Source organism: Vigna angularis, chromosome 10 (assembly GCF_016808095.1).
Source record: "Vigna angularis cultivar LongXiaoDou No.4 chromosome 10, ASM1680809v1, whole genome shotgun sequence".
Classification (NCBI taxonomy): domain Eukaryota; kingdom Viridiplantae; phylum Streptophyta; class Magnoliopsida; order Fabales; family Fabaceae; genus Vigna; species Vigna angularis.
The window spans coordinates 7,381,747-7,453,835 of record NC_068979.1 but is presented as its reverse complement, the minus strand read 5'-3'; the positions used below and the strand labels follow the sequence as shown (position 1 = coordinate 7,453,835).

Here is a 72,089-nt window from a genome sequence, read left to right as displayed (position 1 = left end):
TTGTCATTGGAGAAAGGGAAAACATTTAATATAGAGGTAGTATTGTATAAAACAGTAAAATTAAGATAAATTATGTAGAACATTGATAAATGTGTTGTGTAAAATTTAAAGAGTGTAATAATTCATACCAAAATCTAAGTATCTAAACTGAATAATTGTTTATTTTATATGGACATAATTTATTTAGATTGATTTGATTTGGATAAAATAAATAAAGTTCGATTAAAGATGATTGTTTTTAAAGTTTCGGTGTAAAAACTCTAATTTTAAGATATTTATTTTCTTCAAATGTACTCGATTATTTGTTAATTTTGATTTAATTTTTTTAACTTAATCATAATTTATTAATATCAGTCATTTAGTCAGTATGGTTTCATCTTGATCACACGTTAGGTTGAATAATAATGATTTATATAGTTAAAATATACTCAAACAAATATATTTATTATAGTCGAAGTATATTTGAACATGTACAATACAATTATATATGTTTCTAAAGATTGAACATTAATATGATAGAATAATTGTCTATGTATTTTTTAATTAAATAAACAAAATATAAATACAATTATCTAATATATTGAAACATCTTTAAAAATTCATAAAAAAATTCATGACTTCAATAACAATATGTTAAAGAAACTAACTTTTTCTTAAAATAAATGCTTATATCACAAAAATGTATGATATAATGGATAATTAAAAAGAGAAATTAAATAAATAACATTCTCATATTCTCATATTAAGTTGTCATTGATAACATGGCAAGGTCAATCATTACATTTGAATTATTATATGCTTTGAAACCCGTAATTTTTGTTATTATAAAACACATTGGAAGGTTAAAGGTATACCAGATTTAGTGACTTTTTTTAGAAGTCATGTAACTTTAGTTAATTTTATTCACTTTAGTTTATTTCTTTTTTTATATATTTTTTTGGAAAATTTAAGTTAATCATTCAACACATGAAAACTAATTAAAATTATGATATCTTTTTTATTAAAAAAGAAAATATATTTAAACTTCTTTTGTTCTGAACTCATAATTAATATGAGAGTATTACATATATACCAGAATAATTAATTACAAATAAAATATGTTACACTTGTAGTTTTTGAAATTATACATGATTTTTATTTTGTTAATGTTTGTAATAACTTATTTTATAAAGATATGCAATGTTGTATTTAAAAAAGAAAGAGTAATATATAAAAAGTGTCAATGAAATGTTTTTAAATAATTAAAATTTTCGTATAGGAGTAGAACAAGGAAAGACAACAAATAAAATTTAAAGAAGCTTTAAATAGTGTTAATCAATTTAATTACTATTTTTTTATCCAAATAATAAAAAAAACATATGGTTGAAGCAACTTTTATAGAAGAATAAAAAAGAAGTATGTTTGAGATTGATATAAGCATTATTGGATGCATAACATCAACATAATCACTACAATCCTTCAACAATATTAAACTCAATCTAATACTCTAACAAATCACTGAAAGGCCAATAAAGATTATTTAAAGTAGATCATGATTACATGTATCACTCTCAAAGAACACGTCCTAATACTTTCTAATACCAGAACTCTATATACACATACTAAAAAATTAATTTGAATCATAATTCATTGTAATGAAGATTGATGTTCAGTCTTAACTCTATAGAATTTTGTTTATCTCTTAATTGATTTGAAATTGTGTTTTCTTTTGAAACTCTATAGAATTGTGTTTATCTATAAAAAGTACCACTTGTCTCAAAAAGGCTTTTGTTTTTATGAAAAGTTTTCTCTTCCTACGTTTTTCAAGGTGTGCTCCCAATAAAGTTTGACAAAATTAATAGATATTTTTTTACTATTCATTATATTTCCGTTTTCAATTATATGTATATATAAAATGCAATATTCATTTCTCACTCTCTTTTTCACATGCATGCAAATTTTTTCTCTTTCTAAGTTTTCCTTCTTCTATTTTTTTCTCTTTTTCTAATATTCTATTTTATTCTTCATCTTTTCAGAATTAAATCTTTTTTTTTCAAGTGTCTTTTTTACTCTGAAAATAATTCTTTTACCTGGATTTGATATCTATCATTATTATATATCATTGTATATATTCGAATATTTAACTCTTTCTTAGTTTTTTCTTGAAGTGTAAGTCATTTATAGGTAAGGGAATCTCTCCTTGATGAATAATAGATTTTGATTTAAATTTTAGAGTTTGAAAATCTCAATAGTTAGATTGGTGGTTTAAAAAAGTTTAAAAGATTTTAAATTTTGGCTTATGAGAGTTGCATAATATAGCTAAAACTTATTGAATGAGAATGTTGATATCATTTCATAAAATGATATTTTGAGCTATATGGACAAATTGTATAAGACTATTATTTATGAACTATATGAAGAAATAGTTGATGTTGAATTAACTTTTTTGAGAAATTAGAGTTTGACTAGGTTAATTAATGCATGATGATGTCATGAGACAAATTTATTTTGAATTGTTTTATTATGGTCAATATTGGTTGGAATGACATGATGTGAGAGTGTTATTAAAAAGACTAAAAAAAATGGTGTTGGCTTGGGAAGGAAAGGTGAAGATGGATTTTAGGGTGAAATTTTGTTTGTATTTACGTATTTGAAAGTGAGGGAAAATGAAGATTTGTTTGATAGAGTGATTTTTGAATCTCTCCTCAATGAATTTGAGAGTATGTATGAAAAAATATTTTTACCTTCAACTTTGTTTGTTCACGTGCATGTTGCTTTTTCGATTAGGTAGAGATCCCCATACGAGCCACGAGCCATGACTTTCAGTTTTGGTTGAAGATGAAAGAAGAAGGAGAGTTTCAAAAAAGGAAATTGATTCCTATACAAGCTGGAACTTATTCCATTGTAATGCAAAGGAGTTGAAATTGATTCCAATGAGGTTGTAATCGATTCCATGGATATAAGGAAATAGTTGAAATTGATTCCAACATGATTGGTATTGGATAAGCTATGCATGTAATCAATTTTACATTTTGTTTGTGTATTGCAGATTGTAATAATGTTATATTAAAGTTTAAGTATCGATATAAGGGAAAACAAGAAAACAAAAACATCGAGAAGTCAGTCAACACATTTTCGAGTTGTTTTGTTAAGCTCGACCACCATTTATTAAGTTCAACAAAGACTTCAATAAACTCTGTCAGACGTCGTTGAGCTCGGTAAAAGTGTTGTGGAGCTCACCTAAACGTGATTATGAAAAGTTGATGGTTGTGGTGGTGAAGTGTCAATAGTTGTGAAAACTTTCTCCTATTGACACGTCATGAGAAAATGTAATTGCCCGAGCTTGCCCAACATTGAGCTCGACAAGGATGTCGATAAGCTTGAACAAACATCATTGAGCTCGACAACATTGTAGAACTCAACTGAACATGGTTATGGTAGGGAAGTTTCGATGACTATGAAAACTTCTTTTATGGACACATTATGGGAAAATGCAATTGTCCTTAGTTGTTGGACTATCAAGACTTTGGTATTCATGATTTTGATTTAATCACTTTAATGAGATTGAATCAAATGTATTATAATCAAATACTAGACATGAACAAAAAAGGACTTTAGAATATATGCATGAGTTAAATAAAGATAATTAGTTTAGTTAGTATTTTGATTAAGGAGGTTTGTTTAGTTAATTTAGTAATTTAATTATTGTATTATTTTTTTTTAATTTTAGTATTTCAAATAATTTTTTAAAATATATGTAACTCATAAATATTATTTTATATTACTTATAATATCAAGGGAAATTTAGTAATCACATCTTCTATCTATTAAAATATTTGTTTTATCGGTCAAATCTCTTACAAACTTTCATAAATTTTACTTTCAAATCCTTTCTCTATCACTTCCAAATCTCTTAAAGAAAAAAAAAATATATACACTTTACTCTTAAATTTATCCTCACAATATTTCTTACATTCATTTCTTAAATTCATTTTTTAAAGTGAACACATCTTTAAATTAAGTTGATTTGAGTTTAACAACATTTCTTTTTGTTATTTTTATTCACACAAAAATGAAGTTGAGAATTTGGATTAAAATGTACTGTATTGTTTTCTTATTGCCAAGTGAGAATTGTTAAGTGACAAATGTTTTGGGCATGACAAAAGATAACATAGTATTACCAAACAAAAAGTACTTCTTTTACTAAAGTGACATATTTCCACTTAAATGAAATATTTAACTTATATATTCAGTGTATAATTGAATTTTGTTAAGAATATAAAATGTAGATGATTATGAGAATGTTTATGAATAATATGTTTGTATGTGTGTGGAGTAAAAATCATAATTTTAAAATGATATATAAATTATTTAAATATATGTATTAAGTAATATATCTTATATAGAGATATCAAGATATTATCGATTGTTTAAAATATGTGAGAAACTAAATGGAGTTTATAAAAATATGAAACACAGGTGTCTTAAACTTACTTAATTGACCAAGATCAAGATGTAAAGTCCCGAAAAGTTTGAAAAGTTTGAAGAATCTTTCTAAGAGACATTCATTACTATTTCTTAATAAATATCTTTATCATATAAATCAAACGTGTAGATTATAAATATGTATATATTTATTGAATAAGTGATGAAATAACTTGATTATAATTTGTGGTTGTTGTGAAGAATTTACATGGATTTGTTTTCTTAGGTTAACATCTTTAATTTAATATACTTAATTTAATATACTTAGCCTTCTATTTATTGTCTATATGGTGATATGTTATGATCATGTAGATGCATATTTTAAGGATAAACAACTTGATAGCTTATGTTTATTTCGTATAACTGCATATAATTATGTTAAAAATTTATATTAATGCATTATTAAATTTTATATAAATCCTTCTTCCTGGATTATTATAAATGGAAGATAATGAAATTATGTAAAGTTATAGATTTATAAAGATATTAAAAAATTCATATTAAAAATTATATTTTTTCAATAACTAATACTTTTCTTCCCTGAAAATGTAAAGATATAAAAAAATTCACCCATTCTATTAACTATTGTATTTAACTTTATTATATTTTTGTCGATTCCTTTTTAATTACATCTAATTATAATTGAGTTTAATTGCATGAGCTTTAAGTGCTAAATCATACCACATCTAACTATATTATAATAAAAAAATTCTACTTAATTAATTATCATAGTACATTTATGTACATATTAATAATCAAAATTATAAATACTTCTTGGTAATCATTATTAAACCAGGAGCAATAGAAGATAAATAAAAAGTTTCTAATCTAGCAGACATAATGAAAATTGTATGAAATTTATTATAACAGAGTTGTATAGTTTATATACATGTAGAGAAGTGTAATAATAGAAATAAAGGTAAGTGCTTTTACACGTAAAACAGAAACTTGAATTATGCAGATATTACCCTCCCTTAATTCAAGTCAGTGAGAGACACAACTCCAACTTCCTTTCGCATAACTTCAAATTTTTCAAACGCTAGAGCCTTCGTGAACATGTCCGCCCATTGCTCTACAGTTTTACAATAAGACAATTCAATCTTTCCTTTATTCACCATATCCCTCAAGAAGTGATATTTCACTTCTATGTGTTTACTTCTCCCATGACTTACAGGATTTCTGGCAAGATTGATGCCAAAAGTATTGTCCATTTTCAACTTCACTGGACTCTCCCTTACAAATTTTAGTTCAGCAAGCAACTCCTTGGCAAGCAGCATAACATCTTGAAATGTATTCCGCTTCACAGCTCGACAGTGCAACAATTGACTGCTTCTTAGAACACCACGAGATTGGTGCTCCATTCACGAAGTAAATGTATCCTGAGGTGCTTTTCCTCTCCACAGTATCACCCCGTAGTTTGAATCACAAAATCCTGTGAGCTATAAACCGTTCTCCTGATTCCCATAAGGAAATAATATCCCATAGTTTGGTGTACCTTTGATGTATCTCAAGATATGTTTAGCAGAATTCATATGGCTCTTCTTGGGTTGGCACATAAATATACTAATCAGACCTACACAAAACGTCAAGTCTGGTCTGCTATTACACAGAAAACACAAAGATCCCACTATCTGCTTGAATCTCGTTTCATCTACCTCCTCTTCTACTTCGTCTTTTCTCAATTTCACATTCACCTCTAAAGGACTTCTGGCAGCATGCATTGATGCATTTTAAACCTCTCCAGCAACTCCTTTATGTATTTTTGCTGACCCATAACAAGACCTTTATCTGAACGAGTAAATTCCATCCCTAAAAAATAGTTAAGTTCTCCTAGATCCGTGATCTCAAAATCGTTTTTCATCAGCTCCTTGAATTCTTCTATATCCTCCAAGCTCGATCCTGTCACCAAGAGGTCATCTACATACAAGTAAATGATCAACAAGTTACCTTCTAAATTCTCCTTCACGTAGACTCCATGTTTCACTACGCATTTCTCAAACCCGTGATGAAGCAGAGATGAATCAATCTTCTTATTCCAAGCTCTGGGTGCCTGTTTTAAGCCATAAAGAGCTTTCTGCAATTTATACACCTTTCCTTCCTTATCTCTCTCTGAATCCAGGAGGTTGCTGGACGTAGACTTCTTCTTGTAATGTCCCGTGCAGAAATGTGGATTTAACATCCAGCTGAAATATTGGCCATCTTCTTGCACATGCAACCGCAACAACCAAACATATGGTTTCTAGCCTCGCAACAGGTGAAACACCTCATCAAAATCAACTCCTTTTCTCTGCAGAAAACCTTTATCCACGAGCCGTGCTTTGTACTTTGAAACGGTGCCATCTGGGTTTAGCTTCTTCTTGAACACCCATTTGATGCCAATACTTCGCTTTCCAGGTGGAAGATCTACCAGCCTCCACGTGTTGTTTCTCTCAATTGATCTGAGTTCCTCCATCATTGCATTTCTCCACACCGATTGCTTCAATGCTTCATCTACATCCACAGGTTCTACTCCAGTCATCAGAGCCATATGAATTAGACTCCCTTCTTCATCAATCTTTGCATCCGAATACTGTTTGTCTCCTTGGTCTTTGAGAAACATTCCTTGATTCAATGTTGTTGTTAGGAGTAACCTCAACTCTTTCCTGTGTGGCATCATCAGTAACTCCGTGCACCAGTGTCTTCTTTGGACTTTCATGCATGTGATCCCAGTCCCAGCTTTCCTTCTCTAGTACGATCACATATCTACTTATGATCATCTTCCTTTTCATCGGATCATATAATTTGTATGCTCCGGTAGCATGATACCCCACAAACACCATTGGCTCGCTTTTATCTTCCAACTTGGTCCGCTTCTGATCTGTAACATGAGTGAAAGCCAGTGAACCAAAAACTCTTAAATGCTTCACGGATGGCTTTGTTCCTGTCTAGACCTCCAGTGGCACTCTGCCTTCAATGTGTTTAGTAGGACACCTGTTGAGTAGATAAACAAATGTCGAGACAGCCTCAGCCCAAAAACTTCGTGGCAAGTTCTTCTCTTTAAGGAGACATCTGGCCATGTTCATGATGGTGCGGTTCCTTCTCTCCACCAAGCCATTATGTTGAGGTGTATACAGTGCAGTAACCTCATGTGTTATACCTTTATTCTGACAAAATTCTTCAAACGCATGTGAAGTAAATTCCCCTCCACCATCAGTTCTCTAAATTTTCAGAATCTTCGCACTCTCTCTTCAGGTTATGTATCTCTTGAATGCCTCCAATGCTTCGCCTTTTGTCTTGATCACATACACACATATCATTCTGCTGAACTCATCCATGAAAGCAATGAAGTATTTGTTTCCTGCTAATGATGGTACCTCAAACGGACCACAAACATCTGAGTGGACTACTTCCAGACACTCTTTCGATCTCATCTTAATCTTTGACTGGAAAGGTTTCCTGGATTGCTTGCCTGCCAAACAAGATTTACATGCATCAAATGGTAAAGAAACGCGTGGCATACCTGACACCATGGTCTTTTCCTCGAGTTTCTGCAGATCTCTAAAATTTAGATGACCGAAACGCAGATGCCACATCCAGCTCTCTTCAATCTTCACAGTAGACAAACACTGTAAACTTTCTACAGCATCTAGACACACCTGAAATGTTCTATTCTTCGAGATCTTGCTGGTCAAGATCAGTCTTCTGTTGCTGCCATACAACTCAACTTGATCATGATTTCCCATGATCACTATGTATCCCCTTTTCACCAGTTGTCCAATGCTGAGAAGATTACATTTCATATTTGGCACGAACAACACGATGGAAATAATTGCCTGTGAACCATTCCTCTTGTTGATGATCACGTCACCCATTCCTTCAACCATTAGTGTGCTATCATCTGCAAACTTGACTTTGCTCTTCTTTGTGACATCAAAATTAACCAGCCATTCTCTATTGCACATCATGTGATTCGAGCAACCTGAATCGAGATACCAGTTCTTATTCAACGACTTCACACACTCAGTAGTTGTCATAACCATTAAGGTCAGTGGTTCTGAATCTGATTCTTCCTGTGCAATGTGAGCCTTTTTCTCTTTGCTTTGAAACTTCTTTTTTTGCTTCCCTTTGCCTGAGAAACATTCATATGCAAAATGCCTGAATTTATGGCAGTTGAAACACTCGATGTTTCTTTTATCTTTCTTCTTCGAGCTCCTTTCAAAATTGTTTTTCTTCTCTGTTGAATCAGATCTTTCATCTGGTTCATCTTTACTACTACTCTCTTTCTTCCATTTTCCTTTTCCTGGTTTCCCTTTCCATTTCTTAAACTTCTTTTTCCCATCGCTCTTTACATATTGCACCTTCAGAGATTGCTCATCATGCTTAACATGATTCCTTTCCAACAATCGCATTTCATGTGCTTCTAAAGAACTTTATAGTTCTTCTATCTTCAACGTCTCAAGACCCCTGGATTCTTCTATCGCAACAACAATGTAATCAAACCGTTGAGGCAAAGATCGCATTATCTTCTCTACTATCATGAGGTCGTTGATAGATTCACCGCAGCTTTTCATTTGATTAGTAAGTGTCAAGACCTTGTTAAAATACTCACTAACCTTGTCATTTTCTTCCATCTGAAGAAGTTCATACTGTCTCCTTAACGTTTGAAGTCTAACTTTCTTGATTTTTCCCCAGCAGCATGACAATGCACCGGGATTGTCAAAGCTTCTTTTGTCGTAGCTGCATTTTGTATTTTCTCAAAATGCATATCATTTACGCATTGATGGATGATGAACAGGGCTTTGTCATCTTTCTTCTTAAACTCTGTCTTCTGCTCCTCCGTGTCACCACCAAAATCAGCCTCATATCCCCTTTCTTCCACAACAACACTGACACCTTGATAACGAAACAAGACTTTCATCTGTGCACTCCACCTGCTCCAATTATTGCTTGTGAGAACAAGGAAGCTTGCAGCAGGAATATTAGCCATGACACTTTTCTTTATTGCCCAAGAACAATCTTCTTGCCCCTCTTCAAACGTTTCAACCACCCTTTTCAACCACCGCAGAGTCTCTATGAAAAGTGAAACAAAACCACGCACACCCCAAGTCTCTTCAACCTGGCTCTGGATACCACTATTGAACCAGGAGCAATAGAAGATAAAGAAAGAGTTTCTAATCTAGCAGACGTAATGAAAACTGTATGAAGAAAGATAACTCATACGTTTATTATAACAGAGTTGTATAATTTATATACATGCAGAGAAGTGTAATAACAGAAATAACAGTAAGTGCTTTTACACGTAAAACAACATATATTAATCATCGTATTAATATTATTTATGTACATATTGTAAAATTTTATAATCTTATAAAAATTAAAAATTATTAAAAATATTTATGTGAAATATTTTTTCATATGAGGACATACAAAATAGTTTATTTCAATTTAGTTATAACTAAATTAAGTTGTTAAATAAATAAAATAAATCCAATCAAGTTCCATTAAATTCAACCTTTCACATCCACACTATGTGAAATCTATTCACTCAAAGTACACAATTTTCTGGTTCTTTTTAAATAGTTTTTTCAATTAAAACTAGGGCTTGATCTCGATGATGTATACGTGAATGTCCACTTTACTGTTTTTTTTTATTATATACATAATTAAGATAAAATTATATTTTTAATGAAAAAACCATGTAGAAACCGCCTGAAAAACAAAAAGTAAAAAAACATTAAAAATTGTCATAACATGAAAACTTTAAAGTGGTTTAAGAAGACATTTTAGATATTTTTTATTTTCTATAGATTAAATTATATCTTCTGTTTTAATTTTGTAAGAAAATTTTAAATGGACTCATTTAATTTTATACGCCTCAATTTAATTCATATACAGAGAAATTTAATGGAATAAAACCAGTTTTATTAAATAGAGAAATTTAATGTAATAACCAATTTTATTAAATTTGGTAAAATGACGTTTGGACTTAATAAATAGAAATGTGCAACCGAAATATAAAAGTAAAATAATTATAAAGTATAAAAAATTTAATATTTTAAGAAGAAAAAAAAATAATGTTAAATATAAAAAAATCTAGGTGTGTATGTGAGTATTCTGTTTCATTCACGTCCTTAAACACATAACACATAAGGGTCACCACATTACAGTGTTTCCTCTCATTTTATGTAAAAATGTGTCATATGATACCATTACTTTTTTCACTTATAGTCACTCTTCAATTTTCGAACTAAATAACCAAAGGAAGACTTTAGAATTTCATAAAAACAGTGCTACCATAAGATAAAGGTTCATCGACTTCAGAATGAAAATATCCCACATTTGAATCCAGATTCATGCAGCAACGAAGACTGTTTCAAGAGTTCCATCTTGCCATCTACCAAATGCATGGTACACTTCTTTTTTCTCCCCTTTTCAACCATCTTCTCCTTCTTTTAATCTTGCTCCCTCTCCTCCCTTCTCCATGTCAGGCCAACCTCCGTGTCGGAGGGCAGTGCCGTCGAGTTCTCCGGGAGCAACAATTTGCTCAACATTCTGGAAATTGGTTCTCTGTTTGGATTATGGATAGTGATGAAAGTTAGCAGTGTGTACTTGGCCGAAAAGACTCTCTAGAAGAGTGATGGAGAAACTCAGCTTACACATTGAATACTGCAACATGTAATTAAAAAGTCATGTATGAGTATTAGTCATTTGTTCGTTAATGATTTTAATGCCGTCACAATTAAAATCTAATTGCATGAAACTTTTTAAAATAAAGATTAAACTAAGACAAATAAAATAGAAAAACATATTTGAGAATCATATAATTTAACGTTGAAATGCTTGACCATGTCAAATATTTTTCCTTTTGGTACATATGCAAACTTTTTTAGAATGTCTTTTATTCTTATAATATTTATTAAATTAGTCTCTAACCTTTTAATTTAATTAAGTAGTTTTTATTTTTATTATATTTTCAGATTTTTAACTATAATACCAATCATCACAATTTAAATGTGTATTTACGCTCTATTTACATGCAAAGAATTTATTATTTATGAAGAATGATAAGGACGGATTTGCTAGATGATTCACGTTCACTTGAATGGATAAGCGAAGACAATATGCGTGATTTCTACTTTTTTATTAACTCGCACAATTGCGGGATTTGAGTAAAATATCAGTTTTGTCCTCAAACTCATCAAACGCTTGGAAAACTTGGATCCCAACTATTATCGTTTTCTTTTGAAGGTCATTTTTAGCTCTGGCACCGACACTTACACGCCAAAACATCTTCGTTGTCAACATCTCCATGGCAGTGAAGAGTTTTCCGGTGAACATTTTAATTTAACACAAGTTACTCCAATGATAATATAATGGTTATAAATGAAGAATAAACTATGAATATTTTTGGGACCCTTTATTGTGTTATGTTGTTAGCAAAAGCATGGTGATTCTAGAGTAAAATGATGAACAAAAATCCTTTATAGTGTTAAATTTTAAATATATTATATTTTAAAAACAATAATTTAACTTTACTTAAATATCATTTTTTTAATTTTTAATTTTTAATTTTAAAAATTAAATTTTATATTTTTCTTTTTATATAAATTTTTATAATTATATATATTATTAACAATTATCATTTTATACTATTTTAATAAATATGGATATTTTGATAATATTTTATTTCTACTAATTAAATAATTCGTGTGATCAAATCTTTCACTAATTTTACTAATTTTATTTCCAAATCTATTCAGGTTGATATTTAAATCCACGAGAACAATTAATTCATTCTCCAATTTTATCACATTCATTCACACATCCTTGAATATATTGGACATCAGAACTTATAATATGAATAGAATATTATAATTAAAATTAAACAAAATTATTAAAATAGATGATATAGAAATCAAAATTATAAGATTTTAAAAATAAAAAATATTACAAGAGAAATGAATGCAGGGAGGGAAGCAGACAGATGAGAGAAATCCAAAAGCAACCAAAGCGAAGCGCGTGAGAAATAGGAAAAGTTCCTTGTTCACGCGCCGGTCTAAGGAGTAGAAGGATCAAAATCAGAATTTGGCGTGATTGAAACGACGACCTGGAGTGCATTTGGGAATAATGGCGGCAACCTCGTATCTGACGCCGACGCAGAGGTACGCGACGGGAGCATTGTTCGGGTTGGCGCTGAACCAGGCCCATTTTCACCAGACCCACCCGTTGGGCCTATCAACCGATGACTTCCCTTCTGACTCTGATCGTACTCCCTCCAAGCTCGAAATTTCCGACGATCCCAACCTTTGGGTCCACGAACATCACGCATTGCTTCGCCCTGTTTTCAAGTATCTCATCTCCAAAGCATAACTAATCGTGCTTGTTTCTACTGCATGTACTCATGCCAATGTTCTACTTCATTTCATCCGATTATTGTGGCATGATATTTCAGTGTTATTGATTAATGTGTGTTGAGTTTGAGCAGGTACCTAGATATCGATCCCGCTGCATGGTCTGGACTCGAGGAAACTGCTGTCTCTTCTTCAGTTTCACGTCACGTCGGACCCGTACGTCATTCTACTTTTTCTTTACTGCGTATTTAGATTCTAGTTTCTAAAATCTAACTTTCGATCATATTTTGTAAACTCAGTTTCAAGCCAAAATTAAGATGATGCTTAGTTTAGAATTATGTGTAACTGAAAACTCAGTGCATGTCTGGGTTAAAATTTGCGGACTAGTATTTTCGGTGTGAGTATCGAGTTTGCAAAAGGAATCCTCGTCTTGCTTTTGTGGAAATTCGGTTTCTGACAAATTATATAGGTGGGATAGGAATGTGCTTTTATTGGTTAACGTGTCATGAAATTTACTCCCCATTTTGGCACACCCCAAACTAGAATCCAAACATGGCCTTATATAGGGATATTTTCAGTTTTATTATTTGAACACAAGTTGGGGACTTCCTAACTAAAACCAGATATGGCCTTATACAGTAATAATGAATATGTGGGGATATAAGGTTGACTTGGTCGATAAAGTGGAAGGAAAAAAGGCATAGGTGGTGAGTTCAGTCTTTCTTCTAACATTAACAAACGAACATTTGCCACTTTAAAAATCAGTAATGATGCATCTGTGGTATTGATTTTCAATGTTTTGTTGCTTCCGGTATGTTCCCATATTCAAAAAGCGGATTACCATATTCAACGGACAATTTCCGTTGCTTTCCAGATGTAGTTTTCATTTTTTTTGGGTGGGGGTAGGGAGCTAAACAGTGCAACAAACATTGGATAATAATTTACAAAACTATGTGTGGCAAGTTACTGACTTCACTTTCCTTGTCTAGTTTTGCTTTCTGTAATAGCTGCCACGTTATATTTTTGTCTCTAAAGTTTGATGCTGTATGGCATAACTCTTTTTGGCATCATTTTTTCGGTATTAGTATTGTTTTTCAATAATACGCTTTTCCCCAAATACACACTTAAGTATAATGTGTGTGAACTTCACAGTTATTGAGACTATTATCAGAAGAATCTGGTGATGATTATTCCGAAAGGTCAGATAAAGAACTTGCTTTGTCCGGAGCTGTTGATGCCATGGTACTTAGCATGGAAAGTAATTCCGAGTCTCTCAGGTCTAGAAGGGAGAAGCTACGTGAATACGAACATCAATGTCGTGAAAAGTTTTTAACTTCTGATGTTGAACCCAATTCTGAGAAGTTACATATGCAATTAGACACCAAGGAGGAGACCGGTACTCCTTTCCATGATTGTGAAGAACCACATCAGGGATCTATTCATAGTAATATTGATGAGAGTCCAATTGAAGTGGTAATGATGCTCAGCAATCCAAGGAAAGTGGCAGTGCTTTACGAACTTCTCTGTGCTTGTCTATCAGATTTATGTGAAAATAACAAGAAACATGGCCGGAGGAGAAAGGGCTATGATGCTCGACATCGTGTCACTTTGCGGCTGTTGGCAACTTGGCTCGATATCAAGTGGTCAAAAATGGTTGGTGAATGAGTCATTTAATTAGAAATTAACTAGAAATTAACATGTGATTGCAAAACAGCTTTTGATAAATTTTGGTGTTCATGAGATATAAGTATTAGTTGTTTTAACTGTTTGCACTACTATGAAAGACATGGCAAAAACTAATCTTCACCTTGGTGAACATTGCCTATACATTTGCCCTTGATACTAAGTTACTCATTCAGCCTACTCTATATGGCGATGTACTATATAAGCTTTGCTAGAAATTGTCCCTTGTTAAAAAGATTCATTACTATTGTTTCCATATTTTCTAGTGATAAAGATGAATCTTCACTTTTCAGGAGGCCATTGAGACAATAGTTGCCAGTTCTGCAATGGCTTTCATTAAAGAGCAAGAGTCAAGTAAACAAGGAACTCAATCAAAAGAAAACAAGGGGGATAAATGGAAGAAGGGTTGTATCATTGGTGCCGCTGCCTTAACTGGCGGAACTTTGATGGCTATTACTGGGGGTATGAGTGCCTTGACATCTTTTGTGTTCTGGAATATACAAAAACGAATTGAATAAATTTCCTTGTTGATTTGATTGTTTTTGTTTTTACCCATTAAACAGGATTAGCTGCCCCAGCTATTGCTGCTGGACTTGGGGCTTTGGCTCCAACTTTGGGTACTCTGATCCCTGTAATTGGAGCAAGTGGATTTGCTGCTGCTGCTACTGCTGCTGGACATGTTGCTGTTGCTGCATCATTTGGAGGTATATATTTCCTTATATGTGATTGGATTTTACTGTAATATTCTCATTATCTGCTATTATGTCTTCAATTTATATAGAAATAGTCTTTTGTGAATTTCCAGTGTAGTCTAAGTATACTATTGGACCGCCAACTACAAAGTCACTATTATACTTTTATGCGTCTTAGTGGTGTGATATCTTCAATTGCTACATTACTGGTCAACTTGTATTTTTGTTACTTCAATTTATTGATTAGAAGGTCTACAATTGCTTTATGGCGTCAATTAGATAATGTAATCAATACGCCTTGTAGAAAAAGGCTTGGTTGTTTACAGTAATCGTTCAGTGAAATATGTTACAGCAGTTGCCTTTCTGAGTGGAGTTATAGAGGTTATATGGGACTTTTTATTTACTTTTAAATAGTCTGGAGGAGGAGTTTATTATACCCTTCAATACTGCCACTGAGCTATTTATCTTGTAGATCGTATGTGACTATTTGGTATAGCATTGAAGTAGAATTGATTTTGAAAAAACTAGAGACAAATTGCTTGATAATATGTAATTTTCGTTGGAAAATGACAATCGATTCCTAATGTAAAACAAATAAAGTCTATTTTTGGTCATTAATTTACAATATTCGTATTCAAATTGCTGTACATGTTGGTTACATGTTATTGGGATGTATTTATGATGTATAGGACAAATAAACAGCTATTTGTTTTTCTTTTTTTGTGTTACTGTTGATGATTCTCTTTTAATAAATGATGAAAATATTTTATGTACCACTTTGTTTTACTAGCTGCTGGAGCTGGACTCTCTGGAACCAAAATGGCTAGGAGAGTTGGGGGTGTTGATGAGTTTGAATTCAAAGTTATTGGAGAAAATCATAACCAAGGTGTAAGTTTATACTCATTTCATATTCCTACTTTCTGGTGGCGACTGTTTCTTTCTTGAGTTATGATTTGTGTGCAGAGGAGAGCAGATCCAAACATTAAACTTTCTAAAATTATCTAGCACTACTTTTGTTAGGGATGGAGAGTTTACGAGTGAAGTTGTTAGGTTCCAAACCCAGGAACCTAACAACTTTTCATCTTAGTTTATTGATTTTATTTGGCTTCTGCTCGCAGCTGCTTGGGGTTGAGATCATGATCTCTGGATTTGTCTTTGAGGATGAAGATTTTATAAGGCCTTGGGAGGGAATGAATGACAACTTGGAGAGGTACACATAATTACCATTTTCCCCTTCCTAAATGATTTGTTTGGTTAATCATTATTTGGGAAAAGTAGTTAATGCACTTGTGAATATTATTGTTGCCTATGATTTTCCCTTAACCTAGGGCAACATGTTGGTGCAAAATTACAGTATTAGATTTAATGACTTAATTTTCTGCCATTTTTCTTCATTTTAAACACTGCAATATTTAGCATGTTTTTGTTCAAGTTATTTTGGCAAAATAACCACATTATTACTAGCTTCCTTAATAATTTTGAAAAGTTGGTGACTATTTCTCTATTAGCATTTTCCAAGGGACATAAATGACTTTGCTAAACAAATGACATTTCATATGGCCTGGCCAAAAGTTAGGTATGCTCTGCAGTGGGAGTCCAAGAATCTATATGCCCTGAGCACTGCAATTCGGGATTGGCTTACTTCAAGTAATTGGTTTGGGTTCCAGGCTGCTGATACTTTTGTGTAGTATATGAGTAGATATGTATATGGTTGGTGCCGATATTGCCGTGCTGTGCTTTGCTTTAGGAATTGCAGCAGCACTGATGAAGCGAGGGGCAATGTTGACGGTCTTGCATAGTCTTTTAACTGCATTAGCTTGGCCGGTTACATTACTTGCAGCAACTGAATTCATAGACAGCACATGGACAATAGCTATTGACAGGTTACTTTATCTGTTGATAGTGTATATAGAACTTTTGCTCAGTAAAAGGAAAAACATCTAATTTCTGTTCATTAATGGTGTTTCAATTGTTTTTATTGGATTGCACCTAGTGATGCAATTGCTTGTCAATGGGTAATGACGGTAGTGTTTCATTAAGTTGAAAAACTGTCATGGAAATTGACAACATTCTCATCATCATACTCTCTGCCAAAACCAAGTAGTTGATAAACTGGGATGTTGAGTTCATTTGGCAATGCAAGGATGTTTTCTGTTTGCCACCGTATTTTTAACAAGAGGCTCAGCAAGGAGTGATGTTTCAAATTTTTGTTATCGAAATAAAAGTTGTTAGACAATTTCCGGTCTTAGTTTGCAATTATAATACTTATATCACTTTTCAGATCTGACAAGGCAGGGAAGTTGCTTGCCGAAGTATTATTGGGAGGACTGCAGGGAAATAGGTATTTTCTTATTTCTAAGTTTCTTTTGAAAATTTAGCTCCTTCAAAATAGTGGTATATGAAATATTTTTAATCTATGAATTTCAGGCCCGTTACACTTGTAGGTTACTCGCTGGGGGCAAGAGTTATTTTCAAATGTCTGGAGTGTTTGGCTGAAACAAAAAACAGTGGTATGTATTTCCACATTTTTTGTATTCGATTGGATGTGATACATTATTGCTCCTTTTTGGTATTTTTTAGTCTTATTGACTGTCTCTCGAAGGATAAGTTTTTTCTTCCGTCAAACTCTTCAACTCTGGATATGGGTAGTACATATGATATAGTTTGTGTTGGGACTAGATCGTTTATTTGTTAATAAGATGTTCCCTTATTGATTCTGAAGTTCTGCTACTGTTTATTGGCAGCTGAACTGGTAGAAAGAGTTGTTCTTCTTGGAGCACCCATTGCAATCAGGGATGAAAAATGGGAAACTGTTAGAAAGGTGGAAAGGGAATTAATTTTACTCTTAATTACTATGTATTGCTTTTATTAATTACTGTGAGATCCTGGTATTCTGAAGATGGTAGCTGGAAGATTTATAAATGCTTACTCAAGCAATGACTGGATGCTTGGAATTGCTTTCCGTGCCAGGTACACAAAAATGTAGTGTTAGTATTCTGATGTTTTGTGAGTCTATCCACAGTACATAGCCTATATGAACCGATCAATTCTTCAGAAGATTAACTCACAATCAATTGAAACAAGAAACAATGGCATGAAGTTGTACTCGTGGGTCTTGAACCAAATGTTTATTATGTAGTTTTTCCTTGAAGTCATAAGTTATAGCATTTTGGTTCTGCAAATGCACAGAATATGATCCCATATTTTTATTGACTGTGTTTCATCCATTGATTGGGATCCATAAATTTGTGGAGACCATGGGCGATATTTGCATTATACCATTTTTGTAGCGGAACTCTCATATAACACGGTTATTTTTCACTGAGTAAACGCATACTTTCATAGTGTGATAGGACACGATTTTCACAGACCAAGAGCATGTTTACGCAATACATTGTATGAATAGAATGATTTTAATTGTTAAAGAAAAAAAAATGAAGAATTACCTGAGACTTTTTAGTAGACAACAGAAACTAACATAGATATTGATTTTGTGCAGTCTACTTTCTCAAGGATTAGCTGGAATCCAACCTGTTGACATTCCTGGGATCCAAAACGTTAGTTTTTTCCTATTCCATTGTGCATCACTATTGTTGCAAGTTGCTGTTTTTTATTCATTTTGGGTTACCATTTGAAGTTGGTGTTTTAACTTTTAAACTAGTGCTACCACTAATAATTCGTTTGATTTGGATCTTTGCTAAAATGGTTACTCGGATTTGCAGGTTAATGTGACAGATCACGTAGAGGGTCATTCTTCATATTTGTGGGCTACACAACCTGTCCTAGATGAACTTCAATTAGATTCGTATTATCCTGTTTTGACATAATTTCCAGCAGTGATTCTTCTAATTCTTCTTTGTTTCATAGCTCTCTGTCACACTGCCTTGTATATGGATATATAGCCAGCTAGCCATAGGAACAACATCTATTAATAAACCAAAACTCTCCATTTTAAGTGTTACACTATAATGAAAAAGAAAATTGTAAATTTTTAAACTATCTATTTAGTAGTATCCTTTTGGAAGGAAAATGTTTGTTTGACTCTACTTGCACTGGTTGAGAACTTTGAAGAATATTTTGGTCACTAAAATGTTAACTTTTATATTTATAAAAAAAGGAGAGATTGAAGAATAAAATAGTAAATATATCCGTAAAATAAAAAGTCGGTTTATTTCGAGATATGTCTGTCCACGTTTATTTTATTATTATTATTTATTAAAATAAAAGTATATTATTAAATTTATGAAAAATATATTAGAAAATTTAATCATAAAATACACAGTTTTTATAATTTTAATGTAGATAACGTTTTTCATTGAAAATAGATTATTTAGATTAAAAAATAGTTATAAAATCTAAAAGGTAAAATAATAAAATAATTTATTTGTTAAGGGTAAAATTAAGAATAAAAATGTGAGTTATTAAGTAGTTATAAAAATCAATTTTATATATAGTTATAGATTAATAAATATTTTAAGAACAAATTTAAATAAAATATATAATTTTAAAGTTATAATTATATCTTTTTATTATTGCATCCTTCTCTAAATAATTTCATATTTTGTTCCATCAATTCCTATACTTCTATGGAAATTTTTTCTTACACTTCCATTAAATATTTTAGATTATACTATTTAAAATTAAAAAATATTAATTTTACATATTTTAGATTATATAATTAGTAATGTTAATTTACATTATTGCAAATTGTAAAATTCGTAATATTAATTACGTTTTAATTTATAAAATTTAAAATACAAATTACATTATATAGAATCCATGATAGGTACTGGTGATAGATTTCGGAATGTCTCTCATAGGCAACCGGCGAAGAGATAACTATTTATAGTGAGAATTTGATTATCTGAATGAGACATGAAAAAACACAAGGAAGTGTCCTCCTTCATCCATTATCAATCATTAAATGCGTAAAGCTTATCTTCTGTTACTGTGAACATGAAACACAAGGTAAAAACAAAACACCTCAAGAACAGAGAATGGCCAAATTGATCCTAATAGAAGTTATTCTGGATTCTGTTTCCTGACATTGCTACAAATGCTCAGACTCTTTTCCATGGTGACAACACACCAACTGAAAAATATTAAATTGAAAATGGAAGTCAAAACCAAAATCGAGTTGCACCGGTTGAAGCTCTCCAAAATGGAGGTGCAGGGTAGGGAAATATGATATCAGGGTTTTTAATAGTTTTCAAAAAAAGGGTGATTAAGTAGTTTTACTAAAACTATGAGTGCAGGGAAGAAAATATGGAGGTTGAGAAAGAAATAGCCTACTTCTATGCTGTTTTTGGGTTGCAGCTGATAAATAAAAGAAATCAGACTATTTGCACCCCCATCAAATTTCTCCTTCCATCCTATTATTCCGAAATTTATCTTGCAGACCACAGTAAACAATTCTGAAAATTTTGTTCCATCTCTCTTGTTACTGAAAATAATTTTCGCAACAGACAATATATAAATGGTAGTTTACTTCATGCCAACAAATAACTTCACATGGTCGAAACCACAGTTTTGAATCTACTTAGGAAATAAAATGTTTTTACCTATATTAGTAGGTACTTTTTTTTAGTTATAAGTAAACCTGATCAATTTTATTTTATTTAATGATATTGTTACTTGAACACTTTTCTCTTAACAGGGATTCTGCTTGTAATAATTTTATTTCTTTATCATAAGTTTCCGTGCATAAAAAATCATTTTTAATATACATTAGTAAAATTAATTATATTAACCAAGCTCCCAATGATATCAAGTTAAACTTAAGTTCAAAAGTAATATTAGTATTCTACATCTCTTAATATTAGAAGATAGACTATACTAAATATAATATGGTTTAAATTATAAAGGTATGACAAAAAACTATTTAATATTGGTATTTATAAATTTATCACTATTATTTAACTTTAGACAAAAACAATAATTACATTTTTTTAAATGTATAAAAACATTAAAATAGTGCAATTCTTTTTTTTTTTTAAATATCAAAATAGAACCAATTTTAAAAAAGGCTTAATAGCTTATTTTGTCCTCAGTTTTAGTGAGTTGTGTCAATTAGATCTCTCCTTTTAAAAAAATGTCAATTGTATCTCTACTTGGGAAAATTTGTCTCAATCAAGTCCCTTCCATTAAATACTCACAAACAGAGTTAACTTTTTATTCTCTCTCATATGTTTCTCTGCAACACAACAGGTCATTCTATCAGTGTTATCTTTTCGTCCTTTTATGGAGTTATACTTCCAATTCCAATACAAAAAGTCAAACGCACAATCTCCATTTTTCCACCTCCATTACTCTGATTTAGATAACTCATTCGTTGATTATCCAACCCCAAACACTCTTCTATTCTCTCCCACTCATTCTCCACCTCCATTGTCAGCAATCAATTCATCCATCATATCTTTTATTCTCAACATCGTTGCCATCAATTAACACAATACACACAAATCAGAGAGAAAAAAAATGGGAAGAAGAAATTGATTGGGGTTACAAGGTCACTATGCTCCACAAGCATACGCATATCTTTATTTCTTTCCTAGATGATTAGGGTTTATGCTGCACAAGTCCATGCCTTTCCCATGTTCATTTAGGCCCAATGTTGCATCTAGTTCTCCATATAGACTTCCATTCAGTAGTATTCTGAACCGTCCAACCCTGTTAATTAATCAATGTTAAGTAAACCATAAGTCACTCTTATGCATTATGATCTTTCCACAATCTAAGGCTAAGATATCCAAATATCAATTGGTATTGGGCTCCATCCTCACCCCAAGGTACCCTGCTCTCACCAAATCTGGAAACAACGTCACAAACTCCTTATCCCTCACAACGGGGTGTGCAGTGAATCAGACCCCCAACGAGTCACTGTACACGAACTTCCCCACCGTTTCCAGCATATTAGGGTCAATCACAATCTCCCCCTTCTGCGTCTCCGTCAAACACGCCACCCTCCCGTCACCAAGCTTAACCACGCCAGTGTTCGTGATGTCCGTCAGCACCGGAGAACAGGCTCGCCAACTCCTTCACATACGATGGGAAATTCGCCACCTTTGGCACTTTCGAAAACTCCCGAAAACAGTTCACCTCTTGTTCCGTTGTTTTCTCCTTCTTCACAACCGGCTTGACTTCTTCTACCTCCTCCTCCTCGCAACGCTGCTTCTTTTCTCCTTCGGCGTCGGCGGCCTCCTCCACCTACGCTTGCTTCAAGTGAGAAGTTGAGCATAGCCTTTGAGCCGCAAAGCCTAAAGGCAACACGATCGTAGGCCTTGGCAATGTCGAAGGTTCCAAGCCACACTCTTGACCCGCGCTTGTTCGGGTCGCGAATCTCGGCAGTGAACTTTCCCCAAGGCCGTTGGCGGACTCCTCTGTAGTGCTTATTCTCCGGCTAGTTCTCCAACAATACCACATGCGGGTTGGGATCCTGTTTCCCAAATTGGATCCACTCGGTCTTCTTGGGAGAGAGATTTGCAGAGAAGGTTTCCTATTTAATTGAGGTTTCTTGTGAAGGGATGTGAGGGGTTTAGGGGTGTCGAGGTCGATTATTTGGGGTTTGGAGTAGAATTTGAAAAGGGGTCATTGAATTTCAGGGTGGAGGAGCTTAGTGAGGTAGTGATCGAAGGAGAGACAAGAGTTAAAGGAAGAAGATTGAGAAGGTTTCATTTAGATTCATAAAAAAGTTTACGTGTCAAGTGTGTTAGAAAGGTCTGATGTGTTGTAGTGAAAAGTGGAGAAAGAATAAAAAGTTAACATCGTATACGAGTATTTAACGGAAGAGACTTGATTGAGGCAAATTTTACCAAGTAAGGATGCAATTGACACTTTTTTAAAAGGATGTATCTAATTGACACAACTCACCAAAACTAGGGACAAAATAAGCTATTAAGCCTTTTAAAAAATTACAAAAGTAGATAAGTCAGGTTAAGGTAGTACAGATTTTTTCATACTAAAAAACTGTGTCAAGATGGTACAACTTTAGTTTAAAACATTTTTAAGTTGAAGTCGTGCTAAGTTATCACAATTTCAATTTAGTACATTTTAAATTGAAGTCGTGTTAACTTAACATGACTTTAGTTCAGTTTTAATTAATAGATGTTGAGCCAAATTAATATAACTTTAATTTAGTTTCAGTAGAAGTCGTGTTAAATTGATACAACTTCATCTTAAAATGTTTTCAATTGAAGTGATATCAACTTGACACAACTTCAACTTTAAAATTATTTTGAATTAAAATTGTATCGTATTCACACTACTTATTCAAGTAAAGATGTGTCCTCTTAACATAACTTATTTATTCACTTTTGTAATATTTTTTAAAATTCGTCTCATTTAAGTAATTTAGAAAAAAAAATTATACCAAAACAACACTTTTCTTCTTCTAAATGAGTTATCTAAGAAAATAATTAAACATACTTTTCAATTAAATATATTTTATATTAAAAACTCAATTATCACCAATACTACCATATCAAATTTAAGTCATAATTAAAAAATATACTTATTTTGTAATTATTCTTATCCTCAAAATTTGTCGGGTTGACCCTAATTCATATGCAAAATCTTGGTAGTACAATTTTCAACAAAATAAATAAATAAAGCCTTTGTTTTACATGCTCTCACTTAAAGAGTCAGTTGTCTCTCTTAAACAGCAAAAAATCATTGGCATGGGACCATGACCCCATAAAAGGCATTCTAGTGGTTTAGGTTAGAGGTGACCAAATTTGATTGTTTAACTCCTGCTTGTCCAATTAAGCACCAAATTCAAAATATTCATACCATATCAAAGTCTAATAAAATAATAATAGTTTCACACCCTAAGAAGACCATGCCAGCAAATGAAAATCTATGGTTTTAACTCATTGAAGATTCTAACGTATGAAAACAATACTAATGCTGACCAATCCTCAGTGAGCAGAATGATGAATGCTAGATTTTCCTGTCAGAAGAAAAAATAGTCGAACAGAAATGTAACATTAGTCTGTGTTTGGTCACAAAGTAGTTAAAGGTGTTAAAACTTTGCAACCCCGGAAAAAGGCTTCAGTTTGACTTGGCTTCTGAATACAAAACAAGGGTCCAAGGAGTGTCACTTTCACGTTTTAAGTAGTGATTTTGAATTTCACGTTCGTTTCTACACTCACCTAAACACTTCATCTTTTTTTCTTTTTCTACATACGCTGGCACTTTGAAATACAACTTTCATCAGTTTCACTTATAGTAAATCATGCAGTCCGTATACAAACAAATCACGCCACTCTTCTGCACCGCCAAATCTAACCAAATAAAATCAATGCAATTTTAAAATGTTTATATCATTCCATACTTTGAGGCTTCTCAACCTGAGCGATGTTGAATTTTTCATAGCTACGTTTTCATATCACACCCAAAGTCTTCAACTTCATCTGCATTTTCCCTCTGCTCAACCATCATTAATTTTTTGCCTCTAGAATCCACTTGCTTACAAAACACTACTATATATCACTGTTAAATACGCGACTTTCATATCAAATCCTCACACTACGCATTTCAAAATATTCACCATCGCATTCAAGAATGAAAGTAAATTATCACAATTATGCAATTTAATTTGTCACATTTCCACCATGGCCACTCACTCTTTTTAGTGGCTGCTTCACTAATATTTCGATGTATTACACATAAGAATAAAAAACGCAAGTGGGGCAAAAAGAAACACATCGAATCAAGAAGAGTTTTTCAGTTTTTTGTTTTCGAAATAGAGAGAACAACTACATGTACCACATTCTTATTGTTTCTCTCACTTCGTATTATTTATGATGATTATGTATAATTGGGATGAAAATAAAATATGAAAAAAAAAAGAAAATAAAAGGGATTAAATTGTTGTTGTTTTTATTTTTGTTTTTTTTTTTCTAAAAGAGAGGGCACACCACGCGCTTGGTTGGCACAGCGATGAGTCGCGTGGCTTTTGGAGCGGTGAGTCCGAAAATGTCACCCATGTCCAACTCACTGGGTTTCATTCCATCTGGCAATTCCCACGTGAAGCAGTGAAGGAGGTGAGCCACCGCCAATTCAAGCGCGTACAGCCCCAACTGCATCCCGGGGCAGGACCTGCGACCCGACCCGAAAGGAATGAACTCGAAGTTGTTACCCTTGAAGTCGGGCACGCCCGGTTCCAAAAACCTGGCGGGTTTGAATGTTTCGGGTTCCTCCCATGAGTTTTTGTCTCTCCCAATTGCCCACGCGTTGATCATCACGCGCGCTTTCTTGGGAATGAAGTAGCCGCTAACCGTCGCTTCCTCGGCCGTCTCGTGGAGGAGGAGCGGGATCGGAGGGTGGAGGCGTAGGGTCTCTTTAAGGGCACATTTTAGGAACGTGAGTTTCTCAAAATCGGACTCTTCGACCCGACGGTCCAGGCCCACTACATCCGCGAGCTCCTGTTGGACCCTCTTTTGGTCTTCTGGGCTTCTCATTAGCTCCGCCATGGCCCACTCAATCGCTGATGCCACGGTTTCCGTCCCTCCAAACATCACATCCTGTATTAAAAGGCACAACACAGTCACCAAAGAAATATTATTGCAATCAATTTTTTCATATTTTTTTTAAAGAGAAGTCATGCTGTTAAAACTGGTAAAGAGAATAAAAACAAAATAAATAATTATTTTAAAGTCAAATCTCAATTATTTATTTTTGATCATAACCTTAGATAAATAAATGCGAAAAGTGATTTGGTACCCACAGCCCAATCATCCATATCAAAAAATTTACCATTGAATTTTGCTTTCGAAACCAAATTTTAATTGAAAATAAATAAGAAAAGGGAAAAGGTGTAGATATGGAAGGTGAAATGCTACCAACCTAAATTAAAGCCCACTATGTTTGGTGGTGGCTTATGTTTCCAGGTGCTGTATCTCTGATCTTCTCAATCTTATATACTTTATTTCTTCATTCATTTATTATAATGACAATAACTATAATAAACTTGAATTTACTTTTTCAATTTCAGCAAGAATAATCATGATTAATTTGGAGACATGTTCTTTTGTAATAATATACATTTCTTATATAATTTGCAATGTTTCTAATAACTCAACCTACTTTAATAAGTAAGAACGAAACGCATGTTCTAGAAAATACTATAATTTATAGTGTTAGCTACGTGCTCATATAATTGGAGAAATTCTTATATGTAAAATTCTAACCAAAGGCATGCAAATCAACTTTTGACAATTCAGAAAATAAACTAAAAAACCAACTTTTGACAAATCGAAGCCTCCCTAACAAACACCTATGTATATATTTTCAACATGATAGACAGAGATGCACATACTTTAACAGTTAGCATGTATTTTCATGTAACATGTAAACATATTCAAAAGTTAACTAAAGTCTAAAAAGTACAAATTTATTTATTTATTGCAAAAAAAACATTAAAATTTTAATATATTTTTCAGAAAAAGACATGAAACATCCTTTAAAGAAATTAGAAAGTTAAATTACTTCTAAAAATAATATATTATAATTAAGAAAGTGGCTAATTTTACACCTATATTCCCTTTAAACTCAAGCAGAGACACTTTCTTTAAGGTGGGGTAAATTGTCAAGGATGAATATAATAAGAGATATTCCGGGTTAATTTCCCAACAAACACTAGCATTTAAAAGTTCAATTTTTCATCCGTTTTTGTATTATAACCAATCCTCTCAATCTTGCATAAAAAAACACCTAGCAGTTTTATATTTTACAACTAGAAAATTCCACTAAAGTAGAAAGCAGTCCAAACAGGGTGATAATTTGTTCGTATAAACTTTTTCTAAAAATACTTTTTAGACAAGAAAAGAAATAAATGATGTCTAAATTACACTATAGACAAAACAGTGACATGCGAAAATATTTGATGGATTATGAAATGGAAAATGATACCTACAGCCTTAAAAAAAAACCAAATAGTTCTTAAAAATATAATTTTTTTTAATAAAGATTAGGATGTGGTAATAAAAGAGAAATAAAAAAATATTGATGTGTTAAAAATAAGAAATTTATAAAAAAAATAAATAAAAAGGGATCCATAGATACCATAATGATAGCTTTGATGTTATCCTTAGTGAGTCTGATAGAGTTCTGCAAATCTTCAGGTTCATTGTTCAACTTGGCCTCTTCGGTGTAGAACGCGAGCAACTCATCCACCATGTCCGTTTCTCCATCACAGACACCCTTCCCATTCTTCTTCTTCTCTACGTGCTCATCAATGATCTTATCTATGAAGCTATCCAACGCGCCGCGAGCCCTAGCAAGGCGCGCGTTGAGCCCCTGCGGGTCCACGCGCCCGAGGTAGGGTATAAAATCCGCGATGTTGAAAGCGCCAAAGAGTTTCGAAAACTCCTGCAGAATCCCAATGAACTCTTCCTGTCCCTCCTGGGAGCTCGACCCAAAGGCCGCGCGGTAGATGATGTTTTTCGTCAGGTTGAACACGAGCTCGCCGACGTTGATGGCTTTTCCGGCGGAAGCCGCGACGGAGCGGACTGCACCGTCGACCTCGTCGCGCACGGATTGCCAGGACTCGGCGCGCTTTCGGCTGAAGAGTTTCATGACGCAGAGCTTGCGCATCTGGCGCCAGAAGGGGCCGTAGTGTGCGAAGGCCATGTCGGCGCGGTCGTAGGTGAGGTAGCTGATGGCGATGGTGGCGGGGCGATTGGAGAAGATATTATCTTGGACTTGGAGAACCTGACGCGCCGCGTCGGGGTCGGAGATGGCTATCATGTGGAGGAAGCCCATGCGGAGGTGGAAAACGCCGCCGAATTGCTTGGCGAGGGTGGCAAGACCGCGGTGGGTTAACTGGTCCATCATCAACATGTTTCCTATGATGGGCAAACCCTTTGGTCCCGGTGGATACGGTGCTCTTCGACGAGTACGATGTAGCAAAACGAAAAGAAGTGTTGTTAGTGGGAGGATGAGTAAGATGGTGATGTTGAATGGATTAAGGTTGGACATGGCTTCCGATGATTTTAGGAACCAATCCATGTGGCTTTTGATGTTTTCAGTGACTCAAATCTAAGTTTTATGTTATAGCAATTGTTGTTGCTGAGTTGAGGGAGTGTTATGGGGACTTATATATACACTTTGTTGCAAGTATAGGGCTTCTAAGATAATTACAAAAAACGTGGAGTTTTTTGCTGTAATTATTTTTTAAAATATGGGCGTGAGAAGAGAAAGATGATATGGACTGGAATCCTGCTCCCCCACCTGCTGTTTCTTAAGGCCAGTGGTACTTTGATAGAAGAAAACGACAAATTACATTCATACAACACAGTTATATAATAATATTTTTATTTTAATTATATTATTTTTTAATTTAAAAGCATAATATATATTATTATATTATTAAAAGTAGTATCAAATATGAATGTTTATTTTAATCCGTCTCAAACAAACTTTTCCCGTTTCTTAAACCAAAAATCTCCCCCATTAATCATGTTTCAAACATACATTAAATTTTTTATTCATTTCTTTCTTTTTACTTAATTAAACTGTTTTATTTTCTAACTATTACACATCTATCATCTTATACATTCTCAATTTAATTACCTGCATTGTATATATAATATTAAGTATATCAAATGAGACATTTCTAGTATTATTTATAATTTTACTAAGTACGTTTAATCATAAATGCAATCAATGTTTAATGTTATACTTGATTTTATGATAAATACTTGTAAAAAGTATACCTGTTTTTTCTTATATTTAATAGTTATAATATTTCAGTTTATATATTTAAATTTTTTTAAAATATCATAAATTTATTAAATATTTGTAATATGTAATACTTAGTTTGTGAAATTTTACCATATCACCGTGCCAAGTTCGTATTTGGGAGAATGAAATCATTTAATTATAAAATTTGGAAAACTAAAATTACATATCATGAAACTTACAAAAAAACATTACACATGTATTGTTAAAGACCACGATGACATGCCAAAATTGTTAGGCTAATATGATAGTCCACATGTAAACGTTACATGATAGGTGTGCCTCCAATAAATATAACGTTAATACATTAGTATAAGTATTAGAATTACATAGCTGCTGCTACATGTGAGAATTTAATTGCCTCAACCAGAACTTATAAAAGGCTAAAATCATACATTGGTTCTATACAATGGATTCAATTTGGCTCACTAACTAAAATCATACCTAAAAGTGAAATTAATTTCTTTTAAGAAATGGAAAATTTTAAATATATGACATAATTTGAATGTATAGAAGAGGTTCTAAAAATAATTTTCATGGACACTTGCTTTTTCCTTTAATTTCTATTGTTGTCACTTGTATTTTTTGTTTGCTTTATTTTATCACTATAAGTGTCTCTCTTTTGGTTTGTGTCATTGCCAATGTTTTAATTTGGTTATTTTCATCTAATTAGGTTCTCTTGCACACTTTTCACTTTTTGTTTCGCTAGTTTTTTTAAATTTAATTGACATCGTACCTTGATAAGTTATACTTTGTAAAAAGCTTAAAGGGTTTCAAGGGATTACATGCATAATTTTTTTTTTTTTTCAAGGGATAAATTTGTTTTTCTCTAAATTACCCTATTTTAACTAACAAGCATGTTTTTACTAAAAAGACAATAAACACTTGTAATCTACAACATAAAGTTTCTCGGTTAACCTAATTTGGGATATAAATGATATCGAAGTATTATTCAACTACATATCTAAATGTTATAAAGATAATTATAAAATTCTAAATTATTGATAAATATATTGTCCTTAAATTTGATAGAACTTAGACTTGATCATTAAAATCAATAGTTTTCATTACATTACCTCGATTATTTGTATTAAATATTTTATAATAAAAAAATTATATAAATGATTTAAATTACTTTTTCTAACATTGTTTAGTATCTTATTTTAAAAAATCTACTTAAATCTCATTTTCAAAGTTGAATACAAGATTATTTATCTTATGCTATTTATACTTTTTTCTCTTCAACTAATTTTGAACTAGTTTACATATATGTAATAAAATAAGGTAAAATTATTGTATTTCTTCATTTGTAGAAAATAAATAAATTAAACCACACTCTTTGAAGGAACAGAAAATTTAAAACTATTCACTTCAAGTTCAAATATTTGTATAGTATACTATATATTGTTACGATTCCATTAGTAAGTTTTTTTTAATATTATTAATTTGTTCTAAAAATAGAATTTTTAAAACAAAAATAAATAAAAAAGTTAAAAAGGGAATCAGACACCCGTAACTATATATCATGCCAACTCCGAAATATTAACAAACATCATTAAAATGCAACTAAAATAGTAAAAGCAAAAAAAAAAAATGTGTCACTTTTCAATGTATTTCATCATAATAGTAAATTAAGAAATTGAATTCAATATTTTTTAATCAATGTTCTTCATATATTTATTATAAAATCATGACCATTAAATGGAGTGTTTTAACTATCAATCTATAATTATCTACCATTAATTTTTCTTGTAGAGATATGCCCAATACAGAAACTTTTGTCTCATCCCGTGTTAAGCCCACTTGATCATTTGAATAATGTTTAATTTTTTATTGAAGTGTAATAAATAATTATTATAATAAATATTTTGTTAAGCATAGAGAAATCTGTTGTATTAGTTTCCAAAAATTAGTGGAATACATTGAAAAATGTTTCATTCTTGAAAATTACTTTATACGATTTTATTTCTTAAATTGCTAATTTATCCTATAACGAAGAAAAAAAGAACGGAAAAAGATATGAAGAAAATGATTGGGCCACCTAACTACGGAGTTGCGTCGGCAACGGCAACGGCAACTGACGGTTGATGAATTAATGTGGCAGCAGCGGCTAAACGCCACAAACTCACTCAAATTGAAAAACACGCTTATAGGGTTTAGGTGCGTTTCGTATTTCATGCAACTTAATTCATCATTTCATTTCCAATTAAATCCACCATTGTCAATCTGCAACTATAAATCATAAATGATACGGCCCATCAACTCAAATAAACAATGCTATTTTTGTACCATTTTCTCTGCTGAAATAACTTAAGTTTGACCATGTCCCTCCAAGTGTCACACTATGATAAGGAATTTTTCGTTTTTAATGTTTTCCAACAAACATATAAATGGTATGCCTTATAGAGCTTTTTCTCTTGTTCAAGTAACAAATAAACACATATTATCAACGAATTTGGTATGTAATCATATCTTTCTACAATTTTTACTTATATGTTCCTTTTGGGAGCCACAAATAATAATTTATGCATTTATTGCATTGTTTAACAAAATTTTTAGAGTCAAACTTGCTTATAAACATTTTTTCAAACGCAATACAATGAGGCTCGATAACTTTTTGTTATATTTTAAATTCACATCGGTGTCAAGTGAAGTTTAATATGAGTGGAATTGAAATTGATTTTACAAAAGTTTGAACTTTTATAAGTGAAAAAGTGATTGAAAAAGAACTGAAAATAACTAGTTGAATTTTTCCGGAAAAATTAATTATCCATTTGACATCCATGATTATAAAAAAGTCTTGGACGGATTATCCCACTTTTTTTGTGCATCAAAAGTAGAATTTGTTCTTATCCTGGGCGTTTTTCTTTTCATTTGATTCCTTGGAAGGAAAACTTGAAGACATAAAATGGTGTTTAACTGAGAGAAGGATTGGATATTTTGAAATGAATAAATAAAAGGGGTGTGTGTGGTTTTTAACTCTTATGTTACGACTCCTGTTCTTTTCTACATGCAAATGTAAATGTAGTTGATGAAGAATAAAGATAGGTTGAACCTTGTGATCTATGAGCGGCACTGAAAGGTGATAGATTTGATATGGGACCTTATTTTTAGCTAAAATTCTATACTCATCACGTCGCTCTCACTTGTTAGACATCGAAACCATAGACGGTTTCGTTTTACCATTTAGTCCAATATTTCTTTAAATTTTGCTTTCTTATTTTCTATTTTTGTTTGCTGATTTTTTTCTCCCTTAGCATTAAAGCCACTAACAGGGTTTACGCACATTTCTTCCCTGATAATTACTTGATACTTCTGAATATTGAAATCTATAACCAGCACACCATGAATATACATATTGCGTGTTTTAGCATTTGTTTTATGAAAGCAACAAGTATTTGCAAACTTTCTGTCGTGATGTCCCTCGAAGCATTAAGGGGAATTATAATTAACCACTTGTTAAAGTGGCCTATCACGAATGTGTCAAAATAGCTACGAATTTGATGAGTTCTAAAAGCTCGCACAGCTACTAGTAAATGATTGGAGATTGATCAGAGTGTGTTTTTCATTACCAGATTGTGAAAACTGCTTGGGATAGTTTGATGGACCCACCAGGCGTCGTGGTACACCATGAAATTCACCACGTCAAATTATGAAATGTAGTTTAGATTTGCACACAGGGACATGGACATCATAGCCAGCCGTATCAATCTTCCCACAGGCATGGGACCGCAAATATCGCATTTTTGGAGTGCAAGTAAAGCAGACACATGCCTCTCTTTTTTTCTCATTTTTTCCCTTTCAATATCAATGTGCACGAGCTAAGTCGGTAGTGAGAAATTGAATAATAGATCATGGGAGTTTATATGAAGTGGTGAATCTTAAAACTGTGTCAATTTCTTATTTTTAGATTGGATTCATGTTTCATATATTTCAGGTTTTTGAACACATAAATTTTCACTTTTGAACACATTAAATGAATAAAGTAACAAGCTTAGACAAAGATAAAATGGAGCTTATGAAATGGGTCTAAGTAGCAGATGGAATTATCAGTTGAGAAAACGAGTTCACTGACAACCAAATTATTGATGTCGAAGGCGACGAAATGCGAGATTAATTAGGATATCATCAGTTGAGAAGTCTATCACGGAATTGAAGACGAAAATGAGATTTTGACCAGATAAAAGGATATATTTCAGTTATATAAACCAACTGCATAATGGCTTTTAAATTTCTGAATGAAAGGTATTCCATTTATATTCAAACAAACTTTATCTGTAAAGAGAATTTAGCGTACTAGGTGCCCACCCTTACAACTCCATTGCTTCTTTCAACAAAATTCTACAAAAAAACAAATCAAACCCACCGATACTTTAAACAAACCATAAAAGCCATATATATTATGAACTTTTACAGTATATGAATCTTTTATATTATAAAGATAAATTAAGTATTTAATCTATTTGTGCTTTTCCAACAAAATATCATAAGCAGTTCACCCGTCCAAAACAAATATCCTTTCACGTAGTGCACCTAATTCTTCATAGAGTATGCATATATCAAGAAAACATATTCTCGTACTCCTGTCACTTGATGCTATTCCAAGCTGCAACTCAACCAACATTCAATCCTTGTAAAACAGATAAATTGTCGGCAAAGTATAAACAAGGAAAGTACGCTAATTGTTCACTTCAATGACGATCACACCGTAAAGTAAGTTTTCCCTGCATTAAACTACATCAATCTAAAGTCCCTTATCTAAATATACAAGGATTTTCAAGCTCTCATATGCATCATACAACCAAACCATCACTTCTACGAAAAAAAAAACTTTTATATTATTTATTTCAGGCATTTTACCTTGATTAACCAACCATTGTTTATATTTGTTAGCTAAGTTCCTACATGATTCTAAATGTAAAGGAGTGTTTAACTAATAGTAAAAACAAATGCAGGTTTAATTAAATTTTAAATCTATAGCAAGTTTGAATATTTCCAATCAAACTTTTATTAATTTCAAACTTTTATTAATTTCTTTCTTCATATTCAAAATATTTTTATACTTTTTAATTAGTTTATTCTATTTAATTTTTTTATTGATTGTGTGAGATGATTGTTATATTGTCCAATCAGGCTATACATATCTGTCTTCTCATGTTAAAAAGATTTTGTGAACTTTATAATTAATATAAAATAATACCAAGGTTATTCAACACAATTTTAATGTGAGATAAATAAAAATCATTCATTAAATAATCACAAATATTATTTTCATATTAATAACAAAATATTACTCTCTCTTTTTTTAAGACGTGAAGACGTATAAAGAATATGACGAAATAAAATATTCCTCAATAGAACACTAAAATAAGAGAACTAATTAAAAATTATAAAACTTCTAAATACAAAAAAATTCATAAAAACTCAATAAAAGATACACATATTTACGATGAACTTTAAAATTAAACAAAAAATGTAATTTTTGTGGCGTCTGGTTGGCAGGTAACTTTGGATAATAGATATATATTGTTTGGAACGAGGGTACCTGACAAGGTATTAGCAATGGAATTTGATCCATGAAAAAGAAACTTCGTCCATATTATATGATGGCCTCGTCTTTTGGTTAATGATGATCTATATCTGCTTTGCAAAGTCGAAGTCAGACCAGCCACCAACTTTAGCATTATGGATGGCTGAATAATACTCACAACTTAATATATACATGTTATAATGCACCTTTTCAATTATTATTATTTATTTAGATGAAGCTCATTGAAAAAAAAAAGGTTATTTTTTATCTGATCATTCTCATTTGTATTTCCAACAATTTCATGTTTACTAATACTCTTTCTCTTCTACAATTCTCCACATATTGTGTAAAATATATTAAATATACCATAGATGTATTATCCATGCAATGGATTTTTGTAGTCTTCAAATTTATGCCATATTATAAGATTCATAAAATTAAGACAAATAGCTCATTTAAGTATTCATGCATTGTGATACTCTATTCAAAATGGTATAAAATTTGAATTAGCGAATTACATTAGGAACAATTTCTAAAAGCTAAAAATAAAAAAGGTTTAAGGTTAAAAAATAAAAATAAAATAAAGAGGATTTAGAACCTCTTAAAAGACAGTTTTTGTCTCTAACGGTTTTATTCTTTTCTCTTTATAGTTTTGTTCATGTCCTTTTATAGCTTGGATGAAGAGTTAAACTTTGTTTCTAGTATGGTATTAAATGAAGTTAAGTTTTTTATGGTTGTCATTCATTACCACCTTTCTTATGTTGGTATTTGTTTTTCTATGTTCAACCAAGCATTGTTTTGTGAGTTGGTCGATGCTTTTTGTCAAATTATGAAATTATGTAAACTCATAATATAGATAATATGAATTTGTTTTGATGTTTTTTATAAGTATAAATTTATTGTAAGTACACTATAATTAAATTATAAAATAATCCCCAAAAGCATACTAATTGATATTAAATATACAAATTATATTCAAACATAATAGTCTAGTTATGTTTTTTTTATTTTTAAGTTACAATTTGAATTAAACTTTTCGGTAAAGAAAAAAGTGAAATTTAAAATAAAATTCAATCTTTATCAATTTTTTATCTGTCTTTTTTATTGTTTTTAATTTTTCAGTCTCAAACACCAGTTGTAAGTTTGCATGACACTTAAAATTGAGCCTTTGATAATGACGACTTATATTTATTATAAATATAAATAATGTCGTGTATATATATATATAAATAATGTCGTGTATATATATATATATATATATATATATATATATATATATATATATATATATATATATATATATATATATATATATATATATATATATATATATGTATTGCATAAATTAATAAAAGTATATATTGAAATGCGCAACAAATAGTATAATGATTTTATATATAATGTTTTACAAAATTTATTTATGAGTTTCGTAATCCGCTGCAATATAATAAATCATGAAAGATATAAAGAGTTGAGATTATCCATGTTATTTTTTGCATCAATCACTCATATGGTATATACTAAATGTCGAGAGATAATAGATACCTAATCAACCTGCGATAAGTTCTATATTTCTTTCTCTGGGTCTCTCTCTGTCTCACCATACACATCACTGCCGTAGCATAGCATTATGGTATCAATCTCTCTCATTACCTAAATGTTTTAAAAGAAATATCATTTAAAGAACCGGTAAATATATCATCATGTTAACATTTATCATTTTATTTTACAGTTATAAATATTTTTTAATAACTATATTATCTTTAAAAACTACTTTTCAAATAATTATTCGAATGTCAAAAATATTATTTTTAATATTTAATATCAGGAAACAAATTCTTTGACAACCTTTTAATAGTAAAATATTTACTATAAAAAATTATTAAAAATAATTATAAGATTGTAGTATAAAATTGCAGAGTTGTAAAGATGTGATCACTCTTAAAGTGTTACATTAGTTAAAAAGAATCACACACGCAAAATCGTTTAAAAAGAATAAATTAGCAAGCATACCATGAAACCAAGTTCTCCAAATCACGACCAATCTATAATCCAGAAATATTCTACAAATCACCACTTAAACAAAATGCTGAAACTCCCAATTACAGTTCTCGATAACCACGACCAAAAAAGAAGAGAAGGAAAGCTTGGTGTTTTCTCTAGTAGAGCAAGACCATCATCCCAACAAGATCCAGAAAACAAGCATCCTTAAAATTTCTTATAAGCAACTCTTTTAGCATCTACCCCACAATGGTGGTTTCTGTCTACGAACCAACCAACCATGAACGCATATCTAGCCACTATATTGCATATTGCAGCAAGTATTCCTTGTCACTTGAATCAGAGTTCTATACCTTTGCTGCACTACTTACCAGCCATGGAGCAGCCTCTTACCAGGAACCAAATTGCATTTACACTTCACTGTCGCAGTCAATACATATATATAATCATGCAAACTTAATTTGCATTGCAAACGCAGAACAGAAAAGTAGGATCTTTGGGTTGGTGATGCGGAGAGGTTTCTACAACTTGGGATGGTCTGGTTATTGGGTTTTATGGAGAAGTTTGGTGATTGTAATCTTACGAATAAAGAATTACGAAAAAACAATGTTAAGTTTCAAATTATTAGTTTAATATGTAATTTCTTCCACAAGAGAGTACCAGTTACGGTGCTTCAACGTTGCTCTTACAGTTATAATTGCGTCTTTTTTAGGGTACTTAGTTGCTTTGATCTGCAGCTCTTAGTTTTATCTTTATTATTTATTATTTGATTTGATTTAAACAGTTAAATCGATGTTCAACCTAATTATCTTTAATCAATATTTATTACTGAATTACAGAATTTATTTTTATTGGAGGGAAACTAATATTTTATTATTATTCAATGATTAATTAATGAATTTTAAATTTAATTCAATATTACAATATTAATTTATAAAATTTGTATAAATAATGTAAATTTGTTTTATTTTTAATTAATGTAAAACTTCTAATATATCCATATTTTAAACTGATTTAAGATATAATATTCAACCTTTAAACATTTTATTGCCTTTTTTATGCAAAGTATAATCCATTGTTAATGGACTTTATCATTTATTTAATTTCTCCCTTACATGTCTGAGGTTAAATACGTGGATTTTTACCTCTGTATTTTTTAAATTAGCTAGTATTGTTTAATTTGAATCCTAAATATAGGGCTATATATTTTTGGATCAAGATAATCCAAGATAAATATTCCTCCAACATATTTGTCATAATATGACCTTTGTTCTGACTTAGGTTTGGAATGACAGCCTAAGCTCTCAACAACTACAATTCTTGATCCTCTAGGCTAATACTCGAAAATTTGCTTTGAAAAATTGAATACGTTCCAAAACACAAGTCAAACAAACCAATGATATATAGAAATAAAGATAAATTTGAACAGTAGTGTTAAAAAAACATGACTGGTATGAACTATCAAAGATTCTCTTTTAAATCATTTACGCTAACAAATACAGATGAGTGTGAACAAACACCGCCGGATTTTTGAAATGGTCAAATCGTCACTTTAAACATTTATTAGAATTTTGATGAGGAATACAGCTTCAAAAAATTAGGTTTACTTATGTGATTAGGATCTATATCTACTATGATGATGTGCGTTTTCTTATAGGAATTTCTCTACCTGTACAATTTATTATACAAAAATGCTCATGACAGTTAGATAATATTCTTAAAGCTGTTTTGCAATTATAGATATATGACTAAATATCCGTAATTTAAAATTGAACAAGTTAATTTTAAGTGGTTCTTTTTTATGTTTCAATTTTTAAAATGTTAATTAGATATAAAGAAAGATACTTGTTAGTATCGAGGTATTGGAAATTAAGATCGGAATATTGTTAATATTTATTTTTATATAGTCATATATGAAGTGTGAGTTTAGGAATGAAATTTGTTGAAGTTACTTCTTTTTTTTTTTTCAAATCTCTTTGTTGTTCTGAAAAATATTTTTAAAACGTAAAAGCCAACATAAAGGACATTTACGGTTTGGATCCATATCATCACACGTGGAAATGTTCTGTTAATTCTTTTCTACAACAGCCAAGGCTTTCATAAAAATTTTGGAACTCTATTTTGTTTATGGAAATTTGAACCATATATTTTTAATATTTAAAAATAAAAATATAATTTCAATATTTGAAAATATTATAATATGATTGTATTTTTACAAAATAAATAAATAAATAAAAAGGCAGTGCAAATAGAGAATATATTTACAAGTTATTGTACGTATATGTTTTATAACTGGGAACTAAAAGTGGGGTTTGGATCACTAACAAATTGATGTCCAACTTAGGACCATATTTGTCTGAAAGAGAGATTACGTAGCCATCAAAATCCTGCATGATTGTGCAGAAATCGCACTTCCAGCACATCGTTTCACTTATTTTAGGTTTAATATATACAAATAGACATAGAGATGGTCCATTCCCACCATAAAAATGGAGAGCACCAAGTGCTTTAAGGTATATCTTTATTGAAAGCACATAAAACCAAACTAAAACCTTCTAGCCAAACCATTGAGTGTGTGATTAGTTTTAAATACCATGGATTGTTATTAAAGTGTGTTTTCGAGAAAAGATATCTACACTATTAATCAAACATGACTTCAATCTACATATAAAAATTAACATCTTCAATATAAAATCTTAACACTACAAAATTTATATATCTATTTTTTATATAATTTCTTATTTTACTTAAGTTATATTCACACATAGATTTTACAACATTAGGATGAGAGAATAATGAGGAAACATTTCTCCTATTCAAATTGTACTATACCTTGGTGACCAATCGGCTAAGGAGAATCTGGAGCCAAAACAGACAATTGACCGGCTGTGTCAGTCAAACACTAATCAGGAAAGGTAAATATCATTAATGGTCAATTAATATATTTAATGATCATATTGAATGCGAATATACGCTATTTTATAACATTTTCAAAAACTTTTTAATAAGCAACATTCCCCACAGTTAACAAGTGAGAAAAAAAACTACAATGGATATGGTTGTCTAGGTAAAGACATCTTAATCTATTACAATAAAATATAAACCTCTTTATGAAACATATCTGACTTGAGTGTCAGAGTGTCTTCTGCAGGTCAACCACCCATCGAAGTGGATCGCGTTCTCAGATAGCAAGGAAGGACGACTGACCCTCGGACAAATTCAACCGAAACATTTTGGCGCCCACCGTGGGGCCGAGCGACATCCTCACGATTCCACGAAGAACCAGACGTGCGCTCGGTCTCGACATCACTACTTCGAATCAATATCAGGTTTTGCAACAAGAGTAAAATATTTCGTAATAATTTCTAAAGGCATGTCTTTTGTTTTGAGAACTTTCAGGAAGGTTCAGTCCTACGTTCAACCTTGACAAGTTCCACCTTTGATTATAATTTATAAATTATAATATATTTGTTTAACTCATATTTTTGTGAGTAAAAATATCTTTCACAGGAAGATTCAGTCCTACGTTCGATTCAGTCCTACGTTCAACCTTGACAGGTTCCACTTTAGATTATAATTTATAAATTATAATATATTTGTTTAACTCATATTTTTGTGAGTAAAAATATCCGGCACAGGAAGGTCCAGACTTACGTTCAATCTTGACAGGTTCCACTTTTCATTATAATTTATAAATTATAATATATTTGTTTAACTCATATTTTTGTGAGAAAAAATATCATGCACAGTAAGGTTCAGTCCTACGTTCAACCTTGAGAGGTTCCACTTTAGATCATAATTTATAAATTATAATATATTTGTTTAACTCATATTTTTGTGAGTAAAAATATCCGGTACAAGAAGGTCAAGACTTACCTTGAACCATGGTCTTCTGGTGACTAACTCACTAGCAATCCTGGGCGACCAAGTGAACAATTCACTTATGTCTTCTAGTGATCTACTCACTAGCAATCCTGAGCGGCCATACGAAGACATTCAACTATGGTCTTCTAGTGACCAGCTCACTAGCACTGGGCGGCCAAGTGATCAACTCACTTGTGTCTTCTGTGGTCTACTCACTAGCAATCCCGGGTGGCCATACGAAGACATTCAACTATGGTCTTCTAATGACCAGCTCACTAGCAATCCTGGGCGGCCAAGTGATCAGCTCACTTGTGTCTTCTAATGATCTACTCACTAGCAATCCCGGACGGCCATACGAAGACATTCAACTATGGTCTCCTAGTGACTAGGTCAAACAGCTCCTACCACGACTCAACAGTCAAACACTAATCAGGAAAGGTATACACTATTTATGAGTGATTCACAGGTTGTATTGTCTAAAAAATATATTGCACTAATGGTTAATCAATGGACTTGGCTGTGGTAAAGATATCTTAATCTATTACAATAAAATATAGACCTCTTTATGAAACATATTTGACTTGAGGTCGGAGTGTCTTCTGCAGGTCAACAACTCATCAAAGTGGATTGCATTCTCGGAGAGGATTGAAAATAAAAAGAGAACAGAGCAAAGAAGGACGACCTACTCTCGTACCAATTTTACGTAAACACAAATCTTTTATAAGCTGTACATATATCCAACTTCTCTCTAACGCCAACTCATTTTCTTCTGCATTAGGTCTTAGAGTTATCCTATTCATAATTATAATACATTTTTATAACATTTTCAACAACTTTTTAATAAGCAACATTCCCCAACAGGAAGCTAGCTAAAATATTGGCACACCCTAATCAGAAAATTTTTAATATGGCTTTTAAAATAAATTTATTATAAAAGTAACAATTTATTGTATATTTTGATTGAATAATTATCCATGCAAATATTATTTGTTCAATAAAAATTACGAAATAAGTAATAAAATAGTTAGAATTAAAATAAAATGGAACTACTGGATGTACTTAATTATTGTGTCAAGTTCATCTTATCTCATTTAATTCAAGCACAATTTAAGAGAAAAATAATATAATTTCGTAATATATGGAAAACGTAAAGTTTTATGTCTCATGAAACATATGATTTGTTAATTAAAAATGCCAATAAGTATCTAAACTAATAATAAAGGACAAAACAATAATCGGGCTTATCAGGAATAGTATTATAATAATAACAGTTATTTGATGGACATAGTAAAATAATAGGATTTATATTTACATTAACAACTAATGCATAAACATGCTCTTTCTGACAAGTACTTGAGTTTCTTTATTCTAAATTTATAAAGAAAGAAAAGTTATAGAATAATGAGTCAAAAAAAGTGATATAGTGTCATTCATCTAATTAGATCCTACACTATTAAGAAAACAAGGATTGGAGTCATCAATCTATTACATCTTTAGAACACTAAAGAATAATCTAACATAATCTCCTTTTAATAAATGTGATAATAACATAATATTAAGATCATGTTTTAATTTTCTATACGATGAAGTTATTTTACAATGTGTTTTTACATGGGAGAAGAAGAAAAGAGAAAGAGTTATTTATGATGTTATATAAACGTAAAAAAACATATTTTTTAATAAGGATTGAGATGATATTTACAAAATTGTTATTTTTTTTCTTTGTTAAGATGTGTCCTTCTTTTACTGTCTGAAATCACTGTTATACTATATCTACTTTTTATATTGATAAAAAAAACAGTTTATAATTATATGAACTTGTAAAAAGAGCCCTCAACTAATATTCAAATAAAACAAAAAATAGGATAATAAATGCATAGTAATTGAATAATATATATATATATATATATATATATATTGAAAGTTTGTGAAATTACTAAAAGGATTTTCCCAACAATCACAAAAAAATCTAATATATTTTATTACATATAAATTAACCATTATATTACTAATAAATGATTAAATAACCTATAAAGTTTTAATATATTTTTTTGTTATTGTTGGACAAATCCTTTTAGTAATTTCACAAACTTTCAAGATATATATATATATATATATATATATATATATATATATATATATATATATATATATATATATATATATATATATATATATATATATATATATATATATATATAAATGACCACAGCATACGAGTTCAAGTAACATGTTTGTGTCGCTATGTTTAAAGTAATGCGATGAAAGAGCTTAGGTTTTAGGTGAGATAAGCATTACGTATCTTTTATTATTGTTTTCATGGGTTCATCCCGATCCTTCTGTTTAGATTCAGACGTAAGATACATACATCCGTGTTAATCTAAATCTGACTGAATAATTATTTTATTGTTCTTTTTCACACTATAATTTCCTTGCATGAAATCATTTCAACATACATTTTTCCATGTTAGTCGCTAAGAGTTCACATATATAATTAAATCTTACTTCATCCTGTTTTTGACAATATGGCTGATGTTGCTTTCGCGAATTTATATGACAAATAAAATCTAACATTTATCAACATTTATACAAAGAATCAAACTCCACTTAAAATGACTACCAGTTTCGTTTATGTGATGCATTTAGGTCAAAGAAACTTTTACCTAAGCATCATATTCGATGAGGAAGAAGATGTCGCTGTCGTGTTTGGTGAGTTAAATAAGCCATCCTCGAAGCTTTGTTTATTTCGTATTAATTAATGTTCTCACGGAAAAGATTTGCTGTCGTTTTACCACCTTTCTTACTTTGCAGGTTATCTTTTTATCACATTATTATCATGACCGCATAGTTATCTGTTTATGAATTTTGTTTCAAACTGGCCTATAAAGAAACAAACCCTGTTATGCCAAAACTGCTTTTAGATGATATAAATGTTTAAAAAAAATTAGAAAGATTAATCATCTATTATCTATATAAAAAAATTTAATACAATTTTCAACCTAAAATATTAAGATTTAATGTTTATGATATTTTTTTAAAATGTTATTCAGTTTTCCATTTTTACTTAACGTAACTCGTCTTTATATTTATGATACTAAAATATCATGTGGTAACTAGATATTCTTTTGGTGCATGTTTCCTTTTCTACAAAACCCAATTCCCCATACTTCAACTAGCAAATTCTAGCAACTTCGAGAAACAATAATTAAAATAGCTATAAAATCAAAGTGAATTTCTTTTTCTGTTTTATTGTATCTCAAGCAAGAGGAAGATATTGATCTCTTTGTATTTGTCACAGTTAAATGGGATTGGAAAAAGAAGAATTTAGGCCTTTAGCGATCAAGAATAACAGTGTTCGTTTCTGTTTAAAAGGCAATAGCTTCAATGAAAGTTAATGTTCTGGTATGTATCTTAATCGCAATTAAAATACTTTTCTTTCAACTAATTAAGGAGGGTTTATTAAGATAATTAACTCTTCTCTTCTCACTGTAAAATTCAAATGTAAATCTTGCACTTCAAGCATGCTGGCCAAATTGGCTGCAAAGCTTGCGTCTGTGATGAGATCAATCTCTCAATTATTCTGCCTTAACGTCTCATTGTCAATAAAACATAACATGGACCCAAACCCAATATTTTTAATTAGCACCCGAAACTTGTTCAAGCAAATAAATAACTGGTTATTAATTCTGCAATTATATAAATTAATCCCTGATTTTATTTTGACTTATTGATAAAAGAGTCTTTATCTGCGCCATTAATTTTGGTAGAAATTAACTACGAATTCATCATGACAATTGGAATGAGAGCGACCCATGAAACATTATTGATGAGTTCAAATCAAATAATCTTCTTACTACTGACACGGTGACGAAAAATAACCTTGGTTAATTAGCATGATAAGAGAAATTAACCAAAACTTAAAAGGGGTTTAAGCTAAATGATTTAATTAGAAGTATGAGGGCTATGGTGGGGCTGAGAAAAACAAAAACATCTAAAGGGTTCTTACTTCATGCATTGGTCAGTGTGACCTCAGAGTTGGATAATAAAATGGATGATACTGTAGCAGTAATGTTATGTGATGGTTATGAATTTAGAATTAGACATCCATATTAGCATGAATGTCAATCAATTCGCCTCTTCGATAGTGCTCTTATCAGAAAATTAGGAGGACCTATTTTCTTTCTGTCCACACAATATAATTGACTAGGTAGGTAGGATATGTTTGTTTTTAGGATAATACTTCAATATAATATAGAAAAATGATTTTTATTATGGTCATTTTTTTATATTTCATGCAGAAACTAATAAGGATGTTTAAAATATGTTATTAAACGAGAATAATATATTGTAATATAAGTGGTTTAACTTTATTTATATTTTCTTTATAATAATTATAATTTGTCTATAGTGAAATATAAGTATTTATTTATTTATCATGTCTATATTTTATAATAAATATTTATTTATCTTTCTTTTTCATAAGTATATTTCAACTTTTTAGTGTTACATTAAAACTAGAAACTAGAATTTATGTATCTTATGAATTTCGTAATATGTTATTTGAGTTCTCCCTCTACTTGTTATATTATCTGAACTTTTCACTTAACTATCTGAGTTCTTTATGCACTTTATCTATCTATCTGGATTTTCTACTGAGTTATCCAGATTTGTTGTCAATCTGAAACACAATACACATGTCTTCAAAGGATTGAGGAACCATTTGTCATGTCAAAAGAAAAATTAACAGTATTATCATGAAGGACTAAATAAGTGATTTTCTAAAAAGAGAAGGACCTAAATAGAACAAAGATTGGAAGAGAGATGAAAACCAAAAACACATAATAGTTTAGGGATAAAAAAAACATAATTAACCCTAAAACTTTAAATGTGAAGCATTTCAAGTAGTGTTGGGGACATTTTTGTCGTTTGGTATGTTTTATTCTTCATGTCTTCTATAATCCTGAAGGGTCATTTCCAATTCGATTATATAAGCATCCAACAAGTTGAGCCTTGATGACTTGATGCATCATCAACCAATCCATGTGATATTAGACTTTTGATGATATTTGAAAAAGAAAACAAAAAAAGAAGCGGGATAGCCAGCTTGCCAGGCCGCCAACAAATCATGGTGGGTTGCAAAGTTCAATTTGTTTTTTATTGGCAAGCTAGCTTACCCTGGCCCATTTTTTGAGGGTCGGGTTGGTCTGTTTCGTTACTCCTACTTCGGCCACAACTTAACTTCAAATTATTTCAATTTTTTAGTCTTTACAGGTTGACCATTCGACTTCCTCGTCCTCATAGTCTCCTTCGACCTTCATTGTGTGACCTCCACTTAGCTTCAAATTCTATGGGTCTTTCAGCTTTGACAACTTAGTCTCAACCTCAACCTTAAATCATCTATCAACTTTTAAGTCTTGAAAGTTCAACCTCATTCAATCTCAACCATATAACCTTGTTTGACTCGATCTCAATCTATTAATCTCGATTTCAATCTTAAAAGTTCAGTTTTATCATGTCAAGCTCATCCTCTTGACGTACTAAGTCGATCAACAAGTTGAATAAAGAGAAGCTTTCTCAAAAGAACTCCTAATCTTTACGGATGAATTCTAAAAAGAACTCATGCATCTCACAAACAATGTCACGATTGTAAGTGTAAAAAAATAATAAAACACAGTCCACCACTTAAGTTGTTACCAATAAGTGACACATGCATAAAAACATCCTTCTAACTATACCCTACGATCATAAAAGCTCGATAGTATAAAAGCCCAACAGACGACGTTATAGAAGTTCCGGCAGCATATAAGTTCAACATCTTAGCAACCCGGCAATATATCGATATAAAACTCATAGTATCCGGCAAGAAGCATAACAGCCCGACAGGCAGCATTGCAGCCGGGTACTCCAAAACATTCATCTCCTTTATCATAACAGCCCGTTGGATTAGTATCATCAGTGGTCTGTGACAGAGGGCCTAACGCGCATGTAGAAAAGGGCGAAGTTGTGCGCGACGTGGGCGGAGTGGAGATGATACTCTCGAACACAGCGATGAGCGGCGAGGACTGGTGGCGGACAGTCACCTTGTGGCCGCCGTGGCAGTGGGGGGAAACACGGGTGATGAGATCAGAGAGTATGCGTCGTTGGATATCCAACGGCTGTTCTCAGCTTCGGTGGGATCGCGTTGAAGGTGAGGGCCTCGCCTGGAAGGTTGCTCCCTCCACCACTGATACTCCCTGCACCTCCCCAAAAATTTTATAATGACAAAATGACCCTTTAAATTTTTACTTTTTACTTTAACCTTAATACCCTAAACAATTCATCATCTCTCCTCTCATTCAGCCGCACCCCCCGCTCTCTGTCTCACTCTCTTCTCACATTCGTGCTCTCATTCTCTTCTCTGTTTCGGCGGTGAGATCCGTTTTTCTCACTGTTTCTTCTCATCATCCAGATCTGTTTGGTGTCGTTCATATCCATTGGAGATCCGTTGGTGGTGTGTTGGTGTGGGTGTTCGTGTTGTGGTGGTCTGGCGGTGGTGGTACGTCGGTGGTGCGTTAATCATTCGCGAGTGGAGAAAGTTGTTGCTGGAGGAGGTTAGTTTTGTTTAGATATTTTGAATTGAATATGAATGTGCGTTGTATCTTTGGTTTGGTGGATTGTTTTGATCGTGGATGGGTGTTGTGCGTGCGTATAGTGTTCACTGTGTTGTGCTGTGTATGCGAAGAAGATGACCGGAGCGCCAGAACGGATGTCGCATATCCGTTTGGCACTGAAACGGATGTCGCATATCCGTGGACGGATGTCGGACATTAGTTTGAAGGCGAAACGGATGTGGAACATCCGTCGTGCCGTGGGCGGTTTTTCTTTCTTTTTTTAATTTATTTAGTATTTAAATATTTTATTTATAAAATAGTACGTAAATTTTGTTTATTTTATTTAATGAAATTATTATAAATTTAATTAAATTAATTTTAGTTTCATTGAATTGATTATTTAAATATGGTTTTATTTAAGTTTGTTTTTAGTTTTTAGTTTATTAGTTTATTAGATTTGAAAATAATTTATACAGTATTTAAAATGTAAAATTTAATTATAATATGTTTACGAAATTATATGTAAATTAATTTTTTTTTATTTAATGAAATAATGATTTATAATTTAATGAAATAATTATTAATTTAAATAAAATAAATTTTATCAGAAATGGTAAAAACACGCGGTGTATCTTATACTTCTCGTGGAGAGAGTTCTCGAGAGGAGAGTTATGCGCAGGGCGAAGCTAGGAGACGACCTACAGCTTCGGCTCGGAGAAGGCGTGCAGCTCCTATTCATGATGACCCTGTTGCTGAGGATCGAGCGACTGAGGAGGATGCATATCAGGCCTATGAGGATGATGTTCATGAGGAGGCCTATGAGGGTGATGTTCAGGAGGAGGCATTTGAAGCCCCTGACCACGATGATGAGGAGGAGGAGCATGCGGATGTTGGTGACATAGAAGAGGATATCGGTGGATTTCCTAGAGGTCCACGTGATGCTTCATTGCTGACGCATTATGTTCAGCATGTTGCTTATGGTATTTCGCAAGGCCGGGTGAGTGCAGAACTTAAATTTGAATTATTAATTTGTTTTCGAATACATTTGAGAAACTCAATCCTTCAACGGATGTGATGATCCGTCAACGGATATCAACATCCGTTGAAGGGAGAACGGATGTTGACATCCGTTACTCTTTCAGCAGATGTTGATATCCGTCGACGGATCATCACATCCGTTGAAAGATTAACATAACTCTTTTCGCGTACCTGAAACGAAGCTCCCTCTACTGCTCCGATAAGCACCACCACAAACCCGAGCTCTCACCACCGCGGTTCCTTGCACCACTTGCAACGTTCCACCTGCACAGCCCACCACCACACCGACTCACACCACCACCACAATCTCGCCAAGAAGAAGAAGAAACAGATAAATGATTTTTGTGTGCAGGTTCGTGGTGTGGGGGTTCATTTCTTATAGAGGGGACAATAATTAATGAAACAGGTTAATGTTGGTGAAAATTTACTGCGAGGCAAATTTGTCATGGAGAGGTGCAGGGAGTATTGAGTGACGGTGAAGGGAGCAACTCTCCCTCGCCTGTGGTGGCATGGGCCCAATGGAGTTACGGCCCAGATACTAAAACCGGATGTTATTGGGCCTGGAGTGAACATCTTAGCAGGTTGGTCCGGTGCTATTGGGCCATTTGGGAGCGAAGACACTCGCAATACGCTGTTCAACATCATGTCCGGTACTTCCATGTCTTGCCCTCACATATATTGCGTTTGGGAGTTGCTCCCTCCACCCCCACACATCTCTTCCTCCACCTCCCCTTTACTTTTTTGCCCCTTCCTCCACCTTTCCTTTACTATTTTGCCCCTCAGTAAAATTTTATTTTTAAAATTATTGTTTTTTAATTTTATTCATTTATAACATATTTCACTGATAACCTACGTAGTTCCTTGTATGAGTAAAATATTTTTCTGCAAAGCTTGGTGATCGTGAAAAGAATTATCAAGCAATCTTTTGCTTGTTCTCGGTACAGTAGGTGGTGCAGTGCGTTTATGGTGTAGTGTCCTTGTCGTGGTTCCTCTCCAGGTACGTAGTCATAATCCTTCCTATAATCCTAAACCCTAAACCCTTCCCATACTTCCAATAATCCTTTTAATATCCAAGCCTATAATCCTTGCATGAGCCATAAAATAAAAACGAAACGAAAAAGCAACGCTGCCTCTGGACGGATGACATCCTTCAACGGATGTCAACATCCGTTTAAGGCGAAACGGATGTCGACATCCGTTTAAGGCGAAACGGATGTCGACGTCCGTTTGAGGGAGGATTTCATGTTCTGTCAGACTCTCCAGAACTGATTGTAGAGGAGCGGTGTCCTAGATTGATCTGTTTGGGAGTGTCTGCGAGAAGCGAAGCTGGCGACCACACTGACTTGGAGGTTTGCTGCCCACAATGGCAGCACACTTGCTGCTAATGACATGGTACTTCATGATTTTCATTGTTTATTCTTTTTCTTTTTCATTCATTTTATGTTATACCATCATCATTACTGGTAGAGGAAAAGTGTTTGAGTATTAGGAAATACTTGTAACTTTACAAAACTTTAAGTTCTCTTGCACATATTGGAAACCATTTCTTCAAATTGCTTGGCGGTCCGCTATGTTTTAAAATTTTAGTCGTGGTTATAGAAATTTTGGACAAGGGAAGGATGATGCAACGGCAATTGTGGTTGTGGAGACTTCTAAAACTGCAATATGGTAGTCGCAATTGTGGTTATGAACATCTGTCTAAAACTAGAATTGATTTGTGCTTTTTTTGGTGTGCCAAACTATTCCAGAAAGCGTCGTTGTGAACCATGGAAGTGTGTTATTTCATTCTACTATCTGTTTCTTCTCTCCCATTGGAAAATATCTGTCACTGTTCTTTGATTGAAACGTCTATGGTTTTACAGAAATATGAAGATGATGGTAAATATTCTATTGTAGATAGCAAGCGTTATTTTAGTTACGCACTCTACCATCATTTGCTATATATCCTTCTACATATCCTTGGTTTTGTGACTGGGTGAAGGGTAAATGCTAGAAATGGAAAAAAAAGGTCGCATTGTTATATTCTCTTAAGACTATAGCATTCATGGCCATCTGTTTTAATGGGTTACTTGTAGCGTTTATTCTAAACTGGAGTCTATTATACAGAGGCTTTCTGCTGCATTGTATAATGCTGTATATTTTTTACTCCATTTTAACTTTTGAGGATATAATTGTCATTTTAGAAGGATATAATTGGCATTTTAGAAAATTGGGGAGGTGGAGGAAGAGATGTGTGGGGGTGGAGGGAGCAACTCCCATTGCGTTTTTGTGCTCCCTCAACTACACCGTCGACCATCTCAGACTCGTGGTTAAGCATTCCGATGTCAATTGTTCCACAAAATTTGATGACCTGGGTACTTCTGATTTTCAACAATTGTTCCACAAATTCTCCTTCATTCCCTGAATATGTACACATGACATACCCAAGCCGATGATTTTCTCCTTTGTCACTGCTTTTCACGCCTCCCATTATCCTACTCTTACTCAGGTACGACTCTCTAAGAAAGGGTTAATCATAACAACTGATTCTTGGTTTATCAAGATAGTTTCTACTCTATTTCTATGCTCTACCTCTTTTGATGATGAATTTCTGGATTATTTCCGTAAGCACTTAACTCCTTCTCATGTCTTAGAAATTGTTAAAAGCCTTAACAATCCCAACTTAGGTTTCAAGTTCTATCCGTTCACCAGGGAAAAGTTGAGTATGTCTCATTCATTTTGGACTTACAATATGCTTTGAGGTCCCTTTGTCAAGCAAATCTCCACAGTTCAGCAAAATTGTTATATGATTCCATGAGGTCTGATGGGCCATTGCCTGATTATTCGCTTTTGGGATTCTTGGTTTCCTCTTTTGCACTGGCTGACAGGTTTGATGTTTCAAAGGAATTACTTGCTGAAGCTCTGTGCAAGAGCAATAGACTGCAAGAAGCACATAATCTTTTGAGACTATTGAAGCAGAGTGACATTGATCCACAATCTTTTGTCTACAATCCTGTCATTGGTGGATATTGCAAATCTGGGAACATTGATGAGACTAATGTAATTGTGGCAGAGATGGAAGAGAAGTGCAAGCCTGATAAGTTGACATTTACCATTCTTATTATTGGACATTGTATGAAAGGAAGAACACTTTAAGGAATTGATATCTTGTACAAGATGCTGGAAGCTGGTTGTATGACATTACTAGAAAGGTCATTATGACATAAAAACTTTATGGGATTGACATTACTAGAATAGATTTAGAGAATCGTTGATCTTCAATTAGTAAGATACCATACAATGGTTTTGTATAACAAAAATAAGCACTTAGATGACTGATGACTAATCCTGAATCAACAAAAAGAAATAGTTTAAATATGCTTTAAGTTGGTGGTAATTTGCTAACCTGATCTACCTCCTATGAACACTGAAAACCAAATGAATCAGTGAGGTGAATATTTATATTTGTTAATTTTAATTTATTTGCACTGTGAGTATTTAGTATTACACTAGGAACCAATCATGATAGGTATTTTAAAAATTACAATTTTTACCATATGTGACTTTTGATTGAATGTTAATGTAAAAATTCTTACACTATCGGTACATGGATTATGTACTGTTGTAATTCCTACCGTTGAATGAAGTAGATTTGACTAGAAAATTAAACATTATCAGAAGTAAACCAACAATGCATTTAATCAGTTATGTGTTTAAAGCATTCAACATTTGTATACGAGAACTTCATCATGATTGAACCTTAAAATAACCAAAGTCACAAATCTTAAGGAAAATGAAATTAAAAGCTTATATTTTGAAAATAAAGCTCATTATACGTGTCTTCCTTGCCTTTGGCCATCTAGAATGTTTGAATCGCCTGTCCTCTTTTAATCTGGGCCGCCTACTTCCTTGCAACCACTCGGTCTCCTGATATGATGCTAACCGTTCAGTCTTTGGTTGGCTCTTTTATTGAATAATCAATGAAGAGTTATCACTATGTGAGTATTTTAGAGTAGTAGAATGTGAATAAAGCGTATCTGAATTTTGACCCTGACCTTGTATTTTTAGGTGATCTCATGGACCTTAAAATGACATAAGCCCAATAAAATATAAACAGAATAAAATATTAACAAACTTATCTAAAAATCTGATTAATATCTCTAATTAGATATTCTTAATTATTCTTTGATCATTTTAATTTATGTTGGGTCTTTGGCCCAATAACAATTAAAGCGTTGGTCCAAATGGTCCAATTACGATCCAATATCCTTGAAAATCATTTGACCAGATTGACCAAAGATAAACCGATCGGTCATATTTTTTACACAATACACTTAGCAATAAAGTGTCATGTACCTTCTCAATGACCGTGCTTGTCAATTTGCATATGGTTAAATAGTATGGAGTGGCTGATGTTTGGAATTTTAATTTTTGTATCGGTTTATTCCTTATTTCTAGTGGCAGACTAAGTTGAGTGGCTACCTTCTCTTCATGCCTTCAAATATGCTTTCAATCAAATAGTGGATTTGTCCCATTTTGGTGAAGTTTGTTTATTAAATAAGTTTTTACGTTCAAAATTTTTATTGAAGTATAATTGTGTCCTTTGAAACCACTGAATGCTTCTTACAGATGTACTTATCTAGTTAAACTTTAAAAACTTGTTTCATTGCTTAAACTTTAAAAACTGAATTTGTGTGCTCTGAATCCCGTCTTCAATTATTAATACTGTGTACATGACAATTATTGCAGAATTATGAAATTAGATGTTTTTTTATTATCAATTCTATCATTAATTATTATAATATGCTTGTACAGTGATTTATATGTCACAATTACCCTTTCTTCAAATAACATAAGTTCATTTAAAATTTTAGACAATAAATCATTTATGATAACTTAACCTTAAAGTGATTGCATGAGAGAGATAATTTGAAAGAAAAGTGCTCTCTCATTGAATGGAAAGCATCATGCGATTAAATGGTCAATAGATCACAAGACAAAACCGAAAAGATTAGTAACTTTTGTATATTTACAAAAAGTAAAAAAAAAATCGAATATATATACAGAAATCTTTTTTATCTCATCAAAGACATTTTTTTTCATTGATTTTTCATATATTTTGATTTTTTTTTCACTATTTTTTTAATTTTTTTTTAACTTTTTCAAAAACCGGTACTATTGAAGTCTCCAATAAGAACGACTGAAACTATCAACACAATGAAATTTGTTTTAACTATAAAAGAAGAAGCGAACCGCGCTGAGCGACACTTTGCTTTATGATGAGATTTAGATACGAACGTGTGAGCTTTGAGAGTTTGTGAGAGAACCTTTGAGTGTTCTTGACAACTTTTGGGTGAGAGAGCTCCTAAGTTTGTGAGGACTTCTTAAGTGAAGGAACCTCTGAGTGCACGACCTTCTCTGCTTCTACGCTCTGTAAACTTATATTTTCTCGATCTTTTTCTTTTGTTCATTTTTTACTCTTGCTTTCTCTGTTTTCTTATCTATTTTTTTCTACATTTTTTCTAACTCCTATTTTTCTGTATCCCATTATACATGAAGAAAAAGAGATCACTCAACCCATTTCTTTTCGTGTTAAAGCTCCTTCAACAGAGCTTTCCTTGAGACCACCATCACCCGACCAATAGTCTCCTTACTACGATGAATTTTTTTTTGTGTTTTATTATTTTTTACTTTTTTTTTTGTATTTGGATGGTCATTTATGTTCGTATTTTTGTATAATACGTACAATGAGACAAACATTTTTGTTATTATTTTTTTTTCTTATGTTTTATTTCGGTCACTTGTGGGCAAATTTGGCCAATTTTGTACAATATGTATACCTAATTTGCTTTCGTATTTTTTATTTTTTATTATTTTTTTATGTAGATATTATCCTAAGATCTCTTAATTGGATATTTGATTGATTGTCAACCCACCAGCTCTTAACAAGTGTCAGCACAAGACAAGAATCTCGCAGGTATAGGACTTTCACTTTTTTTGTACTTTTTGCGTTTTTTTCATTTTCTCTTTTGTTTTTCCCTATCGGCCACTTGGGGTCCTTTATCATTGTAATAATTCAAAACAACACTACAAATATATATGTATATTTTATGGTTTTTATGTACATTTATAAAGGTAAAATGTATTTTTTTATGTACATGTTCGAGAATTCATATGAATTATTTTACATTTTGTTATCATCTTAGTTCATGGACTTACTCTTCTTTTTGTTATTTATTTTTATTTGATTAATTAATTTAGAAACACTGAGTTTATCACTTATGTCGAAATAATCTTTGAATAAGATACATGAAACTGCTTAATATTTTTTTAATGGTGTGAAGACACAAATGAAGCGAACAGACTCTCGCTGGGGTTCTCACGATACCCAAGGAGGAAGTATGTTCCAAGTGATTTCGCTACACAACTCCTCTAATTCTAAGTTGCACTCAACCAAAGTATGGGACTCCGCTCATGATATGTATAATGTGTGTGTGAAGGGAAAATATAATGCATAAACCACACCTATAAAATAACAAAAAAGTCCCAGATATATATAGCATGTTGTCTACCCTAAGGTTCAATATCTCGTCATGCAAGTATTTTAAATATAACAAGTAAGCAAAAACATTCACATACAATTATTTCAAAAAACACACATACAATTACTTTGAATATCAAAATAAAAAGGAAGACACACATGCAATTATTCCAAACCAAGCATAGACATACCAAAAAGAAAAGGGAGAGAAAAAATATAATGTAAAAAAACTACATCAATTTTGCATACAAAATTAAATGGTTTGACTTTATTAAAATCGTTCCGAGTGAAGTCGTCAGTCACAATTGGAATCGCGAAGGGAACGACGAAACTTTTAAAGGATAAATGAAACTTTAAAAATCAGCGTTTGGGAATCATCATCATAATTTGTTTTGGAAAACTATGAAAAAAACAAAAATAAAAATAAGACATGATCTACGGGATCAGATTTTTCAGTTTGGGAGTCGGTTACACATAAGGAAGGTATTAAAACCCTACAGTGCCTACGCAAAGGCAATTCCTTTAATTGATATGCAAAAATGATGTGGTTTTGAAAATGTCATTTTTTTTGGGAAACTCAATAAAGATTGACCTCGCTCTTATGTATTCTCATGTGAGAAATCAGGGATACGTAGTTCTTTTAAAATTCTGTTTGGATAATTGTTTGAGAAATTGTTTGGAAAATTGTTTAGAAAATTATTTGAGAATGTTCATGGATAATTTTCAATTTTTGGGAAGTGAACCCAACAAGGATTAACCTCACTCCTACATATTTCCATTTATGATAAAAAATCAAGGATTACATAATTCTGGCTCATCATCATTTAAAAAAGGTTGATATTTTTTATTTTGAAGGTTTTATTATTTTCTTTTGTATTTTTGAATTATTAAAAAAAATAATGTCACATGAACAATGAGCTACATACAAAAATAGATGCAAGATGAAATTCTTTTTGTGATTTTGAAAAGTTTTGTATTTTTTTATGATTTTTAACATAATTGATATGTTTGAGAGAAATTAAGGTGACAAAAAGAATCACACGATTATTTAAACTTATTTGTAAGAAAACTTTTTTTTTATTTAATTATCAAGCAAATATGAGACTTAACATGATAATAATTTTTTTTTATTATTATGAAAAATTGAATTATCAAACAAATCTAATACTTGACATGACAATCGAAATTATTATAAAAATTTTAATTATTAAGCAAATCTGAGATTTGACATGACAATCAAAATTATTATTATGAAACAATTTCAATTATCAAGCAAACTGAAACTTGACATGATAATCGAAAATTTTATGAGTTTTTATTCAAAAAATGATCTATAAATAAAATTGAATAATAAAAAACAGTAAAACAATTATGAAAATGTTAAATTCAAATAAAAAACTTTAACAACATAATTCAAACAAACAAAAACAAAAACAAACAAAAATGAAGAGATGAGAATCTGGATGTAGAAGGCGAAGATAGCCCGATCGAGATGCAAGTGAAAATGAAAGTTTTAAAATATGAAGATGGTGATATGGAGAGAGATAAGTGTTTGATGATTGTGGAGAATGAAGAAAGAAAATAGGAAATGAGGATAATATGGTAAGAGTGATTAAATTAAGGTGATAATAGGAAATAGTAATAGTGTGGAGGAAAAGAAATGTGTGTTGTTGAAGAGTAATAGAGTGGAGGAGGAGAGATGTGTGTGTGAAGAAAAATAGGATGGTAAGAAAGTAAAAATGTGTTGGATTATTTTGAGTCATTGGGATAAAGGTTAGAAAGTTAATTTTGAGGTGAAAACAGTAAAATAAATAGTATTTTTTATTTTTTATTTTTCTATTCTTTATTTATTAATTTGTTTTTGTGATGAACTTTATTTATCTTAACAAATTTGAGTGTTTACATAAGCTAATGAAAAAATAAATTTAATCAAAAAAATTTAATCTTTTAACTTTAAAACAATATTTTCGTACTTCTTTTATAAGTTTTGGCATACTCTATGCACCTAGGTATTTCATGTCCATGTACGGTGTTTCTCCCAAATTCCATAACCCATAAACTAGTAAGAGAGTGGGTTTAATGTATGACTCTCCTGAATTATTCTTTTCCTTTTTTCTGTTCTTGTTTGTTTTCAAGGGTAATGGAAGAAGGGTGCTGCAGACCTTAAGGCTACCAAAGAATTACTGTAGTAGGAATTGTCCATCATGAATTTCACTATACTATTCAAGTATATATCTACCCGAGACTCTGTAGTTTACTATTCAAGTAGACTGTCTTATGGTTGTAATACTGTATTTATATTGCTTTGAATTATTTTGTCTCATTTCGTTACAAAGTCTAATTACAAATTAATTAGACTTTCGGTTCTATAATACACGATAATTTTCTGGAATCTACACTAATAAAATCTATTATATTTAAATTATGTCTTTATTATCATTGTAGCATGTTGCTTCAATCATGTGACCACCACTATAACAAACGATTTTAACTACTATTAGAAACCTATTTTGTCAATGTCATGAGAAGCTTAATTATCTTCAAAAGTGTTTTCTACCCAAAAATATCTTCAAACGTGTTATTATTATTTTATTATTAAATTATATTAAAAATATTTAAAATTAAATTGGAACTATCTATTAAATTGAATCTATTTAACATTTTCTGCAAGCAAATTAAAAACACAAACAAAAACAACGTGTTGAGAGGACACGGATATACCAAATTCTCTTTCCATTTTAAAAGGTCAGTTTTGATATTTCTCATGTTTGATGAGTAAAGAAAGAAAAATGATAGGATACAGAAAGCAACTGAATAGTTATAATGGTCCGAGAGTCCCAGTAACTAGTTTTATATACTCCATTTAACACGTAATCAATTAAAGAGTATTTCCACAATTCTCATCTTTCTTCTAAATACATTATTTATCACTACATAATTTTTACTAAAAGTTATAATAGTTTATAATTGGTTTAATACATCATCTGGTCCCTAGTTTTGGGCTTTTTTCCAAAACCGTCATATCTTTTAAAAAAGTTCACTAAGGCTCCATATTTTGTTAAAAACGGTTCAAAATGGTCCTTTTGGCTTACAGCGTTAAAAACATAATGGTACAATTGCCTTCGTGATGAAAACTGAATGATGTGTACAGTTTTTTATTGTGTGACAAGGTGAGGTGAATTGAGTTGGCAAGGTGGAAATGTTAAAAAGTTGAAGTTATTTGGTAAAAGAAAAGGATTAGGGTTTCTGCAAAATCATGTGTAAAATCAGAAGCTCCAATTGCAATTTTCAAAATCAGAGTTTCAATTCTCAATTCACAAAATCATGTACAAAATCAGAAACCCTAATTGTCAATTTGCAATTCACAAAAAATCAGAAATTTTGTCTCTCTCCCAACGTTTCAGCAATCATCACCTCATCGTTGTCTTCTTCTTCACCTGAAACACCACAACCAAAAAAAACTCATTCAAAGAGGAGGAAGAAGGTTGAACAATAATTGAGAAAAAGGGTTGGTGGTAACATTGGTGGAATTCCTGGCCAACGACGAGCCTTGGAAAAGATGCAACAACACCGATGATCACGTTCGGCTTCCACGCTAACGGCTTCACATCTGGCTTACCCTTCTCACTTAATTTGGAATTTATTTATTCATAGATTGTTGGGTTAAAACCAATTTTGGTGGCTTATTTGGTGAATAACATGGTGGATCTTCAAGAGGGAAGTATTGTAACTTTTTCAAGTGGTGTAATAAAGAAAAGATTGACGAAAGAGATGGTGAAATTGTCAGAGAAAGGATAAAATTGTTAGTTGGAGCTGTGTGTGTTGTTATTGCGGTGAACATTGTGACAATGTGAGTCTGTTTAAGTTGATGTTCGTAGGTGGGTCAATGTTTACATTAAGGTCTAGGTCAATGTTTATGTTCATGTACTGTGAAGGTGAAACTCAATGTTTACGTTCAGGTGTAGGTGTTCATGTAATGTGAAGGTGAAGCTTAATGTTTACATTCAGGTGCTTATATGTAATGTTAAATTTAGTTTCCCCTTTGGTAAAAAAATGTGCAATATGGTCCCCTTTTAAATTTAAAACTGTGTACTTTGGTCCCAAATGGATAGTAACGAAAAACAAATGAAAGATATCTGGTTTAGTTTCCACCATTAGTTTCCACCTTCAATCCACCATCTCTGTCCACCTCCACTCCACCATCCACCTCCTCTCCACCATTAGTTTCCACCTCCAGTCCACCATCTTTGTCCACCTCCACTCCACCATCCACTTCCTCTCCACCAATACTTTTCACCCCCACTCCACCCTCTATTTCCACCTTAAATCCTAACCCCAAATCCAACAACAAGAACATCAAGTAGGTTAGGGTTAACAACACTTACCTCACATACGTACGTTCTTCAAATTTCACCTTCAAGGAATCATCACGCCACTATGATTACAAGACCAGTTTCACCATATTGTAAAATCCAGAAATCGCGATAGGATTCTTAGATAAGGGTAATTTGATTTAACCTATTTTGTTAAACCTAGCTGACGTCATTATTTTTTTTTTTAGAAATTACACATTCAAAGATATCATATATGACACGTATTGCAAAAACTTTACACGTCATTTAGTTTTGGCCACAATGGCAACTGCACCGTTATATTTTTAACATCGTAAGTCAAAAGGATCATTTTGAACATTTTTTAACGAAATATGAAACCTAACTGTACTTTTTTAAAACGTAAGACGACTTTGAAAAAAAAACCCCAAAACTAGAAACCAAATGTATTAAACCTTTATAATTTCACAATTTATTCAATAAGTCGTATTAATTATGTTTTATTTTCTACAAGTTCATAGCAAAAATAAGTAGTGTACTAAAAATACGAAAATATAATAAAGTATTCATTTATAATTAGTAACAAAACTCTAATAATGTGGAAACATACATGTCTTTTTTTGTTATATGATGTACTAAGTTCAAAATTCAAAATAATATTAAATTTAAGAAATATTTATAAAGTAGAATAATATTAAGAAATGAAAAAAACAATTATACATTAGAATCACATGCCAATTGAGGAAAGGAATACTCAAAAAATTATTTCTTTTGATAATAACGGGGGTTTTGCTTAAAATATTCAAAAAAATAGAGTAAAACAAAACTCTATTTTTAAGTAAAAGTATGTTTCAGATTTGAAGGTTTCCTTCTATTTTTTTTTAATATTTTAATTAACTTCACAATATTATAAAAGTTTAAAAATTGCCTTTGTTTTCGATTGTATGAAATGAAATTGGTTGCAAGGAGTATTCGTTATTGTTTAGAATTCGAAGTTTGTGACCATTTGTATAAGAAAGAGATCCGAGTTTAATAATAAGATTAAAATAAAAAAAAATCGCCAATTATATTTAGCAAATCCAAGATACACAGACACCCATGTTGTTATCAGGAAAAGAAAAAGGACACAAATAGTTTCTTATGACATATTTTCTGCACCCCATAATTTCTAGCTACACCCTTATAAATTTTAAAATGACCGTTTTATTTTTTGTAATAGCTTCCTCAATGATCAGTTCGGAAAATGTTTTAGAAAAAACTTTTTGAAATTTTCTGAACATGATCCAATAAGATACGTGGTGTATGTAGACGATGGTTCAAGTTTTAAAATAAATTTCATGTAATTTTTAGAAGGAATTTAAATTGTATTTCAGATTGTTCTAATCTAGTTTAGTATTAATATTTTCTTATATTGTAGATATTAATAACAATGATTATGAAAAAATATGTAATAGTTTTATAATTTTTTTCAAATGCAGATTATAAATTATATCTTAATTTGTTCTATATTTTTTTCATATACTATTTCCTATTTAACTAGTTAAGTATTAACTGTATTAAAAAAATCACATTAGCCTTACTTTATTCCATTTTCATAACCTTTTTCATTAGCACCAGATTATTGGTTGCATTGATTACTAAAATTTGAAAGATTACCTACTAAAACAAAGGCTACCAAATACAGATACCCTTCCAAATAATAAATTCTCTTATGAAACTCTAAAGTTAAACTCAATGAAGAAAGCTTGATTAAGTTCGAAAACAATGTGCAAACCTCCATCTTTTTATATCTTACTGGTTACACAGCTTTTCTTTTCTTACCTCATAATCCCATCATTGATTCTTTAATTAATTTACACATTTACATGACACACATTAATTAATTTCAGTTAAAGTTTGAATAATACTAAAATAACACATTTTAAGAATAAAATATTAGAAAAAGAAATTAAAAAAATAAAAAAGAAAAAGTCAAATATCCATCTCTCTTATAATTGTGACCGAAATGCTGCACAGATTGTGGAGTGTTATCATTACTCTTTTGATTGACTTTCTGTAACATCATAAGATGAAGTGAATGGAAATAACCTCATACATAATCCATCTTAGTCATAGGTTAGTATAGCTAGAGTGTTTTATCGCAAGGTTGCAGCCACTAAAATGCTAACAAATAGTTATTTAAAAAGAAAAGGAAAAAGTATGTTAAAGATGGCAATTAAAATATTCTTTTTATAATAAAATATGTTATTTGATAGAAAATTTGAAAATAAAATCTAAAAAATAATTAAATTACAAATTAAAAAAAAATTCATTAAAATATTAGAATTTAGAATTTAGAATTTCTCCGGCTTCTTTACAGTATCTCGAGTAACCAGTACACATGTAATGCATAACTGTTTTTTCTTTATCTCAAATACTAATTATGATTTCTTTAAAAAAATGATATTAAATAATAATTTTGTATATAATTCAAATTTTATTATAACCATAATATCTATTATTTAGTTTTTATTTTTCTGTGAAAGATTGAAAATAAAAATATCTTAAGAATTTCAGTAAAAATAATAGACATAGAATAAGTCAAACCTTAAAAGAGTTACCTAATAAACTAACAGTGGGTAGTATTGAATACTCATAATTGATAGTTAAGCCTTCTTAAAAGACAACAAAATAATCCATTAATTTGATAAAATTAAAATTTTCACTTAAAAGAAAGATTTCTCAGATGAAACGAAATAAATGGAAAATAATAAATTTAAACTGTTTACATTATATAAACAACCAAAAACATTTTAGTAATTTAAAGTGAAAATAAAAAGTATTTTAATAATTAAAAAAGTTGATATAAAGAGAGGGTGTAAGTTTTCATATCTAATTTAAAGACAAATACTTAATTCTGATTGATTTACCAAATTTAAAAAATTGATATTATACATTTGTATAATTGATGAGTAGGAAAATTTTGCATTAAAATGGAAATAAATTTGATTAGCAGACGTGTTTGTTTTCCAAATATACAGAGGAGTGGGTGTTGAATAGCATGCTATATTGGGTAGGAAAGAAAGATAACGTGTTGGTGTGTGTGGGATCAGAGGCAGATGGAGGTGTTTGTGTGTGTAGCTTTCACTTCTACTCCTCCATAATTATACTCGATAAAGAAAATAAAAAATAAAGAAAACGGAGATGTCATTGTTTGGTGGAACATTTTTACATTATTGAGATTCGAAATTGCCATCTTGTTCCGTTGTTTTTGTAGGTCCACAGACATGGCGGGTGATACTTCAAAATCTGGTTTTGCGCTGCAATGTTGATGCAGAAGGAGTAATTTTCTAACAACAGAGAAATGGTAAGAAATGGAATATAGTCCGTCCGTGTTTGAAGGATAAATGAAGTTGAGAAGTACAGTGATTGCAGGGGAAGGAAACTAGTTTGAGTGATAAATAAAGGGTGGTGCCCCACGAATAGGGCAGTCCAAAATCTACTGTCCCATAAAAATCCAAATCAACACTTCAAATTTAAGAATGATGATGGCAACCATTTCGCCACCATCATTCTTTCTGCACTTTCAAAACGCTATAGCTTTTCAAACTACTTCTCTGCGTTTTTTGCTTCTTTTCTTCACGATCTTCATGCCTCTCAACCAATCCACTACCATACCCACACCCATTACATTAATTATGGTACGGCTAACAATACAAAAGTAAAGTAAAATCCAATCAACAAGGTAAAACAAACACTTCAATATCAAAGTCACCTAATCAGTTACAAAGCCTAACACCTACACCACTCAATACAAGGAAAACAATATACACTAAACCGGCTCCCGTCGAACCGCCTCTAAAGTTTGCCCTACCTTCTCTAATCTCTCTCTCTCTCTCTCTCTCTCTCTCTCTCTCTACCTAGTTCTTTCTCTCTCTCTTTTTTTTTTCTTTTTTAAAATTAATAAAGTTAAATCAAAATTTGGGAACGGGAGCAGGGGTAAAACCATTTTCAATCTCAGTCATCATCTCCTTCTTCTGCCGCATCTCCAGTACTTTACGATGATGGTTTGAGTGCAATTCGCTGGAGAATGTTGGGCTGCAAGCGGGCCTATATTCGGGTAAGAGCCGTCCCGACTTGAACCGTACCCCGCATGCGTTACAGAGTGTTTTTGGGCCGAGGGGCCCGGTTCGCCACTGAGGGGTTTTCTGCACGCCGCAGTGACTACACCGTCGCGGCGCCAGAGTGCCCGCACTGTCGGAAGAGTGTTTTTTCTTCGGTTTATTTGGTTTGGGCTCGGAGCTGACGTGGTCGAGGCTACGGGGGAAGTTGGTGTAAATTAGCAAGGGGCTGGAGGGGGAGGAGGAGGAAGACGATGAAGTGGTGGTGGTGGAGCTCGAGGAAGATTCTGTGAAGGAAGGGGAACCGAGTGGCCAAACACGAACACCGTTCCTGCTTCGCTTGCTTCTCGCCTTGGTCTGAACCGGTGTTTTGAAGGTGAAAATCGGGTTTTCCGGTTCTGGCTTCGGCTCTTTCGCCGCATGGCCCGTTGGGTTGGCCTCCGTTACGGTGGGGAGCACCGCAGAGAATTCCGAGAAGGAATCCTCCACGAAATGAGACAACCATTCGAAGTCCGCCACGTCATCCGCCTGTAAAAATTCCAACTTTCGTCAACCACCGAGACAAAACAAACAAACTGTGGAAGAAATAAAATTGAGAAGAGGAAAAAAATACCAGAACGCTAAGCTCGGTGGTGGGCACAGAGGAATAATCGGCTTTGAAAGCATAGGGCTCTTGGCTTGGGTTTTCTTTCTGAAGGGATAGAGAAACCGAGTCTTGTTGTTCCTTGTGCTGTTGTTCTGGTTCTTCATCCACGTGCGAGAAGTCAAGGAGGTCGTCGACGAAAAAGTCGTCGCAAGTGGTTCCGTTTTGCACACTGAACTCCTCCATGAAAGTTTCTGGACTGAGTTGTACCATCATTTCTTTCCTCAAATTGCTTTTCAAAGCTGCCTCCATGCACTCCATGTCTGTTTCAGTTTAACAACAAAATAAAAAACATAGCCTAATATAAGAAAAAGAACATAGAGTTTAAGAAACACTCCGAACATTATCTGTCTCGAAGAATTGAGGAAAAAAATATGAAATGGAAGAAAGAGATATTAAATAATGAATACCTGAGAAAGATGAGAGATAGGAGAAAAGGAATAAAGAGGGGAGAGACGTAATGAGGTTGGGAGGAGAAGAGAGGTGGAAGAAGAAGGCAAGGGATGAAATTGAAAAGGTTGAGGATAGGGAGTTTGGTAAAGCATTGAATGAGGGATAAAAGCGTCCCTGTATTATTACCAAAAGCGCCCGTTTCTTTCTCACTCTCCACTGCTTCTCTTATTTACTTTTTCCTTCTTTAAAGTATTTATACGTTTTAAATACGTTTGTATTTTGTATACACATAACGTACATACGTGGTCATAAATAAATAAATGAGAGATACCAGTATGTAACAGCAATGAAAGAACTGAGAGAAGTTTGGTGTATAGCATGTAATAGAACCAAAATTCGTGAAGACCTACGAAATCACAAAATGATCCTTCTCTTTTTAACTTATTGTTTTCCTCTGTGGTAGAAAACGTGAATATAAATTAACCTAAATACCTGCCTTAAGTGGCTTCGTCTATGCTTTGATTGCTTATCGCCGCTCATTTTGCATTTGGCTGTTTTCCATCTAACGTTACTTTTCCCGCTCTCTGTTTTCTAATTATCGGTTGGCAAAAATAACTCCATAAAAGGCTAAAGGCCAAAGCACATTCACACCCTAATCTTATTTCAAAACACACGTGAACTTTTCCTTTAGCTTTTACATATTTTTTCATAAGGCTCAGGTTAATTGAAACCATGTCAGAGTTATGACCTATACCCTTAATACAATTTTCGTCTTGCCCGTGAAATACATTTATTTATTTATCTATACACTAATACGTATGTATTCGTATCAGGCTAGTTAAGAAATATATTCTTTCACCAATTAAACCACACCGTTTTTTTGCTTTAAAATTAACCCGCTTACGTTTAAAGAGTTTAAGGTTTGAAATTTGAATTGGAAGGTAGAATAATTGTGTCAACAAGCATATAAATGTTCCGACAATGACTGTATTTACTTCACATGATTATTGGTTAAAACAATGAAATTCTTATTTCTAGGATTAGGATTATTGGTGCATCTTCCTTTTATTACTATTACTATTATATTTGATTTTTTTTATAACGTATAATTTTTTATATTAAATAGTCACAATAAATGATGAAATATTAAATATTTTATACATATTTCAAATTAAATGTATTATTTTATTTAATTCCCCTTTCTAAAATATTTAGAAATTAATTAGAAGGATAACATTATTCTAATTCAATGTCTGATAAATAAAATTGATTTCAAAATGACATCCTTCGACCTTACGCTAGTTTACATCTTTTCTTATTTTCTTATCGGAAAGAAAAGACAATTCAAACTGAAAACCAATTAGATGAGAGAGTAATCCTTAATGTAAAATAATTATAGAGAATATATAGAGAAGAGTGCAAGAATAGTTTAATGAAAAAATTTATTAGTGATTGAATTTTTTAATATATGTGAAAAAGGTTTTAATAAGAGATAAGAGGAGGATGGTATTTGAGGTATTTATTTGAAAGGATTATTTGATAAATTAAGTAAAAGTGAAGTGGTTGAAATTCCGAGAGTAGCCTTGATGATGATGATAGAGTTTGGGTTTGGATTTGGGACATGGCATGACTTAGAAGCAAAGTGAGTGAAAAAAAGTGAGCCCAGCAATGACACCAAATCAGCTTTTGTCTCTCAGTAACACTACTGACATTATTCCTCACCCCCATCCTAATTTAATCCATAATAATCACACTCTCATGCCTAAATATTCATTCATTCATCATCATTAAATATTTTAATTAGCTTCACTAATTAAATCATAGAATAAATCCATTCCAACTTTTTATACTACTCTCATCTCACCACTCATATTTCATACCCAAACTAACTAAAATTCGTCTCAAAAACTACACATTTTAGTAAAAAAAATTCTCTGCTTCTTTTATCTATGTACTTTAAAACATAATACGGATCAAGAATATAATTAATATTCTTCCTTTATTAAAATTCTGTTGAACTTTTATTGTAACGTTATTATTTATTTTTTATCATTTGTGATTAATATTAAAATTTTATAGCTAAATTAAATAAAGGGAAATTAATAAAATATTAATATTAGTCTGACGTTTATTGATAAATTAATACTCTTCTATCATTTCATGCCTATAAATATATAACGAACTACATCCAAATAGACGCGCCCACAAATACACATTCATTTATTATAATATTAATAACATCTGTCAGAATTTTATGAAAAAATACGCGTTTGAATTAAATTAAATTTTTAAATAATTAAATTCAATATTATTATAATAATTAACATCACAGTATTGACATTTTTATCACGGATGGATTGGGCATGTATAGTGCCTACGCGCAATCTGATTTAAAAAAAAATTCATTGTCCGTTTAAAAAATATCAACCCGCGAATACTTGTAAATACCCGTAGATATTCGCAAATATTTAAGAATATATATTTTTATAAATTATTAAAATAAAATTTAAATAAAATTATAAAAAATATAATAAAAATTAAATTAAATATACATTAAAATTTAATTTTAATTAAATTTAACCTTATAAAATATAAATTAATGTTAATTTTGATTAAATTTAACTTAATAAAATATAAATTAATGTTAATTTTGATTAAATTTAACTTAATAAAATATAAATTTAATTTTTATTTTTATCTTTTGCGCAGATATCCACAGGTACGGATAGTATAATACCTGCACTCTGCCCGTTTATAAGCGGGTATTAAAATATCTACTATCTGCTACCTGCGGATAGTAAATATCCACGAATACCAACTATTCGTCACAGATTTTATCCATTGATACTCGTGAGTAGAGATTTTTTTATCATCCTTAAATGGACCAGAAAAAAGAGAAAAAGAAAAAAAAATGTTAGAGAACAGGTAAATAGTGAAAAGATAAAGAAAAATCTAAAATAATTAAAAAACTTAGAAATAAAAAAATAGAAAAACAAATGAGCCAACTACAAGAAGGATTAAAGTCACAACATAATATAAAGAATTTTAAAAAAAATCTTAAAATCGACATTTTTTTAATATTATAAACACTCAAATAATCAATAAAATTGTAACGGTTTCTTAAATTCTGTATTTAAACAGCCTATTTTCCCATAAATATTTTAAGGTATTAAAAGTTAAAATTAAAATTTGTCATCCTAACACAATACTAAAGTCAAATTTTGAGTAACTTGGTTTTTAAAACCTCTATAGTTGTTTATTTATTTTCATGAATTTGGTTAGAATGCATTGATTGTAATTTAATGAAAATTATTATTATTATTATTATTATTATAATATAGGTGGTCAATTATTTGAAAGCACTAACATAATTGACGTAAAAATTTACAATCAAACTTGATTATCATAATTGTACATAGAAAATAAAGAAAATATAATTATTTTAAATAACTCTATAAAAACTGAAACACAGGCATAACTAAAATCAAAGGAACTAATATTAAGTTTAGGTTAAAGGTAAAAAAAATAAAAGAAAATGGTAAATATATTTTATCAATTAACAGAAAAATAAATTATTTAGGTTTCCACTCTTACGTTGTTTTCAGCTGACCCACACAGCCAAAGTCGTTTTATATGTACGTGTATTGCTATGATTCAGCATCGAACTGATAACTGACTTTCTCCACCAATATGCGACTTCGAGGTCACCCTTTTTAGGTTTTTTCTTTTTCTTTTTTTACGTTGTCTAATCAACCTCTTAAAGTTTTATATTAGTTTTCATGTTATTATTCTGTTATTTCATATTAGTTTTCTTGTTACAAAAGCCATACTTTTTTCATGGTTAGGTTTTAGTTTAATGAATTTTTCGCTAAACTAAAATTTTAATAATTTTTTTTATCAAATATATAAATTTAAAAAATTCAATGTTCGTTGTATTTTACAATTAAAACAAGTAACTAAAGGCCTTGAACAATAATTATTTTTACGAAACACTCATATGACGTTATTATGGACAAAAGAGAAAAGAAATACAAATATCTTCAGAAATTTCTCCAAAAAAATATTTAGAAATATTACTTCAGCAATGTCCTAATATATGTTTCAGAGACTTTTTGTTTCCATCAGAATATTTTAGGAAAAAGGAGAGACATGAATTGTTTTTAGTATTATATTGTTTGTTATTCTCTACAACAAAATAGGCATAAAGGTGTTTATATGTATATATAATTGTTAGATATATTGTGATATATATTTTACGATATTTATTGTGTTGTAAGTATTTTGATTGCACCTTTAAGATATTATTATGTACATTTAAGTATGCACATATTGATGAATGTTGTATGTAGATCACGTCATGATTTAGTGTGTTTAAAAGAGTTTGGTGAGGTATTTCTCATATTATATTATGTAATATTAAATAAAATATATTAAAAAATATTATAAATTTACGGATGATATAATAAAATAGATGAAGACATATTTATGTAGTAATAAATATACAAGTAATCATTTTGAAATAAGAATTTCAAAACGTACAATGATACCTCCCTGAGGAATTTACGAATTTGGTAGCGTAACATTGCAAGAATGAACAGTAAAGAAAATAAGATGGAGTTAATCATAGGAAGGTGTGGCCGGTAGTTTGTACACAAAGGCAGAAAGCGATAAAGAAAAACCAAAATACGGAACTTTGTGGAGTTTCCAACAAAAAGGCTTTTTCCTGAGAAGTATACACCAAGAAAAGTTACGACACCTATTTATTACTGTTAAGGAACCTCACTCAATGTCATATGTTCGTAAACTTATCTACAAAATTTAACTTTTTTAATATTGATTTAATAATCACTTTAGTACAATAATTATTAAAGTATTTTAATTTTAATAGATGGAAAAATAAATTATTATTTTGTTGTAATAAAACGGATAGAAAATCTTGATCTGTCTTTCTAACGAGTTATCAGTGAGTGAGTTGACGTGTTGGTCCAACATTTTTTAAATTTATTTATATATAGATATTAAAAATAAATGTAATTATATAAATACTTTTTAAACTTTTAATTGATTAATTAATATTTTTAATCAAATATTAAAATAATTATTAATTGATACTTAATTTTTAAGTGTTAATGATTTAAACTATAATATTATTATATAACATAATATATATATAATATAAAAACTTTAATCATTTACATTAATTTTTATTTTTATTTTTAACATAAAAGAGAAAAGTCAATAGATCATCTCATCCCCTGCTGCCTTTAGCCTCCTAGTTTGTTGGGCAAAACGAGAAGAACCTAAGGGAGTTGGTAGGTTGAAAACTCAAACATAATATGTCAAATTTTAATGAAATGATGGATCGATCTATATAATCAAGACTCACTTTGTCACCGTACTATTTACTCTTTAATACGTATTATATGTTTTGTAATATTATTTATTTACCTCACATAATACTAAAAAAAAACTTTTATAACGTATCTTATTTTAGACTTTTAATATTTATTAAAAGTATGACGTCAAATTTATGTATATTATTTATAAAGATACATCAATTAATGTTTGTTGCATTTATGATATAGTTTGTCATAGGAATAATAAACGTCAAATTATGATTTTTTTGTCAATATTTATTTTTACTGAAACCGTTGAAAATTAATATTCAATACAAGAACACAACAAAAACTTCTAAAATTTTAAGTAGTATGAATATCTAAAATAAAAATTTAAAATATATAAAAGTGGGTAAAAAATACTAATAAAAAAGAAACATACCTTAAATTACGGAATTTTGAAAATTGTAAGAAAACAAAAACCTTAAATGATGACTGACGCACCTTCGTTACCCCATTTTCGAGCATCTTTATTTGAGGTTTATAGCATAAGTTATGACAATTTGAAGTTTACAAAACTCAAGGTTAAACTAAAAACGCAAAAACACAACCTTTAAGACACACAACAATGACTAGTGAATGAAAATACCGACTTTAATAAGAAATGTAATCGAGGAGAATGAAAACTTTAGTCCAAACGAATACCACAATGACAAGATGAAGTGAAATAGGTTGAAGAACCTGTTCCTACAAGTTTAGCGTCATTGCTACTCTTTGGTGCAAAGTTTCGTACAGACGTGAAAAAGAAAGATGAAGAAGTTGATGTTATTTTTGAAATTTTAAAAGAAAAATTGATATCAGACATACAATAAACGTCAATTTATAATTTAACGTCAGTCATAGAGCCAACAAACATTAAATGATATCAGATTTAGGATAATCTAACATCCTTTAATGTTTGTTGGCCGTCGACATTAAATTTACAAAAATCTCATCACACATTTTTAAAGTTGAAATTTACTGCTTGATAGGTGGATATGAAGACATTATAAACTTTTTTTTGCACTAATATTAATTAATTACTGTCTTATTTATTTTAACTAATGTTAATCGAATTTTATATATGTTAACTAGTTTAGTTAACTGTGTATAAGAAAGTGGTCAGTCACCTTCTCTCATGATATACATTATCTGGATTCATAAGATATTTTGGTCCATGATCAAGAACAATACGAAGAATCAAAAAATTAATATTAGAACAATCAATCAAGAAGTTAACATCATGATTAACGTACTCTAAATATCCCTACTCCAGCCTAGGCCTAACTTATCTAGTATAGGCATACTCAAATAAAAACACATGAAAATATTATAGAACTGACACATTGTTTAAAAGTTAAAACTAATTTATTTTTATTATTACATTTTATTACGTATACGGTAGTTGATTTGAGTTTTAGAGTATCTTATCAGACACCTTTCATCACATAAATTGAACCCATTAAATTTATATTTATCTTGATCCAAAAGAGAAGCAGGTGTTGTAGGAACATCTCGACTCTTCATAAAAACAAATTGAATTTTACACATGTGAACGGAAAGCATTATAAGCAAATAAACTCTTTGGTTGAACAAACGTACGAGATTGTTAGTAACTTCATCTTCCACAATGCGTGAAGTAATAGAAATTGATTATCATGCATTCAATGAAAAATGTTAAACTAAACCAATTCATTTTACTTTGAGTAATCTAACATTTTGATTTATTCCCTGTCGTCCTAAAACCAGCTCAGTATAAAATAGTAATTAATAATACAATTAGACGGTTAAGTATTCATCTTGGCTGGCTTTATGAGTTACTTATTAGCTTCCATTTGGTTTGTTATTTAAACTGCCATTCCTGAATAGTGTTACCTAGATCTATTTACTTTCTATCAATTCAATTGGTTGAATAAACACATTTTGTTTCGCTCCTTCGCTTCATTCTCTTTTTCTCCAATTTATGAATTATAATATATCTAATACGACCATTCATATAAAATGAAATGGGTAAACAAAAAGTAAAATGAAAAAAAAAATGTATGCTTATGTGTGACATGTATTCACACAATTCCTAATTGCTAACCACCTAACCTTAATCTTATCCTTGCCTAACTTTACAAGTCTTTTAACTTTTTTATAAAAAGTTCATTATCGTTCTAACATTTTTTTTTAACTCTCCCAAATTGAGTTTTCATCACTTTCTTAATATCACTATAGTTGCAATACTGTTAACTAAATAATAGTTTGTTTATATACATGTATATTTTTTAACAATGAAATGAATATCTGAAGTAAAGGTTATATTTGGTTATAAAGAAAGTAAAAGTGAATGTGGTCCCGTGCATATACTAGATTTAAATCGCTCTTCTGAGTGAAAAGACTTTGGATGCCGGATAGTTATTTGTCGTTTGAGTATGGTAACCAAACAAATTTAATGAAAGGTGAGACTCCTTAATATTGTCACCATATATCAGGACGTGTTTCATTTCCAACAACTTAAAGAAATAACATAAGTGGGAAACTCATGAATCGGTCATAGAAAAGAAAGCAAGACTACTGATATAATGTATTAAGTTAAGCTATATACACTCATGACTAAGGTTGGGATGTGGTGTTTTAAACAAACTTTAACTTCTACCCAGAATAAAGATTCTATGATTTTGTCTCATATATACATATATCATCTGCAGTATTTACGTTTCATAATAAAAATAAGGCTTAAACCGTCCCTTGATCCTAATTTTTGTATCAAAATCTCAGTTCGGTTCTCATTTTTTCAACTGTCTTAATTG

General features: G+C 31.4%; 4 protein-coding genes and 1 pseudogene across 6 annotated transcripts; 2 read left to right on the top strand and 3 right to left on the bottom strand.

The window, feature by feature from the left end:
- The first annotated feature begins 12,414 nt into the window (after positions 1 to 12,414).
- LOC108335246 (uncharacterized) lies at positions 12,415 to 19,168 on the top strand. Of its 3 annotated transcripts, none has more exons than XM_017571222.2 (15): positions 12,415 to 12,791; positions 12,929 to 13,010; positions 13,947 to 14,447; positions 14,771 to 14,939; positions 15,041 to 15,181; positions 15,960 to 16,057; positions 16,288 to 16,379; positions 16,746 to 16,816; positions 16,917 to 17,052; positions 17,451 to 17,510; positions 17,597 to 17,679; positions 17,914 to 17,990; positions 18,069 to 18,139; positions 18,669 to 18,726; positions 18,892 to 19,168. In XM_017571222.2, the coding sequence occupies exons 1-15, from the start codon at positions 12,571 to 12,573 to the stop codon at positions 18,994 to 18,996; spliced, it is 1,965 nt and encodes a 654-aa protein (XP_017426711.1). In that variant the 5' UTR covers positions 12,415 to 12,570; the 3' UTR covers positions 18,997 to 19,168. The 3 variants fall into 3 exon arrangements, with proteins under 3 accessions (XP_017426711.1, XP_052725513.1, XP_017426712.1); XM_017571223.2 differs by having other exon boundaries at positions 12,649 to 12,838; XM_052869553.1 differs by lacking the exons at positions 16,746 to 16,816; positions 16,917 to 17,052.
- A 2,979-nt stretch (positions 19,169 to 22,147) lies between these two features.
- Positions 22,148 to 22,747, bottom strand: LOC108334813 (ethylene-responsive transcription factor 5-like; annotated as a pseudogene).
- Positions 22,748 to 24,763: 2,016 nt separating this feature from the next.
- LOC108335166 (cytochrome P450 84A1) lies at positions 24,764 to 28,246 on the bottom strand. Its single transcript, XM_017571118.2, has 2 exons — positions 27,233 to 28,246; positions 24,764 to 25,692 (listed from the first exon to the last, which is right to left on the bottom strand). The coding sequence occupies exons 1-2, from the start codon at positions 28,175 to 28,177 to the stop codon at positions 25,069 to 25,071; spliced, it is 1,569 nt and encodes a 522-aa protein (XP_017426607.1). The 5' UTR covers positions 28,178 to 28,246; the 3' UTR covers positions 24,764 to 25,068.
- A 22,348-nt stretch (positions 28,247 to 50,594) lies between these two features.
- On the top strand, positions 50,595 to 51,202 carry LOC108334812 (pentatricopeptide repeat-containing protein At2g06000-like). The gene has a single exon (XM_052869552.1). It carries the CDS (start codon positions 50,726 to 50,728, stop codon positions 51,065 to 51,067), a length of 342 nt encoding a protein of 113 aa, XP_052725512.1. The 5' UTR covers positions 50,595 to 50,725; the 3' UTR covers positions 51,068 to 51,202.
- A 10,750-nt stretch (positions 51,203 to 61,952) lies between these two features.
- On the bottom strand, positions 61,953 to 64,086 carry LOC108335072 (GATA transcription factor 5). Its single transcript, XM_052869551.1, has 3 exons — positions 63,933 to 64,086; positions 63,497 to 63,798; positions 61,953 to 63,411 (listed from the first exon to the last, which is right to left on the bottom strand). Exons 1-3 carry the CDS (start codon positions 64,069 to 64,071, stop codon positions 62,737 to 62,739), a joined length of 1,116 nt encoding a protein of 371 aa, XP_052725511.1. The 5' UTR covers positions 64,072 to 64,086; the 3' UTR covers positions 61,953 to 62,736.
- Positions 64,087 to 72,089: the final 8,003 nt, after the last annotated feature.

What these genes read in the sequence shown, in the direction of transcription:
- LOC108335246 (XM_017571222.2), top strand. Translation starts at nt 12,571, where the DNA reads ATGGCGGCAACCTCGTATCTGACGCCGACGCAGAGGTACGCGACGGGA. An exon ending in ATGAATGACAACTTGGAGAG is followed by an intron (nt 16,380 to 16,745) that starts GTACACATAATT and finishes GCCAAAAGTTAG; the next exon opens with GTATGCTCTGCAGTGGGAGT. An exon ending in GGAATTGCTTTCCGTGCCAG is followed by an intron (nt 18,140 to 18,668) that starts GTACACAAAAAT and finishes GATTTTGTGCAG; the next exon opens with TCTACTTTCTCAAGGATTAG.
- LOC108335072 (XM_052869551.1), bottom strand. Translation starts at nt 64,071, where the DNA reads ATGCTTTACCAAACTCCCTATCCTCAACCTTTTCAATTTCATCCCTTG. An exon ending in CTCTCATCTTTCTCAGGTAT is followed by an intron (nt 63,799 to 63,932) that starts TCATTATTTAAT and finishes TTTGTTGTTAAA; the next exon opens with CTGAAACAGACATGGAGTGC. An exon ending in CCACCGAGCTTAGCGTTCTG is followed by an intron (nt 63,412 to 63,496) that starts GTATTTTTTTCC and finishes GAATTTTTACAG; the next exon opens with GCGGATGACGTGGCGGACTT.
- LOC108335166 (XM_017571118.2), bottom strand. Translation starts at nt 28,177, where the DNA reads ATGGATTGGTTCCTAAAATCATCGGAAGCCATGTCCAACCTTAATCCA. An exon ending in ACATCAAAGCTATCATTATG is followed by an intron (nt 25,693 to 27,232) that starts GTATCTATGGAT and finishes CTTTTAATACAG; the next exon opens with GATGTGATGTTTGGAGGGAC.
- LOC108334812 (XM_052869552.1), top strand. Translation starts at nt 50,726, where the DNA reads ATGAGGTCTGATGGGCCATTGCCTGATTATTCGCTTTTGGGATTCTTG.